Here is a 72,089-nt window from a genome sequence, read left to right as displayed (position 1 = left end):
ATACTGGCATTAACAAAGCAATCACATTCTAGATCAGAGAGAGAGAGAGAGTTCATGGCCTTCAAGTCCACAGGGAGTATAGAGAGAGTGTAACGATTCTCTTGTGGTGAAGGAGAGTCGGACCAAAATGCAGCGTGTAGATTGCGATCCATGTTTAATGAACAAACGTAAAACACGAATCAATTATAAACACTACAAAACAAAGAACGTAATGAAAACCGAAACAGCCTATACTAGTGAAAACTAACACAGAGACAGGAACGAGGACACTAAGGACAATCACCCACGAAACACACAAAGAATATGGCTGCCTAAATATGGTTCCCAATCAGAGACAATGATAAACACCTGCCTCTAATTGAGAACCACTTCAGACAGCCATATACTTAACTAGAACACCCCACTAAGCTACAATCCCAATACATACACACCACATACAAAAACCCATGTCACACCCTGGCCTGACCAAATAAATGAAGATAAATACAAAATACTTCGACCAGGGCGTGACAGAGAGACAGTATAGGTCAGCAGGTCAGGAACAGCAGAGAACAACACAATGAATCTGAGACCCTCTTATAACATCTGACTGTTCGGATTCAAAATATGAGTTGTTGACCAATAGCATGACTGTAACGTTAACTTCCAATCACACCATCTGACCTATAGGATGTCAACACAACATAACCTCTGCTTCCCAGATGTGTGACATAATGGTGGATAGTGAGAGCAGCAGAGATAATTCTGCATTCCTGAGAAATACAAAATAATCCTTGCATATAGTTGATAAAAGTCAGGTCTGGGGCACGGCCACTACTACATCACTGAAAGAAAAGGTAGCCTGGTGGGTAAGAGAGTTGGGCCAGTAACAGAAAGGTGCCTAAACTTCTAATTCTGAAAAGTGAAAGCATACCTGTGAAAGGAGTTGCCCTGGCAATAGTTGTAGGTTTTTATACAGTACCGAATACCAGAGTTAATTTGAGCATTGGAAAAAGATCTACTGCGTAAATACTGCAATGCGGGTTTGATTGAAATGAGCTCCTAATTATGATGTGTACCATATTACATATTGGATTGTTAACTTTTACAGTACCCTCTAATTTACCAACAAACTGGTCTGATGGTGAAGTAGGTCAAATGAACAAACTCACAAAATTCTATAGAAAGCTAGCAAAAATAGACAAGATCTTGCAACCATGGTGAGGTAAATACCAGTCTATTTATGGGAAAATCACACAGATGAACTCTTAAGTCATATCACAGTTTACTTATTTACTTATGGTGCTGCCTATGTGACCGATGTGAAATGGCTAGCTAGTTAGTGGTGGTGCGTGCTAATAGTGTTTCAGTCGGTGACGTCACTCGCTCTGAGACCTAGAAGTAGTTGTTCCCCTTGCTCTGCAAGGGCCACTGCTTTTGTGGAGCGATGGGTAACGATGCTTTGTGAGTGGCTGTGGTTGATGTGTGCAGAGGGTCCCTAGTTCAAGCCCAGGTTGGAGCGAGGAGAGGGACGGAAGCTATACTGTTACACCTACTCCAGATTACTTGTTTTTATATAAGCAAAAAATATGTCACTTTATTCTGTATTTTGTTCAGCCAAGGCAGCAGCTACTCTTCATGGTGTCCACACAGGAATAAAACAATTACATCATAAAAAGACAATATATCATACAAGAACTTATTACATTATTACTCCATTATTGCACATTTACAGTATAAATTTTACAACACTACAATATTACAATGTGTGTGTGTGTGTGTGTGTGTGTGCGTGCGTGCGTGCGTGCGTGCGTGCGTGCGTGTGTGTGTGCGTGTGTGTGTGTGTGTGTGTGTGTGTGTGTGTGTGTGTGTGTGTGTGTGTGTGTGTGTGTGTGTGTGTGTTTCTTCACAGCCTGTGTTGTGGCCTGAGGTGTTGTTTTATCTGTTTCTAAATCAGATTTTACTGCTAGCTTTCACTTTATTTTGGAACAGTAAGCCAGACAAAATTAAACATTTATATTTACGTATATAATAAATATGAGTTTGGGGGGCTAAAATGATTAAATATTAATGCATTAAACCTCTCACTAAAAGCTTCAGTCATACAAAAATGATACTTAAACCCGATCAGGTTATCCAGTAGATTAGTAAGAATGGCTCACCTTTTTTTAAATGTCCTTTTTGCCTTTATCCAGATTACAACCTCTAATTTTTGGTTAATTGAAATTACACCTTGTTCAACATATCACCTTTTCTAAAAACAAGCCATACAAAGCTGGTTAAAATTTCAACTGAATCCTATAGAAATGAAAGAACAGGTATTCCCCAAAATCAAATATACCGATTGATGTTTTTTTTTAAACACAATTTATGGAAAATAGGTGTTTAAAAATATATATGAATGATATTATGCATCGGAATGGTGGAGTTATGTCACACGTGTAGCTAACAAAATATATGAGAATGTTTGTTCTATCCAAAGTTACAACCAACTGATTGCAGCACTATGGCAAAAATGGCAATGGGAAGGGGGAGAAGGTAGGGAACTTGTTTGTCTGCCTTATATTAAAGACCAAAATTTGCTGAAAAAAATGTCATAAATAGAAAAATATACCAGATTAATTTCAGGACCAAAATGTTGATAGCTGCAGGTTGCAAAATAACTGGGAAGAGAATATCGATGTTCAGATTCTATGGCACATGGTTTATTAACTGATACACGAAACAAATCTTGTTTCAACAAGTTGTTCAATTTAAATTATTATAAAATATGATTGCCACCAACAGAATGTTATGTGCAGTATATGGGGCATACAACCAATTCAGCTCTGCATATTTTGCTGTGAAGAAACAGATAATCATTAGATAATTTATTCTGGTATTGCCCCCATGTAGCATGTTTATGGTCACAGGTTCAGCAGTGGCTGAAAATTACAACATTCACCTAAAAACCTAACCCTACAAATGGCGCTGTTGGGCAATTTGGAAAGCCATTGTCAATCAATAATCTAATAATATTCTTAACAAAAATATTGATCTTTAATTTACAATCTGTGGATACTATGAGATTAGAAAAACACCACAGCACAGTTGAAAAATAAATGCACATAGAAATCAAGAGAGGGGGGATCCATGGAGATAGGTGGGATGGGCTGAGTGTGGCTGAGGGCTGGGATTAAAAGCTCATGATCTGTAATAGCCAGGACCGAATACACCATATCATGTACACCAAATATGTCTGAATACCATTTAATGTCACATATTATTTAGCAGATGGAGTCGTCCGTTTGGACCGTCAATTCAACACAGAACCCCTGTCAGTCCAATAGAGCTGTTTGACAGGCTACCACACAGGGGTTCCATTATGCCTTCGCGGCACCAGGTTAACCCTATTATTCACACTGTAAAGTGTTGCTGAGAGAAAGAACAGTGAGATGACAGACAGACATGTTCTAGTAGGTAAGGCAATCAACATGATGGCCAACTATACACTTGTCACTCTGGACGCAGAAATTAAGAGCTCTCAGTCCTATAAGGAAAAGTGGTTTAAGTTTGGATATCATTAATTACTATACTTCACTTTGCATCCCCCTGAGAAATGCTTCTCATACTTTACTTTTTTCCAAATATGCATCATTTATTAGACTTACCCTGGGCAACTTTTCTCTAAATGCTTTTCTAACGTTTTAGAGTAGAGTATCCTTAAAGCTAGAATCCTTGAAACAATAACAATGCTGTCACCCCGTCTGTGTTTTGGTAAAAAGCGGAGGGATGGGCCTGGAGAATTCTAACCACTCTCAAATTCATAGACTGAGCTATGGATGCAAGGACTGACCATCCATGATATCAAAATGATATGTTTTGAGGCTATACTGTGTTTGTTTATATTTACATTGTTTACAAACATTGGAGTAAAACAAGCTTGTATTTTGGGTTCTGATTTGGTATGACAGTTGAACTAAGCTCACAAGACATTAATGTTATATTCTTAAAGTATTTCATTCTATAGCTAGAGGAATCCTGATATCTTCAGGAGTGAAAAGTGTATTTATATTGTCTTCATCTGTTATTGTCTAGTACTGTGTTTTTGCTAGCTAGGGCCATCTACTTTAAGTGCCACTTGACTTCCCAGTGGCCTACTTGGTGTGAGAACTGCTGACTGCTCATAATTTGCAGATAGTTGTTGACTCATCAACCAGGATCAAGAGGCAGGGCAATTTGTGTCTTGTTTTGGTATTCAGCTGCTGAATTGGAGGGGGAGTCGTTTCACCTCTCCCAAGCAATCAGCAATTAGTACAGGGAGGCGTGCTCTCCACCTCTGCTAGGCAATTAGCAATTAGTGTTAGTCCTTCAGTCTCCCCTGGTTCCTCAGTGGAAAACTAAGACCTTCGCCGAAACAAAGACGGTTGTGTGGAGTTGTTCAAGGAGGGAAAGAGAGGAAAGCTCCACTCTCTCATTTGAGTGTTTTACAGATTTATTTTGGTATTTTGTAGCTTTAACATCTATGTGTGTGTTTTCTATACCTGTTTGCACCTCTCCCTGTAGGCTTTACAGGCGTTCCCCATCCCTTGGCTGCAACCCTTCTAATTTACACTGCGTGCACAACCTGTGTGGATTTCTGGGTCTCTGGCAGCATTTGGAACTGCCGAACTGCGGTCAAGAACACAGTTAATCTCGGCCAATGCTGCCCTTCAGTCCCTTTTACTTTTTGGCCCTGACAGAGATATGGATCACCCGAAAGAACACTGCCACCCCCAGCTGCTCTCTCTTCATCTGACTATTTTCTCTCATAGTCCGAGAGCATCTGGTCATCATGGCGATGGCACAGGTCTACTCATTTCTCCTAAGTGGAGATTTTTCTTCTCCCGCTCTCAAATGTCCATCTCTTCATTTGAATTCCATGCTGTCACTTGTCCACTCAAGCTTAGCATTAGTGTCATCTATTGCCCACCAGGTGCCCTTGGAGAATTCCTCAATGAGCTTGACACCTTGATAAGGTCATTTCCTGACGATGGTTCACCGCTCTTTGTTCTTGGCGACGTCTGCCTTCGATTCATTTCCTTACAAGGTCTCTTTGGCCTCACCCTTTCCCAATATCATCCAACTCACAAGGCAGGCAATATGCATTTTTACTAGAGGCCGCTCACCTACTAATCTCACTGTAACCCCTCCTCCAGGTATCTGATCACTACTTTGTTTCCTTTTGTCTCCCTTTCCACCAACCCTAACCACTCAGCCGCTACCCAGATGATCATGCACCGTCGCAATCTTAGCTCTCTCTCCCACTATTGTCTCCTCTTCTATCCTATCATCTCTCCCTTCTGCTACATCCTTCTCCCTCCTATCTCCTGAATCTGCCTCTTTTGACCCTACTCTCCTCCCTTTCCACATTCCTTGACTCGCACTGTCCCCTTTCCTCCCAGCCGGCTCCTGCTCCATTTCTGAGTGACTCATTGCGAGCGTACAGAACAGGACTGCGGGCAGCTGAGTGAAAATGGAGGAAAATTCCAGTGGACCGATCATCCTTTCACTCCCTTCTCTCTACCTTGTCTTCCTCAGTGTCCACTGCTAAAGCCACTTTCTACCACTCTAAAGCTTCTGACTCTAACCTTAGGAAACTAATTTCCAACTTCTCCTCCCTCCTTCATTATCCCCTACCTCCCACTGCAGATTACTTTGTCAACAATTTAGAAAAAATGTTGATGATATCCGCTACTCATTCACTCAGCCTATTGAGTCCACTGGTCTCTCCCACACACAGAACTACCCTATGCCTTGACCTCTTTCTCCCTCTCTGTTCAGATGACATTCTGCAACAAGTGAGGTCTGGCTGCTTGACAACCTGCCCGCTTGACCCCATTCCCTCCTCCAGACCATCTCTGGAGACCTTCTCCCATTCCTCACTTCCCTCATCAAAATGCCCCGAGTTGCTCCCCTCAAGAAACCAACACTCATCTCATCTGACGTCAAACTATAGACCTGTGTATCCCTTTCTTTCTAAAATACTTGAGTGTGCTGTCTCTGATCAACTTTCTTGTTATCTCTCTTTGAAACAATCTTCTTGACCCTAACAAGTCAGGCTTCAAGACGGGCCACTGTTCTTCGGTGTCATGGAGGCTCTCCGCACAGCCAAGGCTGACTCTTTATCCTCTTTTCTCATCCTCCTAGATGTATCCTCTGCCTGCAACACCGTAAACCATCAGATCCTCCTCTCCACCCTCTCAGAGCTGGGTGTCTCAGGCTCTGCCCACTCTTGGATTGCATCCTACCTGGCAGGTGACGTGGAGAGGCTCTGTGTCTGTACCACATACACTTTTTACTGTTGTCCTTCAGGCCTAGGTTCTAGGCTCTCTTCTCTCTATACAACAAGTTACTTGGTTCTGTCATATCCTCACATGGGGTCTCCTAACACTGCTAAGTGGATGACACTCAGCTACTTTTCTCCTTCCCCCCTTCTGACACCCAGGTGGCGACATGCATCTCTGCATGCCTGGTTGATATCTCAACTTGGATGTCGGCCCACCACCTCAACCTCGATAAGACGGCACTGCTCTTCCTCCCGGGGAAGGCCTGTCTGCTCAAAGACCTCTCCAACATGGTTGACAACTCCAGTGTCGCCCTCCCAGAGTACAAAAATCTTGGCATGACCCTGGACAACACCCTGTCATTCTCTGCAAACATCAAAGCAGTGACCCACTCCTGCAGGTTCATGCTCTACAACATCCATAAATTATGATCCTACCTCACACAGGAAGCGGCGCAGGTCCTAATCCAGGCACTTGTCCTCTCCTGTCTGGACTACTGCAACTCTGTTGGCTGAGCTTCCCGCTTGTGCCATCAAACCCCTGCAACTTATCCAAAACGCTGCAGCCCGCATGGTTTTCAACCTTCCCAAGTTCTCTCATATAACCCCGTTACTCCGCACAATCCACTGGCTTTCCTACAATTCCACACATTTTGCCATGGGGCTTAGAGAAAAAATTGCCGTTTCATAGCTATTGTAGACATATTACAATGAGACTGAGAGAATTTAGCATTTTAAAGCAAATTTCCTGCTATTCTACAAATTTGGTGCCATGTCTTAGGACAGATATGTGATCTGTGGTGGGATTTGTGTCATGCAGGTGAAAGAGGACCCAAAAGCGACTTAACAGAAACAGAGTTTATTTAAGTCCAAACAGGGAATAACAGAAATCCTCTAGTCTGTAGAGGGGAATAACTGGAGAAGCGGCCACAGACTGCAGGTCGCTTCGGGTAGGCGCAGGCCGTAGTTGACAGAGACACCTGCTCACACGCAGCATCTGATGAAGGCAAAAAACACGACAGGACAGGGCGATACACAATCACAGCAAAAACACGACAGGACAGGGCGAAACGCAATCACAGCATGGTGAATACTAAACAAGGAACCGACGGGACAGGAACGGAACACAAAGGAATAAATAGGGACTCTAATCAGGGGAAAGGATCGGGAACAGGTGTGGGAAGACTAAATGATGATTAGGGGAATAGGAACAGCTGGGAGCAGGAACGGAACGATAGAGAGAAGAGAGAGCGAGAGAGTGAGAGAGGGAGGGGGAGAGAGAGGGATAGAAGGAGGAAAAGAACCAAATAAGACCAGCAGAGGGAAACGAATAGAATGGGGAGCACAGGGACAAGACATGATAATAAATGACAAACATGACAGTACCCCCACTCACCGAGCGCCTCCTGGCGCACTCGAGGAGGAATCCTGGCGGCAACGGAGGAAATCATCGATGAGTGAACGGTCCAGCACGTCCCGAGACGGAACCCAACTCCTCTCCTCAGGACCGTAACCCTCCCAATCCACTAAGTATTGGTGACCCCGTCCCCGAGAACGCATGTCCATGATCTTATGTACCTTGTAAATAGGTGCGCTCTCGACAAGGACGGGAGGGGGAGGGAAGACGAACGGGGGTGCGAAGAAAGGGCTTAACACAGGAGACATGGAAGACAGGATGGACGCGACGAAGATGTCGCGGAAGAAGCAGTCGCACAGCGACAGGATTGACGACCTGGGAGACACGGAACGGACCAATGAACCGCGGAGTCAACTTACGAGAAGCTGTCGTAAGAGGAAGGTTGCGAGTGGAAAGCCACACTCTCTGGCCGCAACAATACCTTGGACTCTTAATCCTGCGTTTATTGGCGGCTCTCACCGTCTGTGCCCTGTAACGGCAAAGTGCAGACCTCACCCTCCTCCAGGTGCGCTCACAACGTTGGACAAACGCTTGAGCGGAGGGAACGCTGGACTCGGCAAGCTGGGATGAGAACAGAGGAGGCTGGTAACCCAGACTACTCTGAAACGGAGATAACCCGGTAGCAGACGAAGGAAGCGAATTGTGAGCGTATTCTGCCCAGGGGAGCTGTTCTGCCCAAGACGCAGGGTTTCTGAAAGAAAGGCTGCGTAGTATGCGACCAATCGTCTGATTGGCCCTCTCTGCTTGACCGTTAGACTGGGGATGAAACCCGGAAGAGAGACTGACGGACGCACCAATCAAACGACAGAACTCCCTCCAAAACTGTGACGTGAATTGCGGGCCTCTGTCTGAAACGGCGTCTAACGGGAGGCCATGAATTCTGAATACATTCTCAATAATGATTTGTGCCGTCTCCTTAGCGGAAGGAAGTTTAGCGAGGGGAATGAAATGTGCCGCCTTAGAGAACCTATCGACAACCGTCAGAATCACAGTCTTCCCCGCAGACAAAGGCAGACCGGTAATGAAGTCTAAGGCAATGTGAGACCATGGTCGAGAAGGAATGGGGAGCGGTCTGAGACGACCGGCAGGAGGAGAGTTACCCGACTTAGTCTGCGCGCAGTCCGAACAAGCAGCCACGAAACGGCGCGTGTCACGCTCCTGAGTCGGCCACCAAAAGCGCTGGCGAATAGACGCAAGAGTGCCTCGAACACCGGGATGACCAGCTAACTTGGCAGAGTGAGCCCACTGAAGAACAGCCAGACGAGTGGAAACAGGAACGAAAAGGAGGTTACTAGGACAAGCGCGCGGCGACGCAGTGTGCGTGAGTGCTTGCTTAACCTGTCTTTCAATTCCCCAGACTGTTAACCCGACAACACGCCCATAAGGAAGAATCCCCTCGGGATCAGTAGAAGCCACAGAAGAACTAAACAGACGGGATAAGGCATCAGGCTTGGTGTTCTTGCTACCCGGACGGTAAGAAATCACAAACTCGAAACGAGCGAAAAACAACACCCAACGAGCTTGACGGGCATTAAGTCGTTTGGCAGAACGGATGTACTCAAGGTTCTTATGGTCTGTCCAAACGACAAAAGGAACGGTCGCCCCCTCCAACCACTGTCGCCATTCGCCTAGGGCTAAGCGGATGGCGAGCAGTTCACGGTTACCCACATCATAGTTGCGCTCAGATGGCGACAGGCGATGAGAAAAATAAGCGCAAGGATGAACCTTATCGTCAGACTGGAAGCGCTGGGATAGAATGGCTCCCACGCCTACCTCTGAAGCGTCAACCTCGACAATGAATTGTCTAGTGACGTCAGGAGTAACGAGGATAGGAGCGGACGTAAAACGTTCTTTTAGAAGATCAAAAGCTCCCTGGGCGGAACCGGACCACTTAAAACACGTCTTGACAGAAGTAAGAGCTGTGAGAGGGGCAGCAACTTGACCGAAATTACGAATGAAACGCCGATAGAAATTAGCGAAACCTAAAAAGCGCTGCAACTCGACACGTGACCTAGGAACGGGCCAATCACTGACAGCTTGGACCTTAGCGGAATCCATCTGAATGCCTTCAGCGGAAATAACGGAACCGAGAAAAGTAACGGAGGAGACATGAAAAGAGCACTTCTCAGCCTTTACGTAGAGACAATTCTCTAAAAGGCGCTGTAGAACACGTCGAACGTGCTGAACATGAATCTCGAGTGACGGAGAAAAAATCAGGATATCGTCAAGATAGACAAAAACAAAAATGTTCAGCATGTCTCTCAGAACATCATTAACTAATGCCTGAAAAACAGCTGGCGCATTGGCGAGACCGAACGGCAGAACCCGGTACTCAAAATGCCCTAACGGAGTGTTAAACGCCGTTTTCCACTCGTCCCCCTCTCTGATGCGCACGAGATGGTAAGCGTTACGAAGGTCCAACTTAGTAAAGCACCTGGCTCCCTGCAGAATCTCGAAGGCTGATGACATAAGGGGAAGCGGATAACGATTCTTAACCGTTATGTCATTCAGCCCTCGATAATCCACGCAGGGGCGCAGAGTACCGTCCTTCTTCTTAACAAAAAGAACCCCGCCCCGGCCGGAGAAGAAGAAGGCACTATGGTACCGGCGTCAAGAGACACAGACAAATAATCCTCGAGAGCCTTACGTTCGGGAGCCGACAGAGAGTATAGTCTACCTCGAGGAGGAGTGGTCCCCGGAAGGAGATCAATACTACAATCATACGACCGGTGAGGAGGAAGGGAGTTGGCTCGGGACCGACTGAAGACCGTGCGCAGATCATGATATTCCTCCGGCACTCCTGTCAAATCGCCAGGTTCCTCCTGAGAAGTAGGGACAGAAGAAACGGGAGGGATGGCAGACATTAAACACTTCACATGACAAGAAACGTTCCAGGATAGGATAGAATTACTAGACCAATTAATAGAAGGATTATGACATACTAGCCAGGGATGACCCAAAACAACAGGTGTAAACGGTGAACGGAAAATCAAAAAAGAAATAGTCTCACTGTGGTTACCAGATACTGTGAGGGTTAAAGGTAGTGTCTCAAATCTGATACTGGGAAGATGACTACCATCTAAGGCGAACATGGGCGTAGGCTTCTCTAACTCTCTGAAAGGAATGTCATGTTTCCGAACCCATGCTTCGTCCATGAAACAACCCTCAGCCCCAGAGTCTATCAAGGCACTACATGTAGCACCCGAACCGGTCCAGCGTAGGTGGACCGACAAAGTAGTACAGGACTTTGATGGAGAGACTTGAGTAGTTGCGCTCACCTGTAGCCCTCCGCTTACAGATGAGCTCTGGCTTTTACTGGACATGAATTAACAAAATGTCCAGCAACTCCGCAATAGAGGCACAGGCGGTTGGTGATCCTCCGTTCCCTCTCCTTATTCGAGATGCGAATCCCTCCCAGCTGCATGGGCTCAGTCTCAAAGCCAGAGGAGGGAGATGGTTGCGATGCGGAGCAGGGAAACACCGTTGATGCGAGCTCTCTTCCACGAGCCCGGTGACGAAGATCTACCCGTCGTTCTATGCGGATGGCGAGAGCAATCAAAGAGTCCACATCTGAAGGAACCTCCCGGGAGAGAATCTCATCCTTAACCACTGCGTGGAGTCCCTCCAGAAAACGAGCGAGCAGCGCCGGCTCGTTCCACTCACTAGAGGCAGCAAGAGTGCGAAACTCAATAGAATAATCCGTTATGGACCGTTCACCTTGGCATAAGGAAGCCAGGGCCCTAGAAGCCTCCCCACCAAAAACTGAACGGTCAAAAACCCGAATCATCTCCTCTTTAAAGTTCTGGAACTTGTTAGAGCAATCAGCCCTTGCCTCCCAGATAGCTGTGCCCCATTCTCGAGCCCGGCCAGTAAGGAGTGAAATGACGTAAGCAACCCGAGCTCTCTCTCTAGAGTATGTGTTGGGTTGGAGAGAGAACACAATCTCACACTGCGTGAGAAAGGAGCGGCACTCAGTGGGCTGCCCGGAGTAGCAAGGTGGGTTATTAACCCTAGGTTCTGGAGGCTCGGCAGGCCAGGAAGTAACAGGTGGCACGAGACGTAGACTCTGGAACTGTCCAGAGAGGTCGGAAACCTGAGCGGCCAGGTTCTCCACGGCATGGCGAGCAGCAGACAATTCCTGCTCGTGTCTGCCGAGCATGGCTCCTTGGATCTCGACGGCAGTGTAACGAGCGTCTGAAGTCGCTGGGTCCATTCCTTGGTCGGTTCCTTCTGTCATGCAGGTGAAAGAGGACCCAAAAGCGACTTAACAGAAACAGAGTTTATTTAAGTCCAAACAGGGAATAACAGAAATCCTCTAGTCTGTAGAGGGGAATAACTGGAGAAGCGGCCACAGACTGCAGGTCGCTTCGGGTAGGCGCAGGCCGTAGTTGACAGAGACACCTGCTCACACGCAGCATCTGATGAAGGCAAAAAACACGACAGGACAGGGCGATACACAATCACAGCAAAAACACGACAGGACAGGGCGAAACGCAATCACAGCATGGTGAATACTAAACAAGGAACCGACGGGACAGGAACGGAACACAAAGGAATAAATAGGGACTCTAATCAGGGGAAAGGATCGGGAACAGGTGTGGGAAGACTAAATGATGATTAGGGGAATAGGAACAGCTGGGAGCAGGAACGGAACGATAGAGAGAAGAGAGAGCGAGAGAGTGAGAGAGGGAGGGGGAGAGAGAGGGATAGAAGGAGGGAAAGAACCAAATAAGACCAGCAGAGGGAAACGAATAGAATGGGGAGCACAGGGACAAGACATGATAATAAATGACAAACATGACAATTTGGGGTTATATATTATACAGTGCCTTTCAGAAAGTATTATCTATGACTTTAAAAAAAAATGTTGTTGCTACACTCTCTGTACCCCACACATGAACCCAGCAAAAAAATAAATGTCACTTTTTCAGGACCCTGTCTTTCAAAGAATTTGTAAAAATCCAAATAACTTCACAGATCTTCATTGTAAAGGGTTTAAACACTGTTTCCCATACTTGTTCAATGACCAATATACAATCAATGAGCATGCGCCTGTTGAATGGTCTTTAAGACACTAACAGCTTACAGACGGTAAGCAATTAAGATCAGTTATGAAACGTTAGGACACTAAAGAGGCATTTCTACTGACTATGCGAAAAACACCAAAAATAAAGATGCCCAGGGTCCCTGCTTATGTGCCTTAGGCATGCTGCAAGGAGGCATGAGGACTGCAGATGTGGCCAGGGCAATAAATTACAATGTCCGTACTATGAGACGCCTAAGACAGTGCTACAGGGAGACAGGACAGACAGCTGATCGTTCTCGCAGTGGCAGACCACGTGTAACACCTGTACAGGATTGGTACATCCGAACATCACACCTGTGGGACACGTACAGGATGGCAACAACAACTGCCCGAGTTACACCAGGAACGAACAATTCCTCCATCAGTGCTCAGACTGTCCACATATAGGCTGAGAGAGGCTGGACTGAGGGCTTGTAGGCCTATTGTAAGGCAGGTCCTCACCAGACTTCACCGCCAACAACGTCGCCTATGGGCACAAACCCACCATCGCTGGACCAGACAGGACTGGCAAAAATAACTTTTCACTGACGAGTTGCGGTTTTGTCTCACCGTTGGGTGATGGTCGGATTCGTGTTTATCGTCGAATGGAATGACTGTTACACTGAGGGCTGTACTCTGGAGCGTGATCGATTTGGAGGTGAGGGTCCATCATGGTCTGGGGCAGTGTGTCACAGCATCATCGGGCTGAGCTTGTTGTCATTGCAGGCAATCTCAACTCTGTGCGTTAGAGGGAAGACATGTTGTACCCTTCCTACACCCTTCCTCCTGACATGACCCTCCAGCATGACAAAAAAATGTGGCAAAGTAACTTCTTGTCCTGAATAAAAAGGCTTATGTTTGGGGCAAATCCAATACAACATATTATTGAGTTCCACTCTCCATATTTTCAAGTATAGTTAGTGGTGGCTGCATCATGTTATGAGTATGCTTGTAATTGTTAAGGATTGGGGAGTTTTTCAGGAGAAGAAATATACAGAATGGAGCTAAGCATAGGCACAATCACAGAGGAAAACCTGGTTCAGTCTACTTTTCACCAGACGCTGGGAGATTAATTTACCTTTCAGTGGGGCAATAAACTAAAACACATTGACAAATCTACACTGAAGTTGCTTACCAAGAAGACAGTGAATGTTCCTCAGTGGCTGAGTTACAGTTTTGACTTAAATCTGCTTACATCTTTGGCAAGACCTGAAAATGGTTGTCAAGCAATGATCAATAACCAACTTGACAGAGTTTAAAGGATTTTGAAAATAATAATGGGAAAATGTTGCACAATCCAGGTGTGGAAAGCTCTTAGAGACTTATACAGAAAGACTCATAGCTGTAATCGCTGCCAAAGGTGCTTCTACAAAGTATTGACTCAGGGGTGTGAATACTTATGTAAATGAGATATTTCTGTATTTCATTTTCAATACATTTCACAAATGTTCTAAAAATCATGTTTTCACTTATTCATTATGGGGTATTGTGTGTATAAATGTTTTATCTATTTTGAATTCAGAATGTAACACAACAAAATGTGGAATAAGTCAAGTGGTATGACTTTGTGAAGGCACTGTATAATTAATTTAAATGTCCAAAAATGGATATAGCAACTAAGGATTCCATCTTTAATTCAAAACCCTTGATTTTATAGTGGACAGTGCTCTTTGAACTTAGCTGTTACTTGGGGCTCTATTAAATTAGATGTGCTTTAGTTGACATCCGCATTGCGATTGTTTAGGCGGTGTCGGAGGTAGAACTGCATTAGAGCTGTCAAATCCACAAGCAGCTCCTGGCATTATACCTAAATCGGACATTGCCAGTGGCTGCACCGAGTTGCTTTAATAGAATTCCCATGTAGCCTTGTTTACAAGTTCGAACACTGGAATTCTTGATTATGCTGATAGAAATCATTATTTCATTGGATAATTGTAAATTTGAGCGTCATTGTTTCTATATTACCTACACTTTCTCATTCTGAACTTGTATTGCGAGTGTGATAGGTGTGGCTTCGTAACAATGATCAAGAGCAGCTGCTCACCGATTTGACAGCTCCAACGCAGTTACACGTCTGACCCTGCCAAAACATCAGCTTTGCGGGTGTCGGCTATCGCAGGTATATGCTTGGTCTGATTGAATCTAGGCCTTGATTTTATAGTCCCAAAGTTGTCTCTTTTGGATTAAACCAATAAACGACACCGCTGAAAATAAATCTGCATTTGAAAACACATTGAGAGCAATGCATTGAGCTGACTATAGTTCAATGAGCTAGTTACACGATAGTTGTCACCCTTGTGCCAAGATTAGATGTTGTAATGAGTTACAGACTCAGTCTTTGGACAGATGGGTTAATAGTATCGTTGAGGGTTTTGATAGGAAGTGTTTCAACATCTTGACTCAGTGGCTTAGAGCCCACATCACTATGCAAATGCATTGTAACACACCCCCAAAAACTCAACAAATTCTAATTTAAATGAGAGGGTTCAATGAGTTGATTATTTTTCCGTTGTCTTTGTGTGAAATTCTTTATATTCTGTCATCAGCCAAACACAATGGCAGACAGCCAGAGAGTTGCACCATATTTATTTTATAATTAGTCTGTGTTTGTTTTGTTCCACAACTATGCCGCTAATCTACATAAACAGATGCCAGTGCTGCCGTCTGTCTGTGCATGGATCCAGCTTTTAGATTCATTAATATGACCAATTGTTTGTTTGTCTATCTTCAAATACCTTTCTGGCCATTATCTTCCCAATGTGTTGACTTGTTGTTTGCAGTAACAGACTGAACATTAAGCATGCAATTAAAAATTATAATTTGGTCAAATATCTTGCACTCAAGTGTCCATATTCTATTCTCAAGCGGTACACTTTCCCCTATAAACATGGGAAAGCTACTAGACCAAATTAGACCAAAGCTATTAAACCAGCCACAATTTGTACAAGATATGGTACACAATGCTACGAATGGGCTGTTTACCCAGTACAATGTCACTTTACGTCTCTCAGAGAAATGGAAGCCACTTACAAACTGATACAACTACAAACAAACAAAAAAAGCCTGCTTAAGACCAGACACCTCAGTTTCACTACCCACTGACTACCACAACAAGATATGAGTCAACCATGAGTCAATCATTCAACCAATAATGAAAAACCTGATAATAGGGCTAAACATAGGACATTTAATTAGCAACGGTCCAATACAACAACCAGATTACATTGCTGGATGGCATGTTTTCTGTTTATCAGTAAAACTGATATTAAACATGACAAAAATCCCAAACAAATTCAAACGACCTAAGGATTCCAATACAAGCTAAAGGCCTCACAGTCTACAAGGCTTGATTGAATTGTTTGTGCAGACAGGCAATTGTTCCATACTCCATATGCCTGCAGTAAAAAGGGGAATGTGTCACCTTCAGCAGGAGCTGTAATGTTCAGCAATGTTTTCATCCCAGTGAAACTGACAGTTCACACTAAAGTCTAACTCGATGTTACAGCCATTCACAGTGGGTTGGCAATGTCAAGTGCATCATTGGTGTGTTCATACAGTCACTTTCCCTCTGAGCCACTCTTCTGGAAATGTTTTGTAGCTGACAGAATTCTTCAACACATCTAAAAACCTTCACCCAACCATGCTAATTAGTTGGCTGGACAACTCCCATTGGAGTGGTGGCAGAGATTGCACCTTCCCACTTCATTTATTGTCATGTCCTTTTGGGCTGTAGTGTGGATGAGCTGGTGATCATCTGGGTTAGTATTTGTGTGGCAGGCCGTTGTAGTTCCTGTCCCTCAGGGCCTGGTCCACCGTGAGGATGTAGGAATCGATGGTGCTCCTCATCTCTGCGGTAAAGGGGTCGAAGGAAGGTCGCTGGGCCCCCCCAGAGCGTTTGAAGTGTCCGTCCTGGTTGCTTTTAGCACACATCAGCCTCTCCTCCATCATGGTGGCGTTGAGGAACAAGGTGAGGAGGCGGAGCTGGGGGAAGAGCGCCCTCTGCAGGTCCTCGTAGTGTACTACCAGCAGGCGACGGCCAAACTGCAGCCAGCTCAGAGCGTGGGACGCCCACCAGGGGGCGTAGCTGTCAACAAACTCTGGCCATTCTGAAGTAAACAGAGGAGAGGGGGGAAATAGGTAAACGTTATATACAAAGGTATGTGGACACCCCTTCAAATTAGTGGATTCAGCTATTTCAGCCACACCCGTTGTGTATAAAATTGAGCACACAGCAATGCAAACTCCATAGATAAACATTCGTAGTAGAATGGCCTTACTAAAGGGCTCAGTGACTTTCAATGTGACACCGTCATAGGATGCCACCTTTCCAAAAAGTCAGTTCATCAAATCTCTGCTCTGCTAGAGCTGCCCGGTCACCTGTAAGTGCTGTTTTTGTGAAGTGGAATCTTCTAGGAGCAACAACGGCTCAGCCGCAAAATGTTAGGCCACACAAGCTCACAGAACGAGACCGCAGAGTGCTGAAGCGCGTAGAATGTAAAAACCGCCTGTCTTCAGTTGCAACACTCACTACCGAGATCCAAACTGCCTCTGGAAGTAATGTCAGCACAAGAACTGTTCATCGGAAGCTTCGTGAAATGGGTTTCCACGGCCGAGCAGCCGCACACAAGGCTGAGATTACCATGAACAATGCCAACCGTCAGCTGGAGTGGTGTAAAACTCATTGGACTCTGGAGCAGTGGCAGGAGGACCGAGCATGCCACCATTCTCATCGACGGGGCTGTAGTGGAGCAGATTGAGAGCTTAAAATTCCTTGGAGTCCACATCACCAACAAACTAACATGGTCCAAGCACACCAAGACAGTTGTGAAGAGGGCACGACAAAACCTATTCCCCTTCAGGAGACTGAAAAGATTTGCATGGGTCCTCAGATCCTCAAAAGGTTCTACAGCTGCACCATCGAGAGCATCCTGACCGGTTGTATCACTGCCTGGTTATGGCAACTGCTCGGCCTCCGACCACAATGCACTACAGAGGGTAGTGGTATAGAAGTCTGCCATCCAGAACCTCTATACCAGGCGGTGTCAGAAGAAGGCCCTAAAAATGGTCAAAGACTCCAGCCACCCTAGTCATAGACTGTTCTCTCTGCTACCGCATGGCAAGCGGTACTGGAGCACCAAATCTAGGTCCAAAAGACTTCTAAACAGCTTCTACCCCCAAGCCATAAGACTCCTGAACATATAATCAAATTGCTACCCAGACTATTTACATTGCCCCCCCTCTTTTAAGCTGCTACTCTCTGTTATTATCTATGCATAATCACTTGAATGACTCTAACTACATGTACATATTACCTCAATAACCTCGACTAACCAGTGCCTCCGCACATTGACTCTGTACTGGTACCCCTTGTATATACGTAGCCTAGCTATTGTTATTTTACTGCTGCTCTTATTATTTGTTACTTTTATTTATTTTGGAAGGGGGGGGGTATTTTTTTTTAACTGCATTTTTGGTTAAGAGCTTGTAAGTAAGCATTTCACTTTAACGTCTACACCTTTTGTATTCGATTTGAATTGAAAAGCTTCACCATCTGGCAGTCCGACAGATGAATCGTAGTGCCAACTGTAAAGTTAGTGGTCTGGGGCTGTTATTCATGGCTCGGGCTAGGCCCTTTAGTTCCAGTGAAGGGAAATCTTAACACTACAGCATACAATGACATTCTAGATGATTTGTGCTGCCAACTTTGTGGCAACAGTTTGGAAAAGTGCCTTTCCTGTTTCAGCATGGTAATGTCCCCATTCACAAAGCGAGGTCCATACAGGAATGGTTTGTCGAGATCGGTGTGGAAGAACATTACTGGCCTGCACAGAGCCCTGACCTCAACCCCATCAAACCCCTTTGGGATGAATTGGAACGCTGACTGCGAGCCAGGCCTAATCACCCAACATCAGTGCTCGACCTCACTAATGCTCTTGTGGCTGAATGGAAACAAGTATCTGCAACAATAGTGGAAAGCCTTCCCAGAAGAGTGGAGGTTGTTATTCCAGCAAAGGGGGGCAACTCCATAGAGCATGGCGCTCGTAACGCCAGGGTAGTGGGTTCGATTCCCGGGACCACCCATACGTAGAATGTATGCACACATGACTGTAAGTCGCTTTGGATAAAAGCGTCTGCTAAATGGCATATTATTATTATTATTATTATTATGCCCATGACTTTGGAATGAGAAGTTCGATGAGAAGGTGTCCACCCAGTTTTGGCAATGTAGTGTATCTTATCAATGTGCAATGTGTGGAGACTATGCTGACATCTCACATCCAGAGTCTATGCAGCAGGTATAGCACCTGATGTGAACATTTGTCACTCGTCATGAACGGCTGTTTGAAATAGACTTTTGTTCAAGGCAAACAGTTTACCAAAATCCCAAAATCTCATTGTGTTGTTTGGATATGCCTTAATCATTTTGCATTCTTTAGTTGCCACATAACCCCCAGTCCATTTCCCTAAACACTGAGCTGTGCTTGTTGTGTGGTGTTACCTTTGCTCCTCCACTGTGCGTCTGTGGCATAGCCCAGGTGTCCAGCACACTTCCTGTTGAACTCTGCCATGAGGGAACGGTAGGGGTTCCGGATCAGCAGGATGGCAGAGTCAAACATCTCTATTTCTCTCTGCCCACTCTCATGTGTCTTAACACAGATGCTACGCCCACTCTTCCAGTAGTCCTTCTCCCCTTTGAAACCTGGTAGAAAAACCCAAATACCCAAGATGATCAAACATCTGAAAACGTATGCGTCACAGAGCATTCAAGCTGTTATTGCCATTTGTAAGTACTGTACAAGTGCATTCATTGGAAATTCTCTATGAGAGCTCCATGGTATAACAAGTTTTAGCGCATACTTAAAAACATGCAATGATACATTTCAGTAGAGAAACATCAAGCATTCACAGTATGTGCTATTATCCATCACAACACCTGAGCTGTGTTCACAGACTCACCTCTATTGTAAAGTGCGCTATCGAAGTAGAAGCTGCCAGTATAGTAGCCCGTCACGAGCTCAATCAGGTGGCGTACCCAGGTGTTGCCAGCTCCGGGGAAGCTGGAGAGAGCCACCAGGGAGGTAGACCTCTCAGGCAGAAATGTCCTCTCTTTGCACCTAGAGTCTGAATGAGGCAGAACCAGCAGGGTTGAACATCGCCATAAAACACGCCATTGATCTATCCCTGAGATACTGTATTGTAGCATGCTATTGCTAAGAGTTTAATTACAGTTGCAGTGAAGTCCATATTTTTTTTTTATGGTTGAAAACTTGGACTGTAGTATCGGTGAAACTAAAGGTTATTCAAGGCTCTCACCAAGTACAGGTGTCTGGTAGATCTGGTAGTAGTCTTGGTCAGACGGGGAAGTGGAGATGGAGGCATCAGTGTGTTCTGTGCCATTAGTCTCCAGACATGGCTGGTCCAGTGGCAAACGTTGACTCAGTCTAAACAGAAACGAGGCCCAGACGCAGTAACAATGTGGCTTCCTCAACACAGCCAGTGGAAGCTCCTGCAGTAGAAACCGAACCAGGACCATTAAAAACATCAGAGGCATAACTTCAAGCAGTAATTTACAGTGCAAGGAATATGACTGGTCACTCATTCCTCCTCTGGTGGATTGGGTGTGATTTTCCCTTGGGTGACATGATAGGTGGGTTATATAAGATGTCTGAACCACTCCTGCTCCATTTTCTTTGATTCCTTTTTTTCTAAAGTTCAGATGTTTTTTGCACAAGTTGTCTTAGTTTTTTCCTATTCAATATTGTATAGCCCCAGTATAGCCCCATCACCTCCATACAATATGGAATTACAATTTCTATCGAGACTGACTCTGGAGAGAGGCAATTGTGTTATATGCTGGTACAGTTCTCTTCGTTTATTGACACTGGGCACTGGAAGATATGCTAATGTAAAAACACACAAAGCACAAAAGTACACACCCGTACAGAGGGAATAGGCTAAATCAAATACACTATTATCATCACTTAGACACGGCTGTGATATATTCTTCTAGCCATTTGTGTGTAGAGCAGAGCAGAGCAGAGGACCACCTCACCCAACATCCTCGGCCCACTACAATTCGCATATCACCCCAACTGATCGACGGACAACGTAATCACCATTGCACTGCACACTGCCCTATCCCACCTGGACAAGATAAATAGTTATGTAAGAATGCTGTTCTTCGGCTACAGCTCAGCCTTCAACACCATAGTGCCCTCCAAGCATTATTACGCTCAGGGCCCTGGGTCTGAACCCCTTCCTGTGCAACTGGGTCCTGGACTTCCTGACGGGCCGACCCCAAGTCGTGAAGGTAGGCAACAACACCTCCGCCACGCGTGCTCAGCCCCCTCCTGTACTCCCTGTTCACCCATGACTGTGTGGCCACACATCTCCAACTCAATCATCAAGCTGCTGACGACACAACAGTGGTAGGCCTGATTTCACACCTTGATGAGATAGCCTACAGGGAGGAGATGAGAGCCCTGGCAGAGTGGTGCTAGGATTATAACCTCTCCCTCAACGTCAACAAAACGTAGGAGCTGATAGTGGATTACAGAAGACAACAGAGAGAGCACGCCCCATCCACATCGATGGAGACGCAATGGAGAGGGTCAAAAGCTTCAAGTTCCTCGGCGTGCACATCACTGACAACCGGAAATGGTCCCTTCACTCAGACAGAATGGTGAAGAATGTGCAACAGCTCCTCTTCAACCTCTGGAGGCTGAATAAATTTGGCTTGGCCCAGAAGACCCTCAAAAACTTCTACAGATGCACCATTGAGAGCATTTTGTCGGGCTTTATCACTGCCTGGTAAGGCAATTGCACTGTCTGCAACTACAGGGCTCTCCAGAGGCTGGTACGGTCAGCCCAATGCATCACCAGTGGCACACTGCCTGTCCTCCGGGATATATACAGCACCCGGTGTCACAGGAAAGCCAAGAACATCATCAAGGACCTCAGCCAACCGAGTCAAGACATGTTCACCCCGCTACCATCTAGAAGGCGGAGACAGTACAGGTTCATCAAAGCTGGGACCGAGAAGCTGAGAAACAGCTTCTGTCTCCAGGCCATCAGACTGTTAATCAGTCACCACTAGCCGGCCTCCCCCAGTGCCCTGAACCTCAGTCACTGTTCTAGCCAGATGCACTGTCAACTGTTCGACCTTATATAGACAGGTGTGTGCCTTTCCAATTTATGTCCAATCAATTGAATTTACCACAGGTGGACTCAAATCAAGTTGTAAAAACATCTCAAGGATGATCAATGGAAACAGGATGCATATGAACTCAATTTCGAGTCTCAAAGCAAAGGGTCTATATAATTATGTAACTAAGGTATTTCAGTTTATTTTTATTTTTATAAATTTGCTAAAATGTCTAAAAACCTGTTTTCGTTTCATCATTATGGGGTATTGTGTCTAGATTGATGAGGAAAACATGTAATTTAATCCATTTTAGAATAAGGCTGTAACGTAACAAAATGTGGAAAAAAGGAAGGGGCCTGAATACTTTTTGAATGCACTGTAAATATACTATATTCTATTCATGGCTCATTCTACATAACTACTCCTGTACACAACTTTCTATTCATATACTGTTCACACTGTATATACACACCATTATAAGTACATGTACAGTACTAGTCAAAGGTTTGAACACACCTACTCATTGAAAGGTTTTTCTTTATTTTTACTATTTTATACATTGTAGAATAATACTAAGGACATAAACTAGGAAATAACAGATATATAATCATGTAGTAAATAAAAAAAGTGTTAAACAAATCAAAATATATTTTATATTTGATTCTTCAAATAGCCACCCTTTGCCTTGATGACAGCTTTGCACAATATTGGCATTCTCTCAACCAGCTTCATGACCTGGAATGCATTTCAATTTGAAAAATGGCTCTGACAGAGAGTGCTGCCTCGCTTTTAGTCCTTAGGAAGTGTTGCAGTATTTTGTCGTTTTATGTATTATTTATTACATTGTTATCCCAGAAAATTAAAAAAGTTATTACAGACAGTTATTACAGAAAAACTATAGGATATCAGAGCGGCGTCAACTTTCCAGCACTACGACCAGGAATACGATTTTCCCGAAGCAGACCCTTTCTTCGCACCACCCAGGGCATTTGAAATTATCCCAGAGGACGACCCAAAACAACGACACTGGAGGTGAGGGAGTCGGAGCGGTCTTCTAGTCAGACTTAGGAGGCGCGCACACCACCCACCGCTTCTGAGTATATAACTCGCTAATGTCCAGTTCCTAGATAACAAAGTAGACGAGATCAGGTCAAGGATTGCTTTCCAGAGACATCAGGGATTGTAACGTACTCTGTTTCATGGAAATATGGCTCTCTCAGGATATGCTGTCAGAATCAGTACAGCCACATGGATTCTCAGTGCATCGTTTCGAAAGGAATAAACATCTCTCCAGGAAGAAGAAGGGCGGGGACATATGTTTCATGATTAACGACTTATGGTGTAATTGAAACAACATACAGGAACTCAAGTCACCACTCATTTCGTTCACTTGACCTAGAATTCCTCACAATAAAATGCCAAACGTATTATCTTCCAAGATAATTGTCTATGGTTATTGTCACAGCCGTGCATGTCCCCCCTAAAGCAGACCATGATGGCCCTCAAGGTACTTCATTAGACTTTATACAAACTGGAAACCATATATCCTGAGGCTGCATTTATTGTAGCTGGGGATTTTAACAAAGCAAATTTGAGGAAAAGGTTACCTAAATTCTATCAGCATATTGACTGTAGCACTCGTGCTGGAAAAACACTGGACCAATGTTACTCTAACTTTTGGGATGCATATTAGGCCCTCCCCCGCCCTCCTTTCGGCAAATCTGACCACGACTCCATTTTGCTCCTCCCTTCCAATAGGCAGAAACTCAAACAGGATGCACCCATGCTAAGGACTATTCAATGCTGGTCTGACCAATTGGAATCCACGCTTCAAGATTGTTTTAATCACGCAGACTGGGATATGTTCCGGGTAGTCTCTGAGAATAATATGGATGTGTACACCGATACGGTCACTGAGTTTATCAAGAAGTGTATAGGAGATGTTGTACCCACTGTAATTATTAAAACCTACCCTAACCAGAAACCGTGGATAGATGGCAGCATTCGCGCAAAACTGAAAGCACGAACCAAGAACCATGGCAAGATGACTGGGAATATGGCAGACTACAAACAGAGTAGTCGTTCCCTCCGCAAGGCAATCAAACATGCAAAACGTCAATATCGAGACAAAGTGGAGTCGCAATTCAATGGCTCAGACACGAGATGTATGTGGCAGGGTTTACAGACAATTATGGACTACAAAAGAGAAACCAGCCACTTCGTGGCCCCCGACGTCTTGTTGCCAGAAAAGCTAAACACGTTCTTTGCCCACTTTGAGGATAAAACAGTGCCACCGACGCGGCCAGCTATCAAGGACTGTGGGCTCTCCTTCTCTGTGACCGACGTGAGTAAGACGTTTAAACGTGTTAACCCTCGCAAGGGCATCCCTTGACGTGTGCTCAGAGCATGTGCTAACCGGCTGGCTAGTGTGTTAACCAGTTGGCTGGTGTGTTTACAGACATATTCAATCTCTCCCTATCCCAGTCTGTTGTCCCCACATGCTTCAAGATGGCCACCACTGTTCCTGTACCCAAGAACGCAAAGTTAACTGAACTAAATTACTATCGTCCCGTAGCACTCACTTCTGTTATCATGAAGTGCTTTGAGAGACTAGTCAAGTATCATATCACCTCCACCTTACCTGTCACCCTAGACCCACTTCAATTTGCTTAATGCACCAATAGGTCCACAGATGATGCAATTGCCATCACACTGCCCAATCACATCTGGACAAGAGGAATGTAAGAATGCTGTTAATTGACTATAGCTCAGCATTCAACACCATAGTACCCATTAAGCTTGAGGCCCTGGGTCTCAACCCCGCCCTGTGCAATTGGGTCCTCGACTTCCTGATGGCCCGCCCGCGTGTGGTGAAGGTATGAAACAACATCTCTACTTTTCTGATCCTCATCACAGGGGCCCCACAAGGGTACGTTCTCAGCCCCTTCCTGTATTCCTTCACCCATGACTGAGTGGCCATGTACGCCTCCAACTCAATCATCAAGTTTGCAGATGACACAACAGTAGTAGGCTTGATCACCAACAACGACGACACAGCTTACAGAAGTGGTGAGGGCTCTTGGAGTGTGGTGTCAGGAAAATAACCTCTCTCTCAACGTCAACAAAACAAAGGAGATTATCGTGGTAGCAATCACCTATCCACATCGACAGGACAGCAGTGGAGAAGGTGGAAACAGCCATCACTAGCACAGAGATGCTGCTGCCTATATACAGACTTGAAATCATTTGTCACTTTAATAAATGGAACACTAGACACTATAATAATGCCAATTTAACAATGTGTACATACCTTGCATTACTCATCTCATTACTCATCTCATGTATATACTGTATTCTATATTATCTATTGCATCTTAGCCTATGCTCCTCTGACATTGCTCATCCATATTTTTATAGATTCTTATTCCATTTCTTTACTTCGATGTGTGTGTATTAGGTTTTTGTTGTGGAATTGTTAGATATTACTTGTTATATATTGCTGCACTGTCTGAACTAGAAGCACAAGCATTTCGCTACACTCGCAATAACGTATGTTAACCATGTATATGTTACCAATAAAATTGGTTTTGATTTGGAATTAACAGGTGTGCCTTGTTAAAGGGACATTTTTGGAATTCCTTTCCTTCTCAATGTGTTTGAGCCAATCAGTTGTGTTGTGACAAGGTAGGGGGGGGGGTATACAAAAAATAGCCCTATTTGGTAAAAAGACCAAGTCTTTATTATGGCAAGAACAGCTCAAATAAGCAAAGAGAAACGACAGTCCATCATTATTTTAAGACATGAAGGTCAGTCAGTCCAGAACATTTCAAGAACTTTGAAAGTTTCTTCAAGTGCAGTTGCAAAAACCATCAACTGTTCAGAAGAGACTGCTTGAATCAGGCCTTAATGATCGATTTGCTGCAAAGAAACCACTACTAAAGGACACCAATAAGAAGAAGAGACTTACGTGGGCCAACAAAAAAAGCAAAAAAAAAAGCAATGGACATTGACTGGTGGAAATATGTCCTTTAGTCTGATGAGTCCAAATTTGAGATTTTTAGTTCTAACCGTCGTGTCTTTGTGAGATGCAGAGTAGGATGATCTCCGCATGTGTGGTTCCCACCTTGAAGCACGGAGGAGGTGTGATGTGTGGGGGTGCTTTGCTGGTGACACTGTCAGTGATTTATTTTGAATTCTAGACATCCTATACCAGCATGGCTACCACAGCGTTCTGCAGTGATACGCCATCCCACCTCGTTTGCGCTTAGTGGGACTATCATTTTTTTCAACAGGACAATGACCCAACACATCTACAGGCTGACAATTGCTCAGCATATGTGGGAACTCCTTCAAGAGTTCCCATATGTGGGAACTCCTTCAAGACATTCCAGGTGATGCTGGTTGAGAGAATGCCAAGAGTGTGCAAAGCTGTCATCAAGGCAAATGGTAGCTGCTTTGAATAATCTAAAATCTAAAATCTATTAAACACTTTTTTGGTTATTACTTGATTACATATGTGTTATTTCATAGTTAGGATGTCTTCACTACTATTCTACAATGTAGAAAATAGTAAAAAATAAAGTAAAAACCCTTGAAAGAGTAGGTATGTCCAAACTTTTGACTGGTACTGTATACTATATATTTAAATTCCTGTCTCTGACATTGCTTGTGTAACGGATGTGAAACGGCTAGCTTAGTTAGCGGTGTGCGCTAAATAGCGTTTCAATCGGTTACGTCACTTGCTCTGAGACCTTGAAGTAGTAGTTCCCCTTGCTCTGCAAGGGCCGTGGCTTTTGTGGAGCGATGGGTAACGATGCTTCGAGGGTGACTGTTGTCGATGTGTGCAGAGGGTCCCTGGTTCGCGCCCGGGTATGGGCGAGGGGACGGACTTAAAGTTATTCTGTTACATTTGTACTGATATATATATATATTTTTTAACTGCACTGTTGGAGTTAGAAGCACACACATTTTGCTGCACCTGAGATAACATATGCTAATCTGTGTATGTGACCAATAAACTTTGATTTGATTTGATTTGACCCAACTGATGCACCCATTCAGCGGGAAGGACTGATTCCAGAGCCCATCTATTTCTCCTTAGAGGGACATTAAACCTTAAACAGTCAAATGGTGTTCCAGGCGCTCAATCACACAGAGCCACGCCATTCCCATCTCCCATCTCCAGGGAGCAGAGACAGAGACAGGCCATGATCGATGATACCTCACTCCTAGGTCTGTGTGAGGAAGACTGGGGTCTGGGCTGGTAGTGAATATGAAATAAATGGTTCAGTGGTTTTCAGAGTTTCTTTTTGGGAACAGAATCAAACCTTATCTGTGCAGGTCTCGATGCAGGTCTGTGAAGTGGAGTTTGGTTGAAAGGAGTAGACAGGGAAGGTGTTGGTGGTGTTCTTTGGAACCTTGAAGCAGCCACCGTAGCGAACGTTTCTGACTAAGAGTAGAACAGAGGTATGCAGACATCAGACCACACCTTATAAACATAGCTACATTCCTTGAATGTATTTCTCTGTTTCTCTGGACTGGTAATGGCAAATGATCTACAAGCATAGTCTTAAACTGCCAAGCTTAAAGGAAACATTGGCCATAGAAATCTATCTATTATCAACTTAACAAATTGCTAAATCAAATTATCACATCAAATTGTATTTTGTCACATGCTTCGTAAACAACAGGTGTAGACTAACAGTGAAATGCTTACTTACTGGCCCTTCACAAAAATGCAGTGACATGTTTAAAAAATAATAGAAAAATAGAAACAATAACACGAGGAATAAATACACAATGGGTAATGATAACTTGGCTATATACACGGGGTGACAGTACCGAGTTGATGTGCAGGGGTACAAGGTAATTGAGGTACATATAGGTATATATAAAGTGACTAGGCAATATGATTTCTCTCCCAGGCAGATACAGAGAGACTCATCCATGCTTTTATTACAAACAGGCCTGACTGCTGTAATGCTCTCCTGTCTGGGCTACCCAAGAAAGCCATTGGCCATTGCAAAGCATACAGAATGCTGCAGCACACATTACACTGGTTTCAAGGTCTCTGCACTGGCTGCCTGTAAGTTTAGAATTCATTTGAAGATTCTTCTCACATTGTGTTGCATTCCATGTCTGAACTGTGCTGTAGAAATAAAGCTTGATGTGATTTGATTAGGCAACAGGATAGATAACAAACAGTAATGGCAGCGTATGTGATGAGTCAAAAGACAATACAAAAAGGGTCAATGTAGATAGTCCGGGTAGCTATTGGTTAATTACTCTCTGAAGCACCTTGCGATCAGATGCCAAGCAGTTGCCATACCAAGAGGTGATGAAACTAGTCAAGATGCTCTCAATGGTGCAGCTGAAGAACCTTTTGATTATCTGAGGGCCCATTCCAAATCATGAAGTAGATGTCCTCCACCAAATTGAGGTTAGTGTTAGCTGTTCTGATGATCATAGGAAACGATTGCGGAAACATTACGTACAAAAAAAGTTAAGATCAGCGCAAAAAAAATACACAAAATAGCATAATTGGTCAGGAGCCCGTAAAATGGCCGCTATTCCTTCCAGTGCCATGCTTGCATAGTGCATAGTTCTCTGGCTATGGCTGATATAATGTACAGTAAGCATTAGTAAAGCACTGGTCTCTCTTGACACTGTTGGTCAACGCTCACGAGATGTGGTTCTGGGTTCAGAGATTAATAAAGTTTTACTGCCGTTCAATCAGGCAGTGCTCTATCCAGATTGAATGTACTTACATTTCCTCTGTCCTGGGAGCTGTTCCTCCACCTTGTAGATGGAGAGGCGACCCACACCCCCACAGGGGACTCCTCTCTCGCCCCTCTCCCCCCTGCAGACTAGGCTACAGTCCTCCTCCTGGGACCGCGAGCTGCTGATGTGGTTACCACAGTGACATTCTGCTCCGTACTCCAGACCTGCAAATCGGTACCCACTGCAGAGAGGAGACAAGCACATATGTCACACACACACACACACACACACACACACACACACACACACACACACACACACACACACACACACACACACACACACACACACACACACACACACACACACACACACACACACACACACACACACACACACACACACACACACACACACACACACACACCTCAGTGCCTTAGCCCAGGGCTGTCTTTAACCATCATCAGCCTTGGGATAATTTGCCCCAAAGGACACCAGATTGCATAACCCCAGGCCTCCATGTGAATAAATACTAAACATTTTAATTGAATCAATCAGGGCAGGCAGTGGAGAAGCACAGCATTCATTGCTCTGTGGTGCTGGCTGGTAACAGTTTTCACCATTGACTAGATCACAGTAATTGCTCTGGGTGGATGATGGAGGTCCTTTCTAATCCCAAGGGCGACATGAGTCATCCTACCTCAAGTATCTTTATCCTCTCTCCTTGGAAAGAGAGGACCTATTCAAAATGACCTTTTTGCATTTGCTTTGAGCGCCACCAAAAATTTCCCAGACTTTTATTTGTGCTTTATTTCAACGATGACAGCTAAAAGCATGACTCTACTCTCCATGTGGGTGGAGGAAAGGCTGAGCAGGCATAGGATTCTGGTAGAATATCCTCCCAGCAGTCCACATTGATTGATTCTGTTTGCTTTGGCTATTTGTTTTTGTGGCAATCATTTCCTGTGTCTAAACGTACTGTGGGATATTGCACTGCTAACTGTTTTGGCATAAAATAATTTATACAGTTTTGTCATTAATTTGAATGTATACTAACACCCCTCAAATACCCATTATATCTTATTCTGCATCTCTAACGCAGATCTGGCCTTCCACTACACACACACACACACACACACACACACACACACACACACACACACACACACACACACACACACACACACACACACACACACACACACACACACACACACACACACACACACACACACACACACACACACACACACACACACACACACACACACACACACACACACACACACACACCACCACCATTCTTCCCCATTGGAACACAGGATCTATTCATCCCAGCGACTGAGACAGAATAATTAACCAAAGAGCCGCAGCTTTCCATGGTTCCAGACTCATTACCTTTCTGAGCAGGTGTCTTGACACAAAGAGCTGGTCATTTTGCGCAGGTCATACAACACGGTTCCCCCCAGCGCTTGATCATTGGCATCATGCATGAAGCAACCCATGTAGGTTCCTTGCCATGTCAAAACAAAGCAGTTAATGAAAAGCCATATTATATCCATTCAAAGAACAATATTAATAATTTATTACAACACACTATTGAGAAGTGATGGTAATACAGGTTTGCCGTGGATTTTAGGCTCTCAGTCCTGTCACTGAGTCTGGAACAAATACTATTTAAACCAGGTCTGGTATGCAGTCAGCGGTTAAACTACACCTATGTTGGCAATAAAGTAAACAATGTTGCAGTGGGTAGGTGGTACCTTTGTGCCTGGTATTGCTTTGTAGGGGACCCCTCTGCTCCTGTGTGTCTGGCATCAGACCGTGGAACCAGCGGCGGTGCAGATGTTGGACCCTCAGGTGCCGGGATGTGGGCCAGTGCCGCCCCATCTTGATGCCCATTCCACCACCCAACATGGCCTGGGGGGCTGCCCATCTGGAGCGCGTCCTCATGTCCAGGCCAGGGGCAGCCCTCACGGCTGTGGGAGGTGCTGGCAGTGCCATGAGAGAAGAGAGGCTGGCGCTGCCTGGTGGCTGGGTGGTCCTCAGGGTCAGGCTGGAGCGCTGCAGCAGCAGAATGCTCCCTGCCATCAGGTAGGCGATACCCAAGAAGAGGAGGAGCATGTGAGCTCGCCGCAGGAAGCAACGCAGCTTGTAGAGGGGCGTGGCCATTCCCATTGTCCAGCTGGTGGCTATCTGATCCTTAGTGAGCCACCATTCCAGTGAGAGGGGTGAGGGATCTACAGCTTCATTATAACCCCATCAGTCCAGTGACAGTAGGTAGGCTACCTGGCTGCAGCTTCAGATGGTTAATGAGGCTCCACGCTTAATAGCCATGCCTCTGGACAGGAGACCAAAAAGACCACTGTGTAATCAGATCCCTCAGATGAGTCACAGCAGCGCCCGACTTTACAGTAATCTCCAAGGCAACAGAACAGCCAGCAAACTAGTTAGTTTCACCTAGGGCAACAAAATAGAAGCAAATAAGATTTTAATTGGCAGAATATAATTATCTTTGTATACAACCCCTATAGAATATACAAGGGCAACGTATATACAATAGCTTTGTGGATTAGATCTACAGTTAATTTTGGCATTTGTATTTCTGTTCTAGAGCAGTGAGCATAAAGTAATTTCCCTTGCTATTTGTTGTTTGTCTTTCCTGTGAACCTGGTGTGCCATTATATCTGGTGTCAGAGGGTGTGTGGGAAGAGGTTATCTTCCTGTTAGCTACAGAACAGTTTCTTAGCTTTACGCTTGTCTTGGCTTAGAAAATATCCATCATTCTGCCTCAATTACACTGGCAGCATGACAGCATCACAGCACCATCTGTATTATGTTCTTGTTTCCCTGACTTTCCTCAGTGTGTTGGTACATTTGTAAAGCTCCACAGACATGAGTTTGTGAACCATCTTTTGACGATTTGTACCATATCAAACCAATTATGTTTAAGCGGCAACTCGGATTGAGAGTTATGGAAATGAGTGATTTTCAAAAGCATTTTCAATTAGATTTGTGACCCACATCAAAAGCATTAAAGGGATAGTTCACCCAAATTACAAAATTACATGTTGGTTTCCTTACCCTGTAAGCAGTCTATGGACAAGGTATGACAGCAATCCATGCTTTGGTTTTGTTTCTCTGGCACTGTTTCCAAATGCTAACGTTTTAGCATTTGTGGCACAAATCCAATGCAAATCCAATGCAAGTCATAGTACCTACAGTATCTTAGCATTTTCAGGTACCATGAATTGGATCTATGTCACAAATCTTTAAATGTTTTGGAAACAGTACCAGCTGTAAACAAAACCAGGTTAAGGAAACCAATATGCCATTTTGTAATTTGGGTGAACTATTCCTTTGAAAGTAGTAATGCTCTCAGATAACATGTTAATATCTGCCTGCTGCTTCCAAATCTAAATAAAGTTCCTAATAGATTATTTCACTAGATACACTATTACCACAGTGGGAAATTATGACATGATAAAAGTGTCTTGAGGGGGAATATTTATGGTTGGCTCCAATGAAACAAGATTCTCATAGCACACAAGTGACCCGATTTTAGAGTTTTATCTTTCAAAATATGGATAAATCAATGGCTTTACATGAGCAAAAATTGTGGAAGAGTGCCTGCCCTGGGAAGAGTCTGGTTGGGGGGGGTATTGACTCGTGTGCTTTGCTCCAGTGGTGTCAAACTCAATCCATGGAGGGCCTAGTGTCTGCAGATTTTGGGGTTTTCCTTTCAATTAAGACCTAGACAACCAGGTGAGGGGAGTTACTCATTTGTGACCTTATTTCATCAATCAAGTACAAGGGAGGAGTGAAAACCAGCAGCCACTCAACTTTCAGTGGAATGAGTTTGACACATGCTTTAGTCGCTTCACAGATCTCCGAGACCTCTGCTCCTCCACCTACACAGGTTAAACTCTACCATGGAGATTGGAGAATAATGTGATGCAGGAGGGTGTTAAAAATAATAAACTCTTTTCAGTATTTTGGTAATGTATAGCAGTGAATGAAGTGTTTAGCTGTGACCTGTAACACTCAAAGAGAGTATAAGCCAGTTGGAAATCGTAAGGGCCTTCTACGACTTCAGAGCACACGAGGATGCTGGCACCATAATTTGGGAGGACGGGCTTGTGGTAATGGCTGGAGCGGAATTGGTGGAATGATATCAAACACATGGTTTTTATGTGTTTCATGCCAGTCTATTCGCTCCGTTCCAGACATTATCATGAGCCATCCTCCCCTCAGCAGCCTCCACTGCTTCAGAGAAGGCCGAAGGATTTATAAAAAGGACTTCAAACTTAAATTTAAGATTTTCTATCATTAAATGATATTCTGATATAATTTCTTAAGTTTGTTTAGGAAAAGGGAAGGGTTAACGCTGACGCAAAAACAAAAAGATCCAATCAGGATTTTTATTTGATGGTCTCTAGGGAGAAAAATCTACTTAGCTAAGTTGGATAGGCTCTCAGAATCTAGACAGAAGGCATCAGCCAATCTACTGTATTTGGGCAGAATTTTGGAGTGACAGGGAAATCTCAAATGCCTAGAAGGCCGAGAAATGTAACTCCTGAGAGCATGAGAATTAGCTTAGTTTTCCAACAGTCTACCTAGCTTTTCTTTGTAGTGCGCGGCTAGGAGCATAGGTGTGATGCGACTGCAGCCATAAGTGTTATTGAGGAGAATAAAGTAGTAAAACATTTTTTTATGTGTTTTGAATCATTTGGAACAACAGCTGATGAAACTAACACCGTAAAAAGGTGAGCAAAAATATATTGGTGTTATTTCCTGATAGTTGCTGGTTGAAAATATAATCTACCAAAGAGTTTTGGATTTCCATGGTGACATTACCATACGGTGAATCTGTTAATAGACCAATAACAAATGGGTCTCCCCAATTGTCCCCAAGTTGGGAAATAAGATATTTGAATGTTTAGATTTGAGATAACATTTGTCAACAATTACTGCTCCAAAAGGATCAAATAAATATATACATTTGAAGTTGGAAGTTTACATACACTTAAAAAAAAAATTCAACCACCACAAATTCCTTCTTAACAAACTATAATTTTGGATAGGACATCTACTTTGTGCATGACACAAGTAATTTGTAAACAAGTAAATTGTTTACAGACAGATTATTTAACTTATAATTCACTGCATCACAATTCTAGTGGGTCAGAAGTGACATACGCTAAGTTGACTGTGCCTTTAAACAGCTTGGAAAATTATAGAAAATTATGTCATAGCTTTAGAAGCTTCTGATAGGCTAATTGACATTTGATTTGAGTCAATTGGAGGTGTATCCATGGATGTATTTCAAGGACAACCTTGTCAGTGCCTCTTTGCTTGACATCGTGGGAAAATCAAAAGAAATGCCCAATGCCTCAGAAAACAAATTGTAGACCTTCACAAGTCTGGTTCATCCTTGGGAGCAATTTCCAAACGCATGAAGGTACCACGTTCATCTGTACAAACAATAGTACGCAAGTATAAACACCATGGGACCACGCAGCCGTCATACCTTTCAGGAAGGAGACTCTTTCTGTCTCCTAGAGATGAACGTACTTTGGTGCAAAAAGTGCAAATCAATCCCAAAACAACAGCAAAGGATGTAGATACTTGTGAAGATGCTGGAGGAAACAGGTACCAAAGTATCTACATCCACAGTAAAAATGAGTCCTATATCGACATAACCTGAAAGGCCGCTCAGAAGGAAGAAGCCAGTGCTCCAAAACCACCATAAAAATGCCAGACTACGCTTTGCAACTGCACATGGGGACAAAGATCATACTTTTTGGAGAAATGTCTGCTGGTGTAATGAAACTAAAATATAACTGTTTGGCCATAATGACTATCGTCATGTTTGGATGAAAAAGGGGGACGCTTGCAAGCCGAAGAACAGCATCCCAACCATGAAACACGAGGGTGGCAGCATCATGTTGTGGGGGTGCTTTGCTGTAGGAGGGACTGGTGCACTTCACAAAATAGATGGCATCATGAGGGTGGAAAATGATGTGGATATATTGAAGCAACATCTCAAGACATCAGTCGGGAAGTTAAAGCTTGGTCGCAAATGGGTCTTCAAAATGGACAATGACCCCAAGTATACTTCCAAAGTTGTGGCAAAATGCCTTAAGGACAACAAAATCAAGGTATTGGAGTGGTCATCACAAAGCCCTGACCTCAATCCTATAGAAAATGTGTTGGCAGAACTGAAAAAGTGTGTGCGAGCAAGGAGGCCTATAAACCTGACTCAGCTCTGTCAGGATGAATGGGCCAACATTCACCCAACTTATTGTGGGAAGCTTGTGGAAGGCTAACCAAAATATTTGACCCAAGTTAAACAATTTATAGGCAATGCTACCAAATACTAATTGAGTGTATGTAAACTTCTGACCCACTGGAAATGTGATGACAGAAATAAAAGCTGAAATGAATCATTCTCTCTACTATTACTCTGACATTTCACATTCTTAAAATAAAGTGGTGATCCTAACTGACCTAAGACATGGAATGTTTACTAGGATTAAATGTCAGGAATTGTGAAAAACTGAGTTTACATGTATTTGGCTAAGGTGTATGTAAACTTCTGACTTCAACTGTATAATAATACAATTGTCAGGTCTTTAATCTAATCGCGGCACTCTAAACATGCAACAATTCCCATAGGAACACAACCACTTTAAATGTGCAGGGCTTGTGCAATTGGTTTTGTTTAACATGAATGATCTACCTTTTGTCCTTTTTTAACATTTTGTTGTGCTACAGCCTGAATATACCCCATAATGTCAAAGTGAAATTGTGTTTTTAGACATTTTTACAAATTCATTGAAAATTCAAATCTGAAATTTCTTGAGTCAGTAAGTATTCAACCCCTTTTTCAAATCTAAATAAGTTCAGGAGTAGAAATGCGCTGAACAAGTTGCTTAGTAATAATATAATATAATAATATATGCCATTTAGCAGACGCTTTTATCCAAAGCGACTTACAGTCATGTGTGCATACATTCTACTTACGGGTGGTCCCGGGGATCGAACCCACTACCCTGGCGTTACAAGCGCCATGCTCTACCAACTGAGCTACAGAAGGACCACAGTAAGTTGCATGGACTCACTCTGTGTGCAATAATAGTGTTTAACATTATTTTTGAATGATTACCTCATCTCTGTACCCCATGCACATAATTATCTGTAAGGTCCCTCAGTTGGGTAGTGGGTAGTGAATTTCAAGACCAAAATACAATACAGAGTGAAAAGAAGGAAGCCTGTACAGAATAAAAATATTCCAAAACATTTATCCTGTTTGCAATAAAGTAAAACTGCAAAGAATGTGGGAAAGACATTTACTTTATATCCTGAATACAAAATGTTATATTTGGGTCAAATCCAACACATCACTGAGTATCACTCTTCATATTTTCAAGCATTGTGGTGGCTGCATCATGTTATGGGTATGCTTGTCATCGGCAATGACTTGGGAGTTTTTAGGATAACAATAAATGGAATAGAGCTAAGCACAGGTAAAATCGTAGAAGTGAACCTGGTTCAGTTTGCTTTCAAACAGACACTGGGAAACAAATTCACCTTTCAGCAGGACAATAGCCTCATACACAAGGCCAGATATACACTGGAGTTGGTTACCAAGACGACATGGAATGTTCCTAAGTGCCTTGGCACTCAAATATTGTTCAATCCAGGTGTGCAACGCTCCTAAAGACCTTTTATGACATTGCCAGCAATAATATTTGAGTTTGATTTCCAAAAAGATAAGGCCTGTAGCTTTCAAATAGCTTTCAAATGGCCCCTGTACAGGGCCCAAAATAACTGCTCAGAGTGAAATGCAGCGGCCATGACTAAAGCTAAACGAGAGTTGTCTTGGGGGATGGTTTAGTGTGGGTGATCGCGCGTGGCAAGTGTTTGTACATTCACTCTGCCAAAACAGTGCACAGTTACAGTCACTCACCCTTCTACAGTAGATAACCTGAAACAGTCTAACCAGGTAGTGTGTCTTGAAGTCGCCTAGGATAGCCAGTGCTAGCCAACTTCTTTTGCCAATTAGCTTCAGCCGGCTGGTGTGCGACCATTGCAAAGTTGGTTTGATATTGGAAAGTCTTTCTCTGGGACTAGTTAGGGACCGATAAATAAATTACATAGGGTAAATCGGACAATATTTTCATGTTGCAGTTCTTTTAGTTGTCTCATTAAATGCTTTCAAATAAGGGGTTTCCAACTGAGCATAGTTCGAGGCATAGGCATAATGCATCTATTCCAATTCAAGCTAACCCCATGGTACTTTCTAGTAGGAAGTTAACTGTTGAACATGGCATGTTTGTTTTAGAAACTTTGTCTGATCTGAAATCCTGCAGCTGCAGTCTTAGTCTGATTCATGTACTGTAAATGACAGAAGTTTGATTTCTAAAATGTATTGTATTGTAACTCTGGCATCTCAAACCAATCCTGACATTCTGGTTATAACTGAATCTTGGCTAAAGAAGTCTATGCTGGACTCTGATGTGTATAATGTTTTAGATCTAATAGAGTTGAATGTTTCTGTGACCATCCCCACCTTTGTCCCTAAGAAATGTGAATGTCTAGTCCTAAACATGGGGACTTGGTAAGAATGCCCATCTGATGCTAATGGGAATTTATCGCCCTCCCTTGGCCTCCATATGTGCTCTTAGCAAATTGTTGACCTACTGTATAACTATGCTCAATCTGAATTACTGATAGTGGGTGATCCTAATCTACATTGATTGATTACAGTATCTGATGGGCTGAAAGATATTTGCACTGAGCTAAATCTAACTCAGCTGATAATTAAACCAACTCGCCCCAACTCTAAACACCCTGAATAATCTACTCGATTAGATATTATTCTAACCATTTCCCCTCATAGGTTTACAGCCAACCGTATATTTGCCAATGAGTTCAGTGACCATTGTTCCTTTGCTTGTATAAGACATATTAAACTTCCTAAATCTTGCTCACGCATTATTACAAAGAGACATTTTTTAAATTTTAATGAGCAACATTTTTTGTCTAAACTGGGGTTGAGTGGCTGGGGGATTGTGTCAACTATCACTGACTCGGATCAGGCCCTTCATTGTTTTATTTCCATTTTTTTCCTGTTGCAGATAAACGTGCCAAACAAAAAACTAAGTGTAAAAGACTGATGTAATCCTTGGTTTCCGCATAAACTATCTGAGCAATTACAGGAAATACATTTAGCTTGACAGATTGATTCTATGTCTGATTGGTAGCCATTAAGATATCAACATACTGTAGCCATTAAGAAATCAACATACTGTATTTCTTGAATTGTGTATCAGAGAGTGGTGGTAATCCAGCCACTTTCTGGAAAGTGGTCAAATCTTTGAAACAAAACTTGCCCTAGCAGGTTTTGACAGCCTCTGGACCCATTCTAGACTAAATTTAAATTTGTGATGCTTTTAATAACCATTTTGCTTCAACTGGCCACCTGTTTAAAAGGATAATCTCATCCCATTAGAAGATCCTTTAGTCACCTCAAAACAGATTGTACAGAATGATGCATTAACAGACTTCCATACCTTATTTTCATGTCTATGATGTACTAAATGCCTTGCTAAAGATTGGTGTTTAAAAAAACAACAACATAGGGTTAGGGTCATACTGCAGCTCTCTGCACCACTTATTGCAGAACCACTGACCTATATTTTTAACTTCACAATTGTTTCTGATGTTATCCCTAAGATCTGGAAAGCAGCACATGTCCTCCCCCTATGTAAAGGAGGAGATCCTTCTGATTTTTACTGTCCAATTTCCAAATGATCTTGCCTTTACAAAGTTTTAGAATCCCTGACTAACTTTCAGCTGAGAACTTTTTTACTTCTCACTCTATTCTCATAATGCACCAACCCGTTTTAGACCTGGACATAGCCATTTCAGCTGCTCCGCTTGTTTTAGAGGATGTGTTAAATTACTTGGATCATATTTATAGACCTTTCCAAGGCCTTTGATACCGTTGACCATCACATTCCAATTTAAAGATTGACTGAAATAGGCCTGGATCAGGTTTCTTGCAAGTGATTTGAAAATGATCAGTCAGACAGGACTCAATGTGTGATCTCTGATGGTGTAAGTTTCCTGGATATTATAAAAGGTGTACCGCAGGGGTCGGTACTAAGACCTGTTCTCTTTACTGTTGATATAAATAATATCTGTTAAATCTTTTAATATTAATCTGTATGCAGATGACACTGTTATGTTTGCCATTGCCCCAACTGTTGACCAGGCTGTTAGAGCTACAAACTGACTTTGTTATGTTACAGAAAGCCCTGGTTGGTTTAAAACTTGTAATTAATAGCGGCAAGACTAAATACATGTTGTTCTCTAGTTCACACAAGAATGTTTCAGATGATCTACATATTTATTAATTGGATGGTTCTCCCATTGATCGGGTTCCCGCCTACAAATATCTGGGCATTTGCACTGACAAAGACTTAATGTTTACAAAACATACGGATGAGCTAGTTAAAAAGCTAGGATTTAAAGTAGACTTATTTTTTTGAAATAGATCTTGTTTCTCCCTAAATATCAGGAAGTAGATTGTACAGTCGACTTTCCTCACAGTTCTTGATTATGGTGACACAATATACCAGATTGCAGCAGCAACTACTCTTAAACCTGTGGATGCCGTCTGCCTTAGCGCCATTCGTTTTATCACTGGTGGCAGTTTTAATACTCACCACTGCATCCTGTATCAAAAGGTTGGCTGGTCCTCATTAAAGTCCCGTAAATCAATTCATTACTCCCTCTTTGCTTACAAAACCCTACTAAACAAGCTTCCAACTTACCTAACTTCATTGTCAAAGTATTTCAAATAAAACAAAATAAACGTAATACCAAACCTGCTCACAGAGTTGTTTAACTCTTGAGGTTCCTCTCCACCAAATTCGTTTTAGTTTTAATGCACCTCATTGCTGGAACCAACTGCAAAATAAATTGCAATTGGTCACTGATGCTGCTTGGACAATACAAAATATTGATTGGAGAATATGGCTGTTTTTCTTGATTGTTTGTTGTGCTGTATTTTAGTTGTAGTTTTTTTTTACTGATTTTGATTTATAGTTTATTTGTCATTGAAATTTGGAGCTATTGCCATTTTTAAATATTGTCCCATGTACATGGTGTAATTTACTGATGGTCCCTAACTAGCACCATTGGGATATCAACTGTCAAACCAAGCTGACCATGGGCATTAAGATCGGGTTGCTGTGCAGCTGCGTTCTGAATTGATGATTACTTGGGTGTTGCCAACTGCGGGCATGTGGGCAGGATTGAAATAAACCCAACCAAAGGAAAACTGATACAGTATTCCGTGACACACCATTTTTTCCTGTCATCTTGCATGGCCAAAATGATCTATTTACACTTTGTAGTCAATTTTGACAACAGATGTTTCTGACTCATATAGATGCCACACATTTTCAAAATTAAAAGTTGCTTTTTATTGGCAGTCGATTTTTAACATTGTCCTTCAAGATTCACTTTCAACAAGAAGTTAAGTATCAAATGATCATCATTTGGTGAGCAGCAATGTTTTTTAGTAGCTCGATTGCTGTCAGCTCTCTCTGAAAATAATGTGTGTGAAACATTGTTGCATTTAAACTTTAGATCATTACTTTGTGTGCTGAACGTGATAAAATATGCTTGCAATAGGAAGTAATAGTTACAAATTTCGATTTGTAAATGCTTAATGGTTGTGTTTTTGTTATGATTGGGGGCCTACGGGGTTACTATGAATGGGTTTCTTATAACAGTATGCTGTATGTGACTGCTTTCTTTCTATCGGTTCTATAGCCAGTATACGCTTCCTCAAAATAATCAGACTTAATGTAAGATAATTAGTAATTAATTTGGACTTTTTTGCTGAGGTCGTGGTCACGCGATTTTTCTAACTAAAATGTTTGGTGCAGTGTTTCTCAAGTGAAAAAATTTGCATGAAAACGAGTCGTCTCTCGTTGAATGACAACAAATACTTAATTGAAGAATCCCTACTGTTGACCAATCACCAACGAAGGGCCGTGGACGTTGGCTACTGAACTTTGGCTTGTCTCAGGAAAAAATGTTGTGTGCATGAACAAACCTTTGTCGAAGACCGAAACGAACATAAACATCACAAAATGTCATCATAGTATATGCAAAAACTGTTTCAGATGGGAAGCAAGCGGGTGCCTTTAGGCTACCACAGGTTGTTTAAGTGATTGTTGTTGTTGTTGCTGTAGAATGAGTGACAGCCGATGCATTGCTCAGGCCTGTTTGATTAATTCATGATGTCATCAAAAAGCATTCCTACTCCCGCATGAGAGCTAGATATAATGTAAGGCTTATTAGGTGATGATGTTTCTGTTATTTTTCTTGATTTGTTAATTTGAAGTTTGACGGCTTTGGAGATTATTTTCCCCCACTGAAGTCCTATGTCTAATAATCAAGGTTCGCCACTGGTGTAGGCTTTATACAATCTTGCTTATTATGTTTTACTTCTGTTTGTGAACAGCACTTTAGACACGTTTTATCTATAATTCTGTAATAGTAGCCTAATGGAGGACTGCCAGGTAGTGCATGACACGGAAATTAAAACTAAACACTTTTAAGACCTTTTAAGATTTTACGGCTTAAAAGAAAGCCACAGGTTAGCCACATGAAAGGCAGCAGTGGGTGCAAGTATTTAGGCTATATATTGCCCTCTACGGATCTAACTTCAACCCTGATCAAGGGGCCCAACTGAACTGGCCTGGAATAAAAACCCTGATCAGTTCAATTACATTTACATTACATTTAAGTCATTTAGCAGACGCTCTTATCCAGAGCGACTTACAAATTGGTGCATTCACCTTATGACATCCAGTGGAACAGTCACTTTACAATAGTGCATCTAAATCTTAAAGGGGGGGGGGGATGGAATACTTATCCTATCCTAGGTATTCCTTAAAGAGGTGGGGTTTCAGGTGTCTCCGGAAGGTGGTGATTGACTCCGCTGTCCTGGCGTCGTGAGGGAGTTTGTTCCACCATTGGGGAGCCAGAGCAGTGAACAGTTTTGACTGGGCTGAGCGGGAGCTGTACTTCCTCAGTGGTAGGGAGGCGAGCAGGCCAGAGGTGGATGAACGCAGTGCCCTTGTTTGGGTGTAGGGCCTGATCAGAGCCTGGAGGTACTGAGGTGCCGTTCCCCTCACAGCTCCGTAGGCAAGCACCATGGTCTTGTAGCGGATGCGAGCTTCAACTGGAAGCCAGTGGAGAGAACGGAGGAGCGGGGTGACGTGAGAGAACTTGGGAAGGTTGAACACCAGACGGGCTGCGGCGTTCTGGATGAGTTGAAGGGGTTTAATGGCACAGGCAGGGAGCCCAGCCAACAGCGAGTTGCAGTAATCCAGACGGGAGATGACAAGTGCCTGGATTAGGACCTGCGCCGCTTCCTGTGTGAGGCAGGGTCGTACTCTGCGGATGTTGTAGAGCATGAACCTACAGGAACGGGCCACCGCCTTGATGTTGGTTGAGAACGACAGGGTGTTATCCAGGATCACACCAAGGTTCTTAGCGCTCTGGGAGGAGGACACAATGGAGTTGTCAACCGTGATGGCGAGATCATGGAACGGGCAGTCCTTCCCCGGGAGGAAGAGCAGCTCCGTCTTGCCGAGGTTCAGCTTGAGGTGGTGATCCGTCATCCACACTGATATGTCTGCCAGACATGCAGAGATGCGATTCGCCACCTGGTCATCAGAAGGGGGAAAGGAGAAGATAAGTTGTGTGTCGTCTGCATAGCAATGATAGGAGAGACCATGTGAGGTTATGACAGAGCCAAGTGACTTGGTGTATAGCGAGAATAGGAGAGGGCCTAGAACAGAGCCCTGGGGCGCGTGGTGAGGAGACAGATTCTCGCCACGCCACCTGGTAGGAGCGACCTGTCAGGTAGGACGCAATCCAAGCGTGGGCCGCGCATGCCCAACTCGGAGAGGGTGGAGAGGAGGATCTGATGGTTCACAGTATCGAAGGCAGCCGATAGATCTAGAAGGATGAGAGCAGAGGAGAGAGAGTTAGCTTTAGCAGTGCGGAGCGCCTCCGTGATACAGAGGAGAGCAGTCTCAGTTGAATGACTAGTCTTGAAACCTGACTGATTTGGATCAAGAAGGTCATTCAGAGAGAGATAGCGGGAGAGCTGGCCAAGGACAGCACGTTCAAGAGTTTTGGAGAGAAAAGAAAGAAGGGATACTGGTCTGTAATTGTTGACATCGGAGGGATCGAGTGTAGGTTTTTTCAGGAGGGGTGCAACTCTCGCTCTCTTGAAGACGGAAGGGACGTAGCCAGCGGTCAGTGATGAGTTGATGAGCGAGGTGAGGTAAGGGAGAAGGTCTCTGGAAATGGTCTGGAGAAGAGGGGAGGGGATAGGGTCAAGCGGGCAGGTTGTTGGGCGGCCGGCCGTCACAAGACGCAAGATTTCATCTGGAGAGAGAGGAGAAAGAGGTCAGAGCACAGGGTAGGGCAGTGTGAGCAGAACCAGCGGTGTCGTTTGACTTAGCAAACGAGGATCGGATGTCGTCGACCTTCTTTTCAAAATGGTTGACGAAGTCGTCTGCAGAGAGGGAGGAGGGGGAGGGGGAGGAGGATTCAGGAGGGAGGAGAAGGTGGCAAAGAGCTTCCTAGGGTTAGAGGCAGATGCTTGGAATTTAGCGTGGTAGAAAGTGGCTTTAGCAGCAGAGACAGAGGAGGAAAATGTAGAGAGGAGGGAGTGAAAGGATGCCAGGTCCGCAGGGAGGCGAGTTTTCCTCCATTTCCGCTCGGCTGCCCGGAGCCCTGTTCTGTGAGCTCGCAATGAGTCATCGAGCCACGGAGCGGGAGGGGAGGACCGAGCCGGCCTGGAGGATAGGGGACATAGAGAGTCAAAGGATGCAGAGAGGGAGGAGAGGAGGGTTGAGGAGGCAGAATCAGGAGATAGGTTGGAGAAGGTTTGAGCGGAGGGAAGAGATGATAGGATGGAAGAGGAGAGAGTAGCGGGGGAGAGAGAGCGAAGGTTGGGACGGCGCGATACCATCCGAGTAGGGGCAGTGTGGGAGGTGTTGGATGAGAGCGAGAGGGAAAAGGATACAAGGTAGTGGTCGGAGACTTGGAGGGGAGTTGCAATGAGGTTAGTGGAAGAACAGCATCTAGTAAAGATGAGGTCGAGCGTATTGCCTGCCTTGTGAGTAGGGGGAAGGTGAGAGGGTGAGGTCAAAAGAGGAGAGGAGTGGAAAGAAGGAGGCAGAGAGGAATGAGTCAGAGGTAGACGTGGGGAGGTTAAAGTCGCCCAGAACTGTGAGAGGTGAGCCGTCCTCAGGAAAGGAGCTTATCAAGGCATCAAGCTCATTGATGAACTCTCCGAGGGAACCTGGAGGGCGATAAATGATAAGGATGTTAAGCTTGAAAGGGCTGGTAACTGTGACAGCATGGAATTCAAAGGAGGCGATAGACAGATGGGTAAGGGGAGAAAGAGAGAATGACCACTTGGGAGAGATGAGGATCCCGGTGCCACCACCCCGCTGACCAGAAGCTCTCGGGGTGTGCGAGAACACGTGGGCGGACGAAGAGAGAGCAGTAGGAGTAGCAGTGTTGTCTGTGGTGATCCATGTTTCCGTTAGTGCCAAGAAGTCGAGGGACTGGAGGGAGGCATAGGCTGAGATGAACTCTGCCTTGTTGACCGCAGATCGGCAATTCCAGAGGCTACCGGAGACCTGGAACTCCACGTGGGTCGTGCGCGCTGGGACCACCAGATTAGGGTGGCCGCGGCCACGCGGTGTGGAGCGTTTGTATGGTCTGTGCAGAGAAGAGAGAACAGGGATAAACAGACACATAGTTAACAGGCTACAGAAGAGGCTACGCTAATGCAAAGGAGATTGGAATGACAAGTGGACTACACGTCTCGAATGTTCAGAAAGTTAAGCTACGTAGCAAGAATCTTATTGACTAAAATGATTAAAATGATACAGTACTGCTGAAGTAGGCTAGCTGGCAGTGGGTGCGTTGTTGACACTACACTAATCAAGTCGTTCCGTTGAGTGTAATAGTTTCTACAGTGCTGCTATTCGGGGGCTAGCTGGCTAGCTAGTAGTGTTGTTTACGTTACGTTGCGTTAAAAGAACGACAATAGCTGGCTAGCTAACCTAGAAAATCGCTCTAGACTACACAATTATCTTTGATACAAAGACGGCTATGTAGCTAGCTATGTAGCTAGCTACGATCAAACAAATCAAAACGTTGTACTGTAATGAAATGAAATGAAAATGTGATACTACCTGTGAATGCGACCGGGTTGTTGAGTTCTATTCAGAAGACGTTGGCTAGCGTTGGCTAGCTGTTGGCTAGCTAGCAGAGTCTCCTACGTTAAGGACGACAAATAGCTGGCTAGCTAACCTCGGTAAATTAAGATAATCACTCTAAGACTACACACTCTAAACCTAGACAACACAATTATCTTGGAACGAAGATACGAAGACAGCAAAGACAGCTATGTAGCTAGCTAACACTACACTGATCAAGTCGTTCAGTTGAGTGTAATAGTTTTCCCAGTGCAGCTAATCAGTAGACGTTAGCTAGCTGGCTAGTGAAGACTACGTTAGGACGGCGAAATACGATAATTACGCAATTATCTTTGATACAAAGACGGCTATGTAGCTAGCTGAGAAGAAATTGCTAAGATTAGACAAATCAAACCGTTGTGCTATAATGAAATGTAAAAAGTTATACTACCTGCGGGAGCGAAGCGCCGATGCGACCACTCGCTCCAAACCGGTGTAAAGTAGATGAGTTCACTTTAATTCTCTTTGTTAGGTGAATGCACCAATTTGTAAGTCGCTCTGGATAAGAGCGTCTGCTAAATGACTTAAATGTAATGTAATGTAAATGTTAGGGTCAATCAGACCGGGGGCGTTGTTGTCTCATTGTGTGAATCTTATGGGAAGACAGTGGTAGTGCCAACCACCACTAATTCTGTAATAGTAGCCTAATGGATAAATGCCAGGTAGTGCATGACAGGCTAAAGATATCCATTAACATTAGATATTTTGCTGTCCTATTATCTCTAGACTTTCAGCACAAATACAGCATTTGGACCAGATGTCATATACAGAATTATTGTCATCACAGTTTCTTTTAGGACTTTTTTTGCCACTAATTCCAATTGTATGACTTTTCCACTGTTCCAACATTATCCCCAGTTCAATAGATATAACCTTCTGGTACAATCAGGCTACCCCATCGTGGGGTTCTTGGGAATAATACGCTATCAGGCCAGCCAAGGAAAGCAACAGTTTGCACATACACTAGGCTTCCACCACAACACGGAATTTGCATCTATCCATTTGGGAACTACCAGTTTCTCTAACTCTCGTCAACATTCTCAGTAATTTCTAAGTATAAAGTGGCCACATTTTTGAGAATATTGCCCATTGGAAAATAATAAACTATGCTCTTGTCAGCTTTAATCTAAGAGTAATGTATAATGCATAACAACATTATTAAACACCAGTCATTAATCAAAACAAGTTGCAAAGCGCACATTTACTCAGCTAGAATTATTGTGATAAAATACAAATCTGAATACCATTTAGCCTACCTTAGATGTGGAACCCTTTTGGAACTGCGTTTAACCATACAGAAAGCTATCAGGATCGAATCTCTCTCCCACGTACTCTGAAGATTTAGAACATGATTTCCTATTCTATATCCTAAAGAAGTGAAGACGCGTTTGTATTGTAACGATCTTTAAAAATTGTCTCTCAGCTCCTCTTCTTTCTCCCTACTCTCTCCCTCTCCGTGGCAGAGTAGAGCGTTACAAAACGAGGAAGGCAGGGAATGAGGGAGCATACTCATTTGCATTGGCCATCCCCGATGCGTCACCAGCCCGCTGTGGTGTGGGAGATGTGTCCCCCAGCTGCCATGAACCTCTAGATATGGTATGTTATGATCCCGTGGTTACTGTAGAAAGCTGAGTGCATGTTGCCAATATCAACACATGAATGAAGTTCAAACCATTTAACCATCTCACGGTTACTGTGCTGTCCATCTGCTGCCCATTCCGACATTGAAAATGTACCATTCAGCCCCTGTGTTCATTCATTTGAAGCCTCTCTTATCCGTGCAGAGAATGAATACATCAGATAAGGAGAGGAGCTGACTATCGAAGCATGTAGTGTTTTACACAAGACATCAGCACCACGGATAGCGCAAGTTCTGATGGTTACTTCCAAGGTATGAGTTATCTTTCTTTCAGAGCAGAACTATTGTAGGTTAAGGAAGGTAGTCCTTTCTTGCAACATAGAAATTACCAGATATTTTCCCAGAAATTGCATGGTAAAATGGTAACCACATATTAATAACCTACAATGTAGATTTGTTTCTGTAGGATTGATTAAAACAAGCATCACTAACCGTGCACAAGTAGCCTTGCAGCAGTTGTATTGAATTGGCTGCCCATGATGTATTTTTATCTAATGTGATTAACCTTAATATATGAAAATTGTAGTATGTAGACTTCTGAGTTTTTTATGACCAATGTGTAATTGCTGACCAGGAATCTGGGCTGCTAGATCAACCGGTGGGCATGCAGCTCACAAGATTTTGTACTTATCCTCACATTAATGAAGTCTTCTTCAACTGTTTAAAATATGCAACAGACTATTAAAGTAAGACATGTCTCATTTTGCACTAATATCAGGGAAACGTTATGGAATATGTGTAAATGGCATATGTGTCTGGGGCATCAGAACATAGGGTATTCTATTCCTGTCATATGTCGAAACTGTGGCTCAAACACCCTGCCTGTCAAGAGTCAAACAGAATTCTCCACGAGGAGGCATGCCAAAATATAAGGGCCTATTACAGGTCATAGATATGCAACCCTTCAATGATTCTGCTCTCTCTATTTCCTTCCTTCCCTGGCCTACATATTTTGCAAAGAGCCCCCATTTACAAACCTCTTTCAACTTGTAATCTATTAATTTCATTGTGCTGTAGGGCAGTGCACCGTGGTGAGCCTGAGTTCCTTAGATGGGATGAGAGAGGATAATTGCTGCGAGGTGATTCAAATAAACTGATGATTAGTCAGAATGACTCCTGCTGCCAGCTGTGGGCCTGTGGGGCTGTTTCTCTAGCTGCAGGCGTGGCATTTTATGCAGGTGAGGGGACTTGTTTTCAAAATGTGTATCTTTCCATTAAGAGCACAGAACATTCAATTTAATTGCCTTAAAAAGGAAAGGCGTTTCAGGACACACATACATACATCAGCGGCAGGGACTGGGAGACTGTTCAGGATCGAGGGAAAGATAAACAGAGCATACAATACACACATATACAGTGCATTCTGAAAGTTTTCAAACCTTTTGACTTTTTCCACATTTTGTTATGTTACAGCCTTATTCTAAAATGGATCAAATCAAATAAATTCCTCATCAATCTACACAATGATGAAGCGAAAACAGGTTTTTTGACGTTTTTGCAAATGCATTACAAATTAAAAAACAGAAATACCTTATTTACATAAGTATTCAGACCCTTTGCTATGAGACTCGAAATTTAGCTCAGATGCATCCTGTTTCCATTCATCATCCTCAAGATGTTTCTATAACTTGAATGAAGTCCACCTGTGGTGAATTAAATTGATTGGACATCATTCGGAAAGGCACACACCTGTCTATATGAGCTCCCACAGTTGACAGTGCATGTCAGAGAAAAAAACAAGCCAGGAGGTCAAAGGAATTGTTCATAGAGCTCCCAGACAAGATTGTGTCGAGGCACAGATCTGGGGAAGGGTACCAAAACATTTCTTCAGAATTGAAGATCCTAAAAAACACAGTGGCCGCCATCATCCTTAAATGGAAGAGGTTTGGAACCACCAAGACTCTTCCTAGAGCTGGCCGCCCTGCCAAACTGAGCAATCGAGGGAGAAGGGCCTTGGTCAGGGAGGTGACCAAGAACCCGATGGTCACTCTGACAGAGCTCCAGAGTTCCTCTGTGGAGATGAGAGAACCTTCCAGAAGGCCAATCATATCTACAGCACTCCACCAATCAGGCCTTTATGGTAAAGTGGCCAGATGGAAGCCGCTCCTCAGTAAAAGGCACATGAAATCCCGCTTGGAGTTTTCCAAAAGGCACCTAAAGACTCTCAGACCATGAGAAAAACTATTCTCTGGTCTGATGAAACCAAGATTGAACTATTTGGCCTGAATGCCAAGCGTCACTTCTGGATGAAACCTGGCACCATCCCTATGGTGAAGCATGGTGGTGTTACCATCTTGTTGTGGGGATGTTTTTCAGTGGCAGGGACTGGGAGACTGGTCAGAATCGAGGGAAAGATAAATGGAGCAAAGTACAGAGAGATCTTTGATGAAAAACTGCTCCAGAGCACTCAGGACCTCAGTCTGGGGTGATGGTTTGGAACCATCATGGGCTTCAGTGGCCCAGCCAGAGCCCGGACTTGAAAGTGATCAAACATCTCTGGAGTGAACTGAAAATAGCTGTGCAGCGATGCTACCCATCCAAACTGATAGGGCTTGAGAGGATCTGCATAGAGAATTGGAGAAACTCCCCAAATACAGGTGTGCCAAATACAGTGCCTTGCGAAAGTATTCGGCCCCCTTGAACTTTGCGACCTTTTGCACATTTCAACAACAAGTGGGACACAATCATGAAGTGGAATGACATTTATTGGATATTTGAAACTTTTTTAACAAATCAAAAACTGAAAAATTGGGCGTGCAAAATTATTCAGCCCCTTTACTTTCAGTGCAGCAAACTCTCTCCAGAAGTTTAGTGAGGATCTCTGAATGATCCAATGTTGACCTAAATGACTAATGATGATAAATACCATCCACCTGTGTGTAATCAAGTCTCCGTATAAATGCACCTGCACTGTGATAGTCTCAGAGGTCCGTTAAAAGCGCAGAGAGCATCATGAAGAACAAGGAACACACCAGGCAAGTCCGAGATACTGTTGTGAAAAAGTTTAAAGCCGGATTTGGATACAAAAATATTTCCCAAGCTTTACACATCCCAAGGAGCACTGTGCAAGCGATAATATTGAAATGGAAGGAGTATCAGACCACTGCAAATCTACAAAGACCTGGCCGTCCCTCTAAACTTTCAGCTCATACAAGGAGAAGACTGATCAGAGATGCAGCCAAGAGGCAGGCCCATGATCACTCTGGATGAACTGCAGAGATCTACAGCTGAGGTGGGAGACTCTGTCCATAGGACAACAATCAATCGTATATTGCACAAATCTGGCCTTTATGGAAGAGTGGCAAGAAGAAAGCCATTTCTTAAGGATATCCATAAAAAGTGTTGTTTAAAGTTTGCCACAAGCCACCTGGGAGACACACAAAACATGTGGAAGAAGGTGCTCTGGTCAGATGAAACCAAAATTGAACTTTTTGGCAACAATGCAAAACGTTATGTTTGGCGTAAAAGCAACACAGCTCATCACCCTGAACACACCATCCCCACTGTCAAACATGGTGGTGGCAGCATCATGGTTTGGGTGTCATGCAGGTGAAAGAGGACCCAAAAGCGACTTAACAGAAACAGAGTTTATTTAAGTCCAAACAGGGAATAACAGAAATCCTCTAGTCTGTAGAGGGGAATAACTGGAGAAGCGGCCACAGACTGCAGGTCGCTTCGGGTAGGCGCAGGCCGTAGTTGACAGAGACACCTGCTCACACGCAGCATCTGATGAAGGCAAAAAACACGACAGGACAGGGCGATACACAATCACAGCAAAAACACGACAGGACAGGGCGAAACGCAATCACAGCATGGTGAATACTAAACAAGGAACCGACGGGACAGGAACGGAACACAAAGGAATAAATAGGGACTCTAATCAGGGGAAAGGATCGGGAACAGGTGTGGGAAGACTAAATGATGATTAGGGGAATAGGAACAGCTGGGAGCAGGAACGGAACGATAGAGAGAAGAGAGAGCGAGAGAGTGAGAGAGGGAGGGGAGAGAGAGGGATAGAAGGAGGGAAAGAACCAAATAAGACCAGCAGAGGGAAACGAATAGAATGGGGAGCACAGGGACAAGACATGATAATAAATGACAAACATGACAGTACCCCCCACTCACCGAGCGCCTCCTGGCGCACTCGAGGAGGAATCCTGGCGGCAACGGAGGAAATCATCGATGAGTGAACGGTCCAGCACGTCCCGAGACGGAACCCAACTCCTCTCCTCAGGACCGTAACCCTCCCAATCCACTAAGTATTGTGACCCCGTCCCGAGAACGCATGTCCATGATCTTATGTACCTTGTAAATAGGTGCGCTCTCGACAAGGACGGGAGGGGGGAGGGAAGACGAACGGGGGTGCGAAGAAAGGGCTTAACACAGGAGACATGGAAGACAGGATGGACGCGACGAAGATGTCGCGGAAGAAGCAGTCGCACAGCGACAGGATTGACGACCTGGGAGACACGGAACGGACCAATGAACCGCGGAGTCAACTTACGAGAAGCTGTCGTAAGAGGAAGGTTGCGAGTGGAAAGCCACACTCTCTGGCCGCAACAATACCTTGGACTCTTAATCCTGCGTTTATTGGCGGCTCTCACCGTCTGTGCCCTGTAACGGCAAAGTGCAGACCTCACCCTCCTCCAGGTGCGCTCACAACGTTGGACAAACGCTTGAGCGGAGGGAACGCTGGACTCGGCAAGCTGGGATGAGAACAGAGGAGGCTGGTAACCCAGACTACTCTGAAACGGAGATAACCCGGTAGCAGACGAAGGAAGCGAATTGTGAGCGTATTCTGCCCAGGAGCTGTTCTGCCCAAGACGCAGGGTTTCTGAAAGAAAGGCTGCGTAGTATGCGACCAATCGTCTGATTGGCCCTCTCTGCTTGACCGTTAGACTGGGGATGAAACCCGGAAGAGAGACTGACGGACGCACCAATCAAACGACAGAACTCCCTCCAAAACTGTGACGTGAATTGCGGGCCTCTGTCTGAAACGGCGTCTAACGGGAGGCCATGAATTCTGAATACATTCTCAATAATGATTTGTGCCGTCTCCTTAGCGGAAGGAAGTTTAGCGAGGGGAATGAAATGTGCCGCCTTAGAGAACCTATCGACAACCGTCAGAATCACAGTCTTCCCCGCAGACAAAGGCAGACCGGTAATGAAGTCTAAGGCAATGTGAGACCATGGTCGAGAAGGAATGGGGAGCGGTCTGAGACGACCGGCAGGAGGAGAGTTACCCGACTTAGTCTGCGCGCAGTCCGAACAAGCAGCCACGAAACGGCGCGTGTCACGCTCCTGAGTCGGCCACCAAAGCGCTGGCGAATAGACGCAAGAGTGCCTCGAACACCGGGATGACCAGCTAACTTGGCAGAGTGAGCCCACTGAAGAACAGCCAGACGAGTGGAAACAGGAACGAAAAGGAGGTTACTAGGACAAGCGCGCGGCGACGCAGTGTGCGTGAGTGCTTGCTTAACCTGTCTTTCAATTCCCCAGACTGTTAACCCGACAACACGCCCATAAGGAAGAATCCCCTCGGGATCAGTAGAAGCCACAGAAGAACTAAACAGACGGGATAAGGCATCAGGCTTGGTGTTCTTGCTACCCGGACGGTAAGAAATCACAAACTCGAAACGAGCGAAAAACAACGCCCAACGAGCTTGACGGGCATTAAGTCGTTTGGCAGAACGGATGTACTCAAGGTTCTTATGGTCTGTCCAAACGACAAAAGGAACGGTCGCCCCTCCAACCACTGTCGCCATTCGCCTAGGGCTAAGCGGATGGCGAGCAGTTCACGGTTACCCACATCATAGTTGCGCTCAGATGGCGACAGGCGATGAGAAAAATAAGCGCAAGGATGAACCTTATCGTCAGACTGGAAGCGCTGGGATAGAATGGCTCCCACGCCTACCTCTGAAGCGTCAACCTCGACAATGAATTGTCTAGTGACGTCAGGAGTAACGAGGATAGGAGCGGACGTAAAACGTTCCTTTAGAAGATCAAAAGCTCCCTGGGCGGAACCGGACCACTTAAAACACGTCTTGACAGAAGTAAGAGCTGTGAGAGGGGCAGCAACTTGACCGAAATTACGAATGAAACGCCGATAGAAATTAGCGAAACCTAAAAAGCGCTGCAACTCGACACGTGACCTTGGAACGGGCCAATCACTGACAGCTTGGACCTTAGCGGAATCCATCTGAATGCCTTCAGCGGAAATAACGGAACCGAGAAAAGTAACGGAGGAGACATGAAAAGAGCACTTCTCAGCCTTTACGTAGAGACAATTCTCTAAAAGGCGCTGTAGAACACGTCGAACGTGCTGAACATGAATCTCGAGTGACGGAGAAAAAATCAGGATATCGTCAAGATAGACAAAAACAAAAATGTTCAATGTCTCTCAGAACATCATTAACTAATGCCTGAAAAACAGCTGGCGCATTGGCGAGACCGAACGGCAGAACCCGGTACTCAAAATGCCCTAACGGAGTGTTAAACGCCGTTTTCCACTCGCCCCCTCTCTGATGCGCACGAGATGGTAAGCGTTACGAAGGTCCAACTTAGTAAAGCACCTGGCTCCCTGCAGAATCTCGAAGGCTGATGACATAAGGGGAAGCGGATAACGATTCTTAACCGTTATGTCATTCAGCCCTCGATAATCACGCAGGGGCGCAGAGTACCGTCCTTCTTCTTAACAAAAAGAACCCCGCCCCGGCCGGAGAAGAAGAAGGCACTATGGTACCGGCGTCAAGAGACACAGACAAATAATCCTCGAGAGCCTTACGTTCGGGAGCCGACAGAGAGTATAGTCTACCTCGAGGAGGAGTGGTCCCCGGAAGGAGATCAATACTACAATCATACGACCGGTGAGGAGGAAGGGAGTTGGCTCGGGACCGACTGAAGACCGTGCGCAGATCATGATATTCCTCCGGCACTCCTGTCAATCGCCAGGTTCCTCCTGAGAAGTAGGGACAGAAGAAACGGGAGGGATGGCAGACATTAAACACTTCACATGACAAGAAACGTTCCAGGATAGGATAGAATTACTAGACCAATTAATAGAAGGATTATGACATACTAGCCAGGGATGACCCAAAACAACAGGTGTAAACGGTGAACGAAAATCAAAAAGAAATAGTCTCACTGTGGTTACCAGATACTGTGAGGGTTAAAGGTAGTGTCTCAAATCTGATACTGGGAAGATGACTACCATCTAAGGCGAACATGGGCGTAGGCTTATCTAACTCTCTGAAAGGAATGTCATGTTTCCGAACCCATGCTTCGTCCATGAAACAACCCTCAGCCCCAGAGTCTATCAAGGCACTACATGTAGCACCCGAACCGGTCCAGCGTAGATGGACCGACAAAGTAGTACAGGATTTTGATGGAGAGACTTGAGTAGTTGCGCTCACCTGTAGCCCTCCGCTTACAGATGAGCTCTGGCTTTTACTGGACATGAATTAACAAAATGTCCAGCAACTCCGCAATAGAGGCACAGGCGGTTGGTGATCCTCCGTTCCCTCTCCTTAGTCGAGATGCGAATCCCTCCCAGCTGCATGGGCTCAGACTCTGAGCCAGAGGAGGGAGATGGTTGCGATGCGGAGCAGGGAAACACCGTTGATGCGAGCTCTCTTCCACGAGCCCGGTGACGAAGATCTACCCGTCGTTCTATGCGGATGGCGAGAGCAATCAAAGAGTCCACATCTGAAGGAACCTCCCGGGAGAGAATCTCATCCTTAACCACTGCGTGGAGTCCCTCCAGAAAACGAGCGAGCAGCGCCGGCTCGTTCCACTCACTAGAGGCAGCAAGAGTGCGAAACTCAATAGAATAATCCGTTATGGACCGTTCACCTTGGCATAAGGAAGCCAGGGCCCTAGAAGCCTCCCTACCAAAAACTGAACGGTCAAAAACCCGAATCATCTCCTCTTTAAAGTTCTGGAACTTGTTAGAGCAATCAGCCCTTGCCTCCCAGATAGCTGTGCCCCATTCTCGAGCCCGGCCAGTAAGGAGTGAAATGACGTAAGCAACCCGAGCTCTCTCTCTAGAGTATGTGTTGGGTTGGAGAGAGAACACAATCTCACACTGCGTGAGAAAGGAGCGGCACTCAGTGGGCTGCCCGGAGTAGCAAGGTGGGTTATTAACCCTAGGTTCTGGAGGCTCGGCAGGCCAGGAAGTAACAGGTGGCACGAGACGTAGACTCTGGAACTGTCCAGAGAGGTCGGAAACCTGAGCGGCCAGGTTCTCCACGGCATGGCGAGCAGCAGACAATTCCTGCTCGTGTCTGCCGAGCATGGCTCCTTGGATCTCGACGGCAGTGTAACGAGCGTCTGAAGTCGCTGGGTCCATTCCTTGGTCGGTTCCTTCTGTCATGCAGGTGAAAGAGGACCCAAAAGCGACTTAACAGAAACAGAGTTTATTTAAGTCCAAACAGGGAATAACAGAAATCCTCTAGTCTGTAGAGGGGAATAACTGGAGAAGCGGCCACAGACTGCAGGTCGCCGGGTAGGCGCAGGCCGTAGTTGACAGAGACACCTGCTCACACGCAGCATCTGATGAAGGCAAAAACACGACAGGACAGGGCGATACACAATCACAGCAAAAACACGACAGGACAGGGCGAAACGCAATCACAGCATGGTGAATACTAAACAAGGAACCGACGGGACAGGAACGGAACACAAAGGAATAAATAGGGACTCTAATCAGGGGAAAGGATCGGGAACAGGTGTGGGAAGACTAAATGATGATTAGGGGAATAGGAACAGCTGGGAGCAGGAACGGAACGATAGAGAGAAGAGAGAGCGAGAGAGTGAGAGAGGGAGGGGGAGAGAGAGGGATAGAAGGAGGGAAAGAACCAAATAAGACCAGCAGAGGGAAACGAATAGAATGGGGAGCACAGGGACAAGACATGATAATAAATGACAAACATGACATTGGGCCTGCTTTTCTTCAGCAGGGACAGGGAAGATGGTTAAAATTGATGGGAAGATGGATGGAGCCAAATACAGGACCATTCTGTAAGAAAACCTGATGGAGTCTGCAAAAGACCTGAGACTGGGACGGAGATTTGTCTTCCAACAAGACAATGATCCAAAACATAAAGCAAAATCTACAATGGAATGGTTCAAAAATAAACATATCCAGGTGTTAGAATGGCCAAGTCAAAGTCCAGACTTGAATCCAATCGAGAATCTGTGGAAAGAACTGAAAACTGCTGTTCACAAATGCTCTCCATCCAATCTCACTGAGCTCGAGCTGTTTTGCAAGGAGGAATGGGAAAAAATGTCAGTCTCTCGATGTGCAAAACTGATAGAGACATACCCCAAGCGACTTACAGCTGTAATCGCAGCAAAAGGTGGCACTACAAAGGGTAGCCTAGTGGTTAGAGTGTTGGACTAGTAATCGAAAGGTTGCAAGTTCAAATCCCTGAGCTGAAAGGGTACAAATCTGTCGTTCTGCCCCTGAACAGGCAGTTATCCCACTGTTCCTAGGCTGTCATTGAAAAGAAGAATTTGTTCTTAACTGACTTGCATATTAAAATAAAGGTCAAATAAAATAAAATAAACTTAAGGGGGCTGAATAATTTTGCACGGCCAATTTCTCAGTTTTTGATTTGTTAAGAAAGTTTGAAATATCCAATAAATGTCGTTCCACTTCATGATTGTGTCCCACTTGTTGTTGATTCTTCACAAAAAAATACAGTTTTATATCTTTATGTTTGAAGCCTGAAATGTGGCAAAAGGTCGCAAAGTTCAAGGGGGCCGAATACTTTCGCAAGGCACTGTATATGTTTTTTATTTTTTTTATTTAATCTTTTTTTAACTAGGCAAGTCAGTTAAGAACAAATTCTTATTTACAATGACGGCATGCTGAAGGCAGTAATTACTGCCTGAGGTGCTTCAACAAAGTACTGAGTAAAGGGTCTGAATACTTATGTAAATGTGATATTTCATTTTTTCATTTTTTATAAATTTGCTAAAATTCTAGAAACCTGTTTTTGCTTTGTCATTATGGGGTATTGTGTTTATATTGATGAGGGGGGAAAAACTATTTTAAAAGTGTTGGAAAATTGGAAAAAGTCACTGCTGACCTAGGAACACAAGCATTACACAACATCTGCAATAATATCTGCTAAATATGTGTATACGACCAATACAATTTTATTTTAATTGATATGACACACACACATACACACGTACACACATTAACTGGGATCTGACAATAATAGGATCTTCTGGGACTACTGATCTTGTATCACCTCTATGTGTTGTGTTCTATAACTTTGAAAAGAAAATGCCTCTATTTTTTTATTCCTCTAACAAATCTTTGTTGAGACATCTGCCTCATTTCTCTGTTTTATGACTAATCCTGCCAAGAGCTTTTCTACCCTCTAAAATTGGGCCCTTTCCAGCCACACAGGAACAAGTAGCTTGCCCACACACAGGGTTTGAGATTCTAATATTGTCTCTCTACACTTCTCACCACCACTGGATTCACTGGTTCATAGCAGGATACAGGCAAAGTCATATTGTACGTTTGTATGCTCACGGCCAAATGTCCACAATTCAGTTCATGGTGACCTGTCCATTTAATAACTTGGCCACACCACTTCAGCAGTCACCATTGTTGTATACCCTGTGTTGACCTTGGCTATAAAAGCTTATGAAATCAGATAGGGAATGAGTGACATTTGTACCTACGTGATGTCCAGTGCATCGACCAAGCCTCCCAGACACTGTAAATCAAGTAGTGGTATTCACCACTTCTTTAATAGAGACCTCTTTGTTCAAATGGATTGCAAGCTCCTGGTGATGCTGCTGGTTTAGCCTGGACTGTTCTATCTATTATTAGCTGATTGTTGAATTTGTCACATTGCTACAGGTGTATGCAAGGAGGCATGATCAAATTAAGATTGCAAACAGTTGAAAACCGTTCAAGATTTTACGGCTTAAATTAAATCCACATTGGCTACATGAAAGCTAGCAGTGGGTGCAAGTCTTTAGGCTATTGCCCTCTACAGATCTATTGCCAACCCTGATCTTAGGGGCCCAACTAAACTAGCTTGGAATAAAAACCCTGATCAGTTAAATGAGATGAATTCACTTTAATTATCTTTGTTAGGATCAATCAGCACAGGGGGCAATGTTGTCTCATTGTGTGGATCTCATGGGCAGACAATGGTAGTATCAACCACCAACTGCCAACCATGGCCCAGCTCGTATCTCGTCATTGTGAGTAATCCTATTATTGGTTTGCTCAAGGTCACAGAACAATCAAGAGATTGATTACGATCAATCCTCCATCTCTCCATGTCTGCCTTTGGGGGATAAACTGGACTAAAGCACTCGGATGGCTGTGGCGTTAAGGCTTTAGGGATAGCAGCAAACACATTCAGTTTGTCTCTACAAATGTAGGATCTTAATTTGAGCCAGTTTGCTACAGCAGGGAAACGATCCTGCAGCAACAGGAAATGTGAAATATTATGTGGAATATAATTAACAAAAATGGTGGAGGATCGTGGATGCATTTTTTGTTAGGACAAATAAAATGTAAACTCTGACATTTTAAAGTGGAAATTGCAAACTTTGGAAGCCTTTTTAAACTTCATACACTGATGTACAGAAGAATTCTCAGCAATAAAATAGGGATCATATTACGATCCTACATCTGTACATGCCTTTTCTGATTAAATCATCCACAAGTAATCACTGGAAGAAATTAAACTCCCCTGGATTCCAAAGCTGATGGAAAACAGCGAGTGAAAGATGTGATCCTCATAATCTGTGTGACAAGAGGTTGCCTTGTAGGCTACTCACAGGGTCCTTCACCTTCATGTTTCTATTCGATGTGACTATTGATGTTTAGTGGATGACTATTCACTGAGGCATTTACACTTTTTTTTCTTTTTCATATTGGTTAATTAAATATCCCTTTGTAGACCATCTTGTCATTTATCTTTGAGTTGATTTCACTAGATGGAGAGTAGGTTCCCATTAGACAGTGTACAATAAGTTAAACATTGGGATTGTTGGTTGACCCTTTATTCAATCAGCCAATTATACAAAGAACAAAACAAACAGAAGCATCAACTATGAAGTGTACTGTAGCACAGGCTCTGTCAGTGCCTGACTGCTGTAGTCCCTTGGATTTGTAAACATGATAATGAATAATGATGATATGTTCATATTGCATTTCAAGGTAGTAAGGCAGAGGGCTTTGTGTACTCTCCAATGTCTGTCCATTTACATTACATTATTTAAGTATTTCAAGCTCAGACTGAGTCAATGATGTAATGTTCTCTCCTTTATGATCCCAGTGAAAATCTTTTAGCGTCTGCATAATTTGAAATCTACATGAATGGCTGCGGAATACAAACTGAACTGAATGTCACATGGTGTTTCTGGCAGTGAGTGAGTGAGCTGTTGGTCTTTCCAGGTCACCTGCTGTAGGCGACCTCTGGGGAGGAAGAGTGAAGGACTTGCTTTAGAGGGGGGGGAGAAGGCATCTCACTCTCTCCCGTCTTCTATCCGTTGCTCTCCCTCTCTCTAGCTCTCTCTTTCTCCTCTACCCATCGCTCTCTCTCCCTCTAACAGCTCTTCAGAGCAGGGACGATAGCCCCCAGTGTTTACACTTCACACACCATTACTTATACATGAAGAAGATCCTCTTCATTCATCTCTGGGACTCCAGCAGCGCACAACACTCTCTCGTCTGTATTACTCTCATGCTATGTCTTCTCTTCTCTTCTTCTCTTTTCATCTTCTCTTCATGACCAGAGTCAGAGCCAATGCACAGATTTTACTCAGGGCTGAGCCTTAGTCATTGGGAAAATAGCTGGGGCTGAGTGGAATTGAACTGGACAGATAGACCTGGCACTGATATTTGGCCACTGTAGTCTTTCCAGTTATGTGCGTAGAGGAACTTTCAAGCAGCCTATTTGATTTTTCTGTCCATATGAGCCTTAACATCTACTTTGAAACATTTGGGTCTCCTTATAACCTGGGATGTAACTTGTTTATCTAATTTGTATATTGTTGGTTTGTACTAAAAGACCCTTGTAGATTATTGTAGATTTTCTTCAGTTGAGCGGCTGAAAAAGGTATGTGAGTTCCAGTCTTCTTCAACAATTAAGAAATAAGGACTCTATTCAATCTGTGTAACTGAAGCGTTACAGAGAGCACACTAGAAATGTAACAGCAATTTTCTATTGAGCCGACTTCTGCAGCATTTACTGTGAATGCAGTCTCTGCTGATGCTGGAACATTGCCTTTAACTTTCAATCACGCTGTAATACTGAATTTCTGCAATGTGGATTGAAAAGTAAGAGGTTAAGAGGTTATCTGAAGAGATCATTATGAAAGATTGTGCTGTTATCCTATTTCTTTATACAATGCAGACTCCAATTATCCCTTGTGATTTGTTTAAGGATTCCTACTGTCGTGTCTTTACTATCATTAAATTGAAGACTTAGTTTTTATCAAAGATTCCTGTAATTAGCGATTAAACTGAATAAACATGTAACTGTAATTAACTAGGAAGTTGGGGCACCAAGGAAAGTATTCAGATTACAAAGTTATAATTTCCCAATATAACCCTTCAGATATTTTCATATCTGATCAATAGTCTTCTGATTAATGATTTATTTATTTTACCTCACGTTAGTCTCATTCCAAACTTTGTAAATTGTTGGTTATCTGCACGAACCCAGTCTTCACTATGAGTCATCCATACATCAATTGTCTTAACATTTATTTATTACTAACTAAGTAATTCACAGAATTGCATAAACAAACAAGGTAAATGTGGTTACATGAAATGATAGGAAAATGTGCCCTAGTGGGCTAAACCGGCATGGCGGTGGGGGGTCGACCAAGAAGTCACTACAGAGTGATAATTATAACAATTATTACAACAATACAACAATATAACAATTTAAATGCTAATCCTTTACACATGAACGCTCACTCATTCGGGAACAATTGCAATCAATATATATATATTTACGCTCAGTGTGTCGTCTTGATCGCTGGTGAAAAGTTTGTGTCTTTCGTAGAATTGCCCGTCTCTCTCCCCCTCTCTCTCTGTCTTGCTTATAGGGGATAGTTCAAAGTGACATTCGTTATAGAATGGATATTTCGGCGGTTGTCGTTCTTCGCGTTCAATGATACCGAATTCCTAGCTGCAGACTAGTAATTAATATCAAAGACTTGTTCTCATTCTGTCGGTATCGATAGTCTAAGAGTTTAACCACATGGTATGGTTAAAAGATTCAGCAATGGTATGCAACCTTTGTCCCCCTCCTAATGGATAAAAACATGGTCTGCTGATAATTTCTCAAAGTTGGGTTTTATTTGGAATGGCAGAAAAGGGCTGTCCCAGGATGTCTGACCCTAACTGGGCTCAGGGGCGGTCCTCTGATTTAGTTCAAATCCAATTCCCTTTTTGAGTTTTCCTTCATTAAACAGTCCAAAATCACATTGTAAAATTGTGTAAACAGTATCATACTCACTCATTCATCTTATATTATTAGATGTAAACCTCATATCTGAGTCTATTATATAAACAGGATTATGGTAATGTTGCCATACCGTCTCCCATGAGCTTCCCAAGTTGTGACAAACAAACCAGTTCTCCGGAACATGAAATTTGTTCGTACCTCAAGTTCTGTGAGGTGGAAGGATTTCCTTTGTCCTCTATGAAAGTTTACCCTATCTCTAATACTGTGTGGCCATGAGGCAGGGTCTTCTGAGGAATTTACGATCTCTGACCACAGCAGCCTAGTTGAAGGAGGAAAGGGGGGAGCAGGGAGAGGGGGATGACACGTCATGACACTACCTTGCGCTCAGCTGCTCACTAAGCCAGCTACAATAGGGCTAATTATGGAATACAAATGTTGTGTAAGAGAATCCTTAACCTTAAATTCATTCATGTGTTTTAAATAAGTTTAATCAGCTGTCTAAAAGTTATATTGAAGGTATGAATTCTTCAAAGGATGTCATATAATGTATTATTTAGGCCTTATCAGGACAGAGCTTGAGTGAAGCACTGCATTACTGATTAGTCTTTATGGATTTCAGTGTACTGTATCTCTCATTATATCTTTCAAAGCTGTCATTGCATCTGCCCAGAAAAAAAACCTGTCAATGAGAGCCATTTGTAAGGTGAGGTGAGAACATTTTAACGCCTCCCTTGCTGAGATAATAAAGAAGAAAAATGTAAAATCCTGGCATTCCATAATATCCATGGTGGCTAATTAGAGACTGGCTGGTTTATGACCACAGACGGTAAACTTAAATCTAACCCACCCCCACCTCTGACACACACACACACACACACACGCACACTTTGCACAGCTCTAATAGACTTAGTTCAATAATGAACGGGTGTGTAAGGTACTCAAGGGTTGAATGTGTTTCATTTTATAATTAAGACATTAAAGGCAACAGCGACAGAAACCTGGCTGCATCCATGGGGGAAAACAGCTCGCATAAACCAGATGGGGGAGAGGAGACTAAAACATGAGGGACGGTATGACAATTACAGTCAATGGGAAGGATTAGATCACATTGAGCTCTATCTGAATCTCTGGCTTGAAAATATACACTGAGTATACAAAACATTACAAAATCTTTCCATGACATAGACTGACCGGGTGAATCCAGGTGAAAGCTTTTGATCCTTTATTGATGTTACTTGTTAATTAAATCCACTTCAATCAGTGTATATGAAGGGGAGGAGACGGGTTAAAGAAAGATTTTTAAGCCTTGAGACAATTGACATTTCAGTCATTTAGCAGACACTCTTATCCAGAACGACGTACATGTCGAGCAATTAGGGTTAAGTGCCTTGTTCATGCACCACTTACAGATTTTTCCCCTAGTCGGCTTGGAAAGTCAAACCAGCAACCTTACGGTTACTGTCCAAAGGCTCTTAACCAATAAGCTACTTGCCATTCAGGGGGTGAATGGGCAAGACAAAAGATTAAGTAAGTGCCTTTGAACGGGGTATGGTAGTAGGGTCCAGGCACACCGGTTAGTGTCAAGAACTGCAACGCTTGTCACAGCTTCCGCCGAAGTCGGTTCCTCTCCTTGTTCGGGCGGCGCTTGGCCATTTTCTAGCCATCATCGATCCACTTTTCATTTTCCTTTTGTTTGGTCTTGTCTTCCCACACACCTGGTCTCAATTCCCTCATTTACATGTTGTGTATTTTACCCTCTGTTCTCCCCATGTCTTTGTGAGGATTTGTTTATTGTAAGTGCATGTGCACATTTTCTCTGATGCGTGACAGGTTTTGTACCCATTTGTTTGTTGTTCTGGTTTCCGGAGGTTTTATGAATAAAACTGCTCAGTTGATTACCCAGTTTGTCTCTCCTACGCCTGACTTCCCTGCCGCCAGTTATGCACTCCCTTACAACGCTGCTGTGGTTTTCAGACAGTTTCCCATGTGTATCAAGAATGAACGGTCCACCGCCCAAAAGATTTACAGCCAATTTGACACAATCTCAAATTTTGTCGTTATCTTTTTGAGATTTTTTAAAATGATTTGTTCAACTAAATCTCTTTCGCTGAGCAATTGTATTAGTATGACATAATCAAATCACACTTTTTTGTTGTTGCATGCAATACATGTCAGTATTTGTATTATTTATTTCATACAGTCTTTTTGCTCATCTTTATCTCTTGTGCCAATAATTATGGACCTGACTTTATAGCAGACAGATATTTCCTCAACTTCATCTTTCAATGCTGTATGAAGTAATCTGAAAGCATGCTTTAATTTGACCATCCCTGTAACTGCTTTATGATTTGAAACTACATTGATAGAAATAAGTTCCCCTGAAGACTCAATTACATGTTAAGAACCACAACCCAGCAAACCTGAAGTTAGGAATAACAATACTCTTCAATTACTCTGCAATTGGAAACATTTTCTTTCATCAATGTTAACTGTATGAGACAAAGCAAATATATATATACATTACTTTTGATAAATTACTGTATTTGCACTATTCATTATACACTATATGGAATTATAATAAACATTTGTTCAGCACAGAAACATTGTTTATCCATGTAAATAGTTTACCATACAGTTTTCCAAATTGGTTTGATTTATTTACAAATATTATAATTAAAGATCTACAAAACTATAATGGAAACTAGATGATGTTCAAGCAGTTTGCCTATACACTGAGTGTACAAAACATTAAGGACACCTGCTCTTTACACGAGATAGACTGACAAGGTAAATCCAGGTGAAACCTGGCGCACCAGTTTGTGTCAAGAACTACAACACTGCTGGGTTTTTCACGGCACAACAGTTTCCTGTGTGTATCAAGAATGTTCCACCACCAAAAGGACATCCAGCCAATTCAACACAACTGTGGGAAGCATTGGATTCAACATGGGCCAGCATCCCTGTGGAATGCTTTCGACAACTTGTAGAGTCCATGCCCCTTTGAATTGAGGCTGTTCTGAGGGCAAAAGGGGTGAATGTAACTAGGGCTGTTCCGCCACACCAGCGGTTACAAGCCATGAAGGCAGTCAAATTCCACGTTACCATTTAATCATGGTAATTAGGCTTCTCCATGATCTGCTGCTGCTGGTCTACCAAAAAGTGCCTACCAAAACTTGCCTGGTACTCAGCACTCTATTGTCCCTCTAATCCCTCTGAGAGAAATGCAAATGTAAACACAAATCTAATCAAACACTTCATGAGAGCCCATGAGCTCTTGTTGCATAACATTTCTATAGGCTAGGCAATTGTGTGAGAAAACAGAGTGATGGCCTCTACTAAAAAAGAAGAGGATCACATCAGCTTTCTATAGGCTAGGCCTACTATATTTATTTATCAGCTTTCCTAATATTAAGCACATTGCTTATATTTATAACAGGAGCATAGGCTACCTGGCTGGCATGAGAATGAACCACTGGAAAAATGTCCTCCATTCTCTATTTACAGTTGAAGTCAGAAGAGTACCTACACTTAGTTTGGAGTCATTAAAACTTGTTTTCAACCACTCCACACATTTCTTGTTAATTAAAACTTCTTATGGCTGTATCCAATTTTCAAAGAAAATCGATTAAAAGGGAAATGAGTAGCTCTCGTCGTTGATGAACTATATATTGATAACCAGTTGTTCAGAGACACAAAGACTACTCCATGGCTATTTTAAAAATGACCAAGTTCTCATAGATGAGGAAAATAATGAAACACAATTCTAGCCCGGTTATGGATTGTAACAATACAATAAAATAAAAATAGCTTTTGTATATCTTCACATATAACTAATTGGAACACACAAGCACTAATTCAACATGGTGAAGATAAAAACTATGTAAACAGAAGGCACAGTATGTGTGGATGGTGTGGTGTGTGTTTATTTTATATTTTATTTGTAATGTTTGGGAAAGTTGAGTGAGTGAGTAATGAAATGTTTGATATCATAAATAGGACTGGTGGAGTTATGTCGCACATGCAGCTAACACAGACATGTGGAAATGTCTCCTCTACCCAAAATTACAACCAATTAATTGCAGCATTACCACAAAAATGGAAGAGGCAAGTAGAAGGGGAAAAAAGTAAGGAACTTGTATGTCGGCCCTGTATTAAAGAACATCCATTAAAGAAAAGTGTGGTAAATAAAAACATATACCAATTTAATTTAAGGACCAAAAGACTGACAGCTGTGCCATATAAATTGCAAATTGGTTGGGAAGAGATTTTCGATGTACCCATTCCATGGCACATGGTTTATGAATTGATACGCAAAACAACGCCGGATTCAAAACTCAAATTCTTCAATATAAATTACTATACAAAATTCTTGCAACTAATAGAATGTTATATATATGGGGAATACAATCTTCCCAGCTCTGCAGATTCTGCTGTGAGGAGGCAGAGTCATTAGATCATTTATTTTGGTATTGTCCATATGTAGCTCATTTTTGGTCACAGGTCCAGGAATGGCTGAAGAATTGCAACATTTGCCTAGAACTAACGCTGCAGACAGCAATACTGGGTGATTTGAAAAGTCATAGTCAATCAATCAATAATAAAATAATTATTTTAGCAAAAATGTTCATTTTTCATTTACAATCTAGAAGCTATGAGAATAGAAAGGTTCAATTAGTTTGTAAATCACCACAGCACAGTTGAAAAATATATGGCAAATAGAAATCCAAACTGGATGATGTTGAGAGATAGATGGGAGGGGTTGAATGGAGCTGAAGGGTGGGACTAATAGCAAGATAAAACAGAACTGTTGTGAAATGGCACAGTTACAAACAGAAATCAAACTGGATGGACATCAGAAATAGAGGAAGGACTAAAAACAAGCAAAAAATAACTATTGTAAAATAGTGTATAAATTGAAGGTAAAAGCCAAAGTATTTATTAGTTTACTCCAATTGGGGGATCGGTGGTAGGGTTTGCAGGGAATAATAATAAACATATATTCTTTAAAAAAGTATGTATGTCTATATAGGTATGTGTATGTATATATGTATATGTATGCATGCGTGTATGGATATATTTACCCCAAAAATACATGGGGGATTGGAAATGATGCATACAATGACATTAATGGAAGCAATATTCTTTCCGCAATATTAAGCTGATCCACCCCTTTAATTTTTTAAATATTTTTTATTAAATAACAAACTAGTTTTGGCAAGTCGGTTAGGACATCTACTTTTCGCATGACACAAGTCATTTTTCCAACAATTGTTTACAGACAGATTTTTTCAAGTATAATTCACTGCTTCACAAATCCAGTGGGTCAGAAGTTTGCATACACTAAGTTGCCTGTGCCTTTATACAGCTTGGAAATCTCCAGAAAATTATGTCATCGCTTTAGAAGCTTCAATTAGGCTGTGGATGTATTTCAAGGCCTACGCTCAAACTCAGTGCCTCTTTGCTTGACATCATGGGAAATCCAAAATAAATTTTAAAAAATTGCAGACCTCCACAAGTCTGGTTCATCCTTGGGAGCAATTTCCAAACGCCTGAAGGTACCATGTTCATCTGTACAAACAATAGTACGCAAGTGTAAAAACACCATGGGACCACGCAGCCGACATACTGCTCCAGAAGGAGACGCGTTCTGTCTCCTAGAGATGAACGTACTTTGGTGCAAAAAGTGCAAATCAATCCCAGAACAACAGCAAAGGACATTGTGAAGATGCTGGAGGAAACAGGTACAAAAGTATCTATATCCACAGTAAAAACGAGTCCTATATCGACATAACCTGAAAGGTTGCTCAGCAAGGAAGAAGCCACTGCTCCAAAACCGCCATAAAAATGCTCGACTACGGATTGCAACTGCACATGGTGACAAAGATCGCACATTTTGGAGGAATATCCTCTAGTCTGATGAAACAAAAATAGAACTGTTTGGCCATAAAGACCGTCATTATGTTTTTAGGAAAAAGGGGGAGGCTTGCAAGCCGAAGGACACCATCCCAACTGTGAAGCACAGGGGTGGCAGCTCATGTTGTAGGGGTGCTTTGCTGCAGGAGGTACAGGTGCACTTCACAAAATAGATGGCATCATGAGAAAGACAATTATGTGAATATATTGAAGCAACATCTCAAGACATCAGTCAGGAAGTTAACAATTAGTCGCAAATGGGTCTTCCAAATAAACAATGACCCCAAGCATACTTTCCAAAGTTGTGGCAAAATGTCTTAAGGACATCAAAGTCAAGGTATTTGAGTGGCCATCATAAAGCCCTGACCTCAATCCCATAGAAAATTTGTGGGCAGAACTGAAAAAGTGTGTGCGAGCAAGGAGACCTATAAACCTGACTCAAGTTACACCGACTCTGTCAGGAGGAATGGACCAAAATAAACCCAACTTATTGCGGGAAGCTTGTGGAAGGCTACCTGAAATATTTGACCCAAGTTAAACAATTTAAAGGCAATGCTACCAAATACTAATTGAGTGTATGTAAACTTCTGAACCACTGGGAATGTGATGAAAGAAGTAAAAGCTTAAAGGAATCATTCTCTCTACAATTATTTTGTCATATCACAATCTTAAAATAGTGGTGATTCTTAACAAAGTGGTGATCCTAACTGACCTAAAACAGGGCATTTTTACTAGGATTAAATGTCAGGAATTGTGAAAAACTGAGCTTAAATGTATTTGGCTAAGGTGTATGTAAACTTCCGACTTCAACTGTTATAGGTCGACTTTTGTACTAAGGGGGATAGTAGATTGACATAGGCCAATGCTTTGCTGTTTGTTAGGCTTACTCACCTACTCATCAGTTGGCTGATGAAAAGTAAATGTGGACAGTTCTTCCAATATCTTCAATATGCACCTCAGAATTGGATTAGGATGCGCGCAGTTGCATCCCTGTGCACCGACTGACGAAATTTCGTGACCTCAACAGCCCTAGGTGCAACTCAGTATTAGGGAGGTGTTCCTAATGTTTGGTATACTCAGTGTAGATTTTTTTTTACAATTAGGGATAAAAGTGCATTTCAGTTACACATCATGAAGGCCAGTCACATACTGTATGAGGCTAGCTATGCAATTGAGGTTCACTGAAGTGTATTTTATGTAGTTCACCCTTTTTGTTACTAGATATGGCTATCAGGAGGATATTCTATATTAGTTTGTCATTTCCTGGTAGTAATCCTGAACATTGTGTATTGAGCTTCTCTTGTCTTCCTGTCTTCACATTTGTTTCAGCCCCACCATATGAATTATGACCATTGACATACAGTGTACTGTATATAATAACGGTTGTGACCCAATGTTCAACCTGGGTTTGATCACATAAACACTGCATTCGCACAGTAACTCTCTTAGAGTTGTAATCCCATAGTGACACCATCTTGGTTTTTATTCAGGAAAATGCCACTACTATACGTGTTCAACTGTGACCAAAGTCATTGAAATTAGTAATAAATGCAACAATTGGACAATGGATGAAGAGACTCCAAACTTGTTGTATTGTCAAATCAATCAGATATTGACTGAATTAGCACATAAAACATTGTATTGGCACAGACAAATAATAAATGTTCAGACATTTTAGTGGGAATTCCATTATTCAATTTATTATAAAATATAAAATGTTTTCTTATAATGCACATGTTCTTATTATATCAGGATTTTTAATATACATTGTGATAAAAAAAGATGTGCTGTCATGACGCTGGCCTGGGGGTAGGTTTATGACAGTGATAAATACCTCTCCCCCCTTTTTTCCTCTCTCTACCCTACTGATGTGACTATTGAAAATCCCTTGGTAAACATAGAGATTCTGGGAACATCAGAAGGTGAGGGGGAAATTAACCATATTTTGGTAATCCAACCAGTTGAACATATGCATTGGTACTTAATGAATATGATGTCAGTTTGGTTGTCATCTGAGACATTCTCATCAATGATAGGATGCCATAAACTGGACAGTGGAAAGTCTACACATTATAGTTATCAGATTCACATGGAATTGTTGTGCAATTTAAATGTTTAAATATTAAAATATTTGTGAGGGGATGAAATGTGATTTTAGCTTCGAAAATGTGAGAATTGCCATTGAGTTAGCAACAGCAGCTGCAAACGTGGGCTAGGAAAGAACAGACAGAGTATTCCGTCTACCACACAAAGATGTTACTACAACATATCCAATTTACCAGCAGAGACATTCTTCCAACCTATCAAAGCGCAGCTCAGAGTAAATATTTATTGCATTTTCCTTTTCCAATTGGGGGGTAATTTAGAATGCATAAGATTCTGTATTTATGATAGAGTAGCTGCCTACGGCTCGATAGAGACATCGCTTCTCCCTTTGTTCTTCAGTCTTCCCGCTCTTTCACTCAAACCCAGCCCCCTTTTCTTTGTGTAACCAGCTGTCATATCTGCTCCGTCCGCTAGGGGCGTTTTCCTGTATGACATAATTTGTTATCAAGGTATGATTAATTCTGTGTATATGTAATTCTGTGTGATTAGTTAGGCATTTAGTAAATAAATAATTAAACCCAATTTTGTATTGCTGATTCAAATTTACAACTTTCAGATGAGACTGAAATAAGGTGATGATTAATATTGACTGTTATTGATGTAAAATATTACTAGGTCTTTAAGAGTTTATTTGGGAGATAACTACTCTATAAATATTATTTGTGGTGCCCCGAATTTCTAGTTAATTACATGTACATGATTAGCTCAATCAGGTAAAATTAATTACAGAGAAAGGATTTTATAGAATAGCATGTCATATCACTTAATCCGGCATAGCAAAAGACACAACAGTGCCTAAATTGCATATAAAACACTGGGTGTATTTGCATTAATTAATTAATTAGTTTAAAAGGCTGGAACAGGGCTACACCCACCATAAATGTGCTCTGTCTCTAGGCCCACCTGCACTGTTTAGACTGCCTCATTTATGAATCAATCATGTTGCTGTCAAGTTCAACTGCATAATTCATAAAGTGGGTCAAGAGAAGGATATCCATGCCAATTAAAATCTAAATGCTTAGCTCTAGATTACACCTACAGTGCATTCGTAAACTATTCCATACCCCTTGACTTTTTCCACATTTTGTTATGTTACAGCCGTATTAAAAAATGTCCCTCATCAGTCTATACACAATATCCAAAAATGACAAAGCACAAACAGGATTTTCGATTTCATTTTTGCAAATATATTACAAATAAAAGCTGAAATATCACATTTACATACGTTTTCAGACCCTTTACTCAGTACTTTGTTGGAGCACCTTTGACAGCAGTTACAGACTTGAGTCTTCTTGGGTATGACGCTACAAGCTTGGCACACCTGTATTTGTGGAATTTCTCCAATTCTTCTCTGCAGATCCTCTCAAGCTCTGTCAAATTGAATGGGGAGTGTTGCTGCACAGCTATTTCCAGGTCTCTCCAGACATTTTAGATCGGGGTTATGTCAATTTTTTTGCTTGGCCACACAAAGACGTTCAGAGACTTGTTCCAAAGCCTCACCTGTGTTGTCTTGGCTATGTGCTTATGGTCGTTGTCCTCCTGGAAGGTGAATCTTCGCCCCAGTCTGAAGTCCTGAGCACTCTGGAGCTGTTTTTCATCAAGGATCTCTCTGTGCTTTGCTCTGTTCTTATTCCCCTCGATCCTGACTAGTCTCCCAGTCACAGCAGCTGAAAAACATCCCCATAGCAAGATGCTGCTACCACCATTCTTCACTGTAGGGATGGTGCCAGGTTTCCTCCAGACATGCACTTGGCAGTCAGGCCGAAGAGTTCAATCTTGGTTTGATCAGAACAGATAATGTTGTTTGTCATGGTCTGAGTCCTTTAGGTGCCTTTTGGAAAACACTTTCATGTGCCATTTACTGAGGAGTGGCTTCTGTCTAGCCGCTCTACCATAAAGGCCTGATTGGTGGAGTGCTGCAGAGATGGTTGTCCTTCTGGAAGGTTCTCCCATCTTCACGGAGGAACTCTGTACCTCAGAGTGACCATTGGGTTCTTCGTCACCTACCTAACACCTAACCAAGGCCATTCTTCCCCGATTGCTCAGTTTAGCAGGGCGTCCAGCTCTAGGAAGAGTCTTGGTGGTTATAATGTAATCTTCTTCCATTTAAGAATGATGGAGGCCACAGTGTTCTTGGGGACCTTCAATGCTGCAGAACATTTTTGGCACCCTTCCCCAGATTGTGACTCGGCACAATCCTGTCTCGGAGCTCCATGGACAATTCCTTTGACCCATGGCTTGGTTTTTTCTTTGATATGCACTGTCAACTGTGGTATCTCATATAGACAGGTGGGTGCCTTTCCAAAACATGTCAAATCAATTGAATTTACCACAGATGGACTCCAATCAAATTGTACAAACTTCTCAAGGAGGATTTTAAAAAACAGGAAGCACCTGAGCTAAATTTCGAGTCTCATAGCAAAGGATCTGAATGCTTCTGTAAATAAGATATTTAACTTTGTCATTATGGGTATTGTGTGAAGATTGATGAGGATAAACATTTATTTAATCAATTTTAGAATAAGGCTGTAATGTAAGAAAATGTTGAAAAAGTCAAGGGGTCTGAATACTTTCTGAATGCATTGCACATACACAGATTTTACATATGTATATGCGGGGTCAGACATAATATCACTATAATTTGAGTGTTCAATTTAGGAAATTGCTTTCATCCCGGGAATGTCCAGGGAACACAAATGTAATGACAAGACCCGGGAAATTACAACCTTTCTCTCCAATATCGATACTAATGCAGGCCCCACACAACATGCAAAAAAACTGATTAGCAAAAATAAAAGCATATTATCCAAACAGGTTGTTGCATGGAAGTCTTTAGCCTCACATATTTACTTCACACAAGTTGACTTAAACTCAAAGCACACACATAACTGACACTGCTGGACTGCACAAACTACCCACATGCATTTAATAAACCCCTACAGAAGGCCTATAGTCTATAAAATAAT

At 43.1% G+C, this 72,089-nt stretch overlaps 1 protein-coding gene across 1 annotated transcript; it reads right to left on the bottom strand.

Annotated features, from left to right (window-relative positions):
• Positions 1-14,974: 14,974 nt before the first annotated feature.
• On the bottom strand, positions 14,975-46,461 carry LOC124000597 (WSC domain-containing protein 1-like). Its single transcript, XM_046307092.1, has 9 exons — positions 46,263-46,461; positions 30,394-31,090; positions 30,029-30,143; positions 28,678-28,871; positions 27,238-27,359; positions 20,080-20,272; positions 19,723-19,887; positions 19,265-19,465; positions 14,975-16,871 (listed from the first exon to the last, which is right to left on the bottom strand). Exons 2-9 carry the CDS (start codon positions 30,806-30,808, stop codon positions 16,525-16,527), a joined length of 1,752 nt encoding a protein of 583 aa, XP_046163048.1. The 5' UTR covers positions 30,809-31,090; positions 46,263-46,461; the 3' UTR covers positions 14,975-16,524.
• Positions 46,462-72,089: the final 25,628 nt, after the last annotated feature.

Source organism: Oncorhynchus gorbuscha, linkage group LG16 (genome assembly GCF_021184085.1).
Source record: "Oncorhynchus gorbuscha isolate QuinsamMale2020 ecotype Even-year linkage group LG16, OgorEven_v1.0, whole genome shotgun sequence".
In the NCBI taxonomy this organism is placed as follows: Eukaryota; Metazoa; Chordata; class Actinopteri; order Salmoniformes; family Salmonidae; genus Oncorhynchus; species Oncorhynchus gorbuscha.
This window is presented reverse-complemented; position numbering and strand designations above follow the sequence as displayed.

Excerpts from the sequence above, each read along its gene's own strand:
- LOC124000597 (XM_046307092.1), bottom strand. The coding sequence starts at position 30,808 with ATGGGAATGGCCACGCCCCTCTACAAGCTGCGTTGCTTCCTGCGGCGA. Across the intron at positions 28,872-30,028 it reads CAAGACACCTGCTCAGAAAG|TGGGTACCGATTTGCAGGTC; the intron begins GTAATGAGTCTG and ends TCCTCTCTGCAG. Across the intron at positions 16,872-19,264 it reads CGCACAGTGGAGGAGCAAAG|AATGGCCAGAGTTTGTTGAC; the intron begins GTAACACCACAC and ends TGTTTACTTCAG.